At 36.4% G+C, this 72,089-nt stretch overlaps 2 protein-coding genes and 1 long non-coding RNA gene across 4 annotated transcripts; 2 read left to right on the forward strand and 1 right to left on the reverse strand.

Moving 5' to 3' along the window:
• The first annotated feature begins 10,519 nt into the window (after positions 1-10,519).
• LOC118279346 (uncharacterized) lies at positions 10,520-11,722 on the forward strand. Its single transcript, XM_035599014.2, has 2 exons — positions 10,520-10,680; positions 11,295-11,722. Exons 1-2 carry the CDS (start codon positions 10,599-10,601, stop codon positions 11,669-11,671), a joined length of 459 nt encoding a protein of 152 aa, XP_035454907.2. The 5' UTR covers positions 10,520-10,598; the 3' UTR covers positions 11,672-11,722.
• Positions 11,723-14,550: 2,828 nt separating this feature from the next.
• Positions 14,551-16,058, forward strand: LOC118279345 (uncharacterized). The gene is made up of 2 exons (XR_007705951.1): positions 14,551-14,765; positions 15,713-16,058. It is a non-coding gene; the product is annotated as an uncharacterized LOC118279345 (long non-coding RNA).
• A 10,866-nt stretch (positions 16,059-26,924) lies between these two features.
• Positions 26,925-34,412, reverse strand: LOC118279361 (serine protease inhibitor dipetalogastin-like). Of its 2 annotated transcripts, XM_035599040.2 has the most exons (4): positions 34,293-34,412; positions 30,675-30,795; positions 27,724-27,837; positions 26,925-27,138 (listed from the first exon to the last, which is right to left on the reverse strand). In XM_035599040.2, exons 1-4 carry the CDS (start codon positions 34,381-34,383, stop codon positions 26,934-26,936), a joined length of 531 nt encoding a protein of 176 aa, XP_035454933.2. In that variant the 5' UTR covers positions 34,384-34,412; the 3' UTR covers positions 26,925-26,933. The 2 variants fall into 2 exon arrangements, with proteins under 2 accessions (XP_035454933.2, XP_050554419.1); XM_050698462.1 differs by lacking the exon at positions 27,724-27,837.
• Positions 34,413-72,089: the final 37,677 nt, after the last annotated feature.

Raw genomic sequence — 72,089 nt, forward strand, 5'->3', positions numbered from 1 at the left:
GCTATACAATATACGTACATTTGCGTTATTTTCTCACATGTAATACCCATTTAAATAGCCATATATTTATTAGGCATTATTTTAGACTCCGTGCTACTATTGACATTTTTTTTAGAAATATCAAAAAAGGCCCAGTAATATTTTGCCCGACCCGGGAATGGAACCCCAGACCCGTATTATACTGTTTGTATACACTTATACAGATGTTTCGGTTTAAAGTATGATACAGGTATGGTATGCCTCTTTTTCGTTTGAGAGGGAAAATCATCTCTTGAATTCCTTGGGTGAGGCGAGAGAGAGAGAGAGAGAGAGAGTGTCAGACTCTTACTGATTAAATGTTAACCCGTTCCTATCCTGCTTTGAGCTGGAGCCCCGGTAACCCATTAGGTCATCCGCAGCTCCAGGGACATTGATTTGAACATTAAAAGCCCATGACAATCAACTCCTGGACTATGAGCCCCATTTACATAATTCCAATCTCTACGTATTATTGGTGGGTTGCAAATCGTTATTCAAAAGGTTCAGATATGCTGGCATAAGCTATGCATAAGTTTTTAAACTGACATGGTCACTAACACTAACATTAGAAGGGATATTTATTTTGTCTGCTCTTAAACATCCACCTGCATTTACTCCAGTTCATCCGTGATCATGGCGCTTGCAACAGTGCCGAAATATTGGAAACTCATAAAAATGGATAAACATGGTAAATATCCCGTCTCAAGTTCTAATAAGCTACGTAGTTACTTAAGCCATGGAATTAAATACCGCATCAATCCTTCGTAGTTGTCACTCCCCGCGGAATTAGATCAGTGTTTGGTATTAAATCAATTCAGTATCGTAATTCATTTACCGTCTGATTGGATATTGTACTACTTGACATTAATGTCGTTATGTCTGTGAAATCTTCGTACTTATAAATGCGAAAATTTGTGTGCTTGTTTGTATGTTAGTTAATCACGTCAAAACGGCTGAAGGGATTGGGATTAAATCTAAACAGATATACATTATGTGTTGGAATAACACGTAGGCTACTTTTATGCCCGACTTGGAGCTGCAGACTTTCTAATGGGTTACTGAGGCTCCGGTTCGAAGAGCAAATGTAGGAATGGGATGGTTTTCATTCACTAAGAGTCTGACACTCCCTCTCACCTCACCCTAGGCGGGAGAATACATTGAATGATTTTCTCCCCTCAAAAAAGTCAATTTTTTATAACATATGTAGATAGAATGGCGTTTTAAATTCCCTAGGAGTATGCAGAGGTGGACTCTTTAAATTTTCAAGTTTTCACCACACATGTCACTATCCCTATGTAGTAAACATTAGGTAAGTAGGTACGTATATAACAAAATTCCTACCGTCCAAACGAAGTTGGTAAACGTGTGGAATAACGAATTGGAGTGCATATCATTATCAAAGTTGAAACGTTGGATGAATTTCATTGCATTATAACTTATAGAGACGAAAGAGTGGCGTGGACGTCCAATTTCAACCATACATTAATTTATAATTTAGTCACTATGCCTCTGATGCCGCTTTTTGACGAAAGTTTCACGTTTAACCGACTTCAAAAATGATTTTGCAGTTTGATCTGTACTTATTTATGTATGTTTGTCCGTAATTGTTTCGCGAATGGGTCAATCTATTTTGATGTGACTTTTTTAGAAAGGTGTTTGTTAAACTTAGACGCAAGTATTAGTATCTATACGAACCAACTAAGTATCAAGCTGATACATAAATGAAAAGTGTATGTCATTCAGATTTTATTTGCTTTCATAGTTAGTTTCAAAAATGTATTAAAATTAAATATTATGTTATTGGCGTACTCACTGCTGATCTTTAGCATGACTAGAAACTAGTTGAATTCCTCGTCAAACAGTTATGTGAGTAATCCGATAATATAATAATTAATTTAGTATGTCTCACGATAGGTAAAATAAAATGTGTAAAAATACTTCAAAACACAAAATGTTAGAAGTTTTATAACAAAGTAGTTGGTAAATAGTAGTCATATCCAAAGTCTGGTACAAGTGAGATGTAATAATACTCGCTTGAAACTTTGCCTAGTGTACACTAGGAGCCAGTTTGAGCATTATTACTTACTAGCTTCCCTCCACGGATACACATATATTACACGAAAATATGGATGTGGTATTAGTGCGTTGGATCGAGATTTATGTAAATTAGAGTATCCATCGCTGTATACATCACGCATAACGTTACGTACTCAATGAGCCATCAAAACACCACAGATGGGGCCCAGTAGGGCTTATGCCGACCCGGAGCTGCGGACTACCTAGCAGGTTATCGGGGCTCCGGCTCGAAAAGCAGAAGCAGAAACTGAGTGGTTTTTAGTCAATAACAGTGACACTTTTTCTACCCTCGTCCAAGGCGGGAGAAGTCATTGGATTATGTTCTCCTCTCAAAAAAAGCACCATTACGTTTTGTGTATAGTTGAAGTAATTTTATAATCCCATCACATCAACAACTAATAAGTATCCACTATTGAGCAAATCTTACATACCTCTTTCGCTTCATCAACAAGCATGAGCCTTTAATGCATACTACCTATACCGACGGTTCCATTCAAACTAGCTATTCTTATGTCTACAATAACTGACCGTAAAGGCGTCTTTATTTAATACAATTATAAATAATTTAAGTGTGGCTTCCATTGAGTTTGGCGGAAAATTCCAGAAACTCTTAGTCTACTTTTAAACTCTGCAACTTTTAAATAGAATTCCAATGATTTGGAAAACAGGAGCAAATGTTGAGACCCGGCAACGACCAACTTCGTAATGGCATAAAACTTTGCCGGTGTCAAACTATATAAGTCCATAGTTAGTTTTCGATAGTTTTATTTTAGAACCGACAATGCTAAAGCAATAAAGGTGGTGTAACTTTCACAATACCTACATAATTATAATTTTAATAGAAGAATCGTAATTAAATATTAATCAGATTACATTTTAGATTTTAATTAAGAGCTATGTCTTTTGTCTTACTCCCGTAACTGTTTGATAAATAATTGTAATGTAGCTTCGGGACAGTCAGCGACTGTGTTGCGATAGGTTGCTTACGAATATGAGCCTCTAGTGCGGCTTGAAATTAGTCGAAAGTCAAAAAACATGCCAAAACTACTTAAATATATCTAACAAAAATTATTATACAATTTTTTTTAATTTAATTGTAACACTAACCTCAATAAATTGGTATTCCAAAAGACTTTCTATGAAAAAAATACAGTTTCCGAAACAAAATAATAATAACTTGATTAGTTTACCCCAGTTTGTTCCGATCTCCGTCTAACATAAAAATCATCAATTCAAAACTTGCCACTTAACAGATGACAGAATACTGAAGAAATGAATCGTATAAAACTCGAGAAAAAGTAATTTATAATGAAAGCATTAACGACAGAAGGAAATCTTGGATATCATATTTCATGAACTTGTCAATTTTTAAGTTAAAACGCCAGAATAGGGGGTGGTCAGACGAGAGGCTAAAATATTATGCTGTAATAAAAAGTATTATAATATTCGTGAGATATACTAACTTAATTAAATATGTACCTATATTTATTAGGAAACTTAGAGATTCAGCGACCCCACAGTCAAATTATTACAACGGTTTTGTGGGGCTTAGTTTATAATAATGTTACCTGTGTGGAAATAAAATAAATAAACCAATAATTATTATGTTATTGGCTTACTCACATAACACACACATACACTTACAGTAGCAGCGTGACAGTCGCCACGTCGTGTGTCGCGGAATGCTGCTTATGAATATGAGCCTCTAGCATGGCTTGAAACTAGTCGAGTTCCTCGTCAAACAGTTACGTGAGTATCTCAATAAGATAATAAGTAATTATGTTGTACAAAAAAAATATTGGAAAAAAGTGTCAACGTTAATGACAAAATAATCTAGCAAAGTTTTAAAACAAACCCGGTCAGCCAATTATTCTAAAGTTAAAGTAAAACATACTTAGAAGAATAACTAAAAATAAAACCACTGAACCAGTTGATGAACTTACCTTCTAAAATTAATATTTTTTTTAAAGCTTATAGCCTTTGTGTTCACAGTTCATGTAAACTTAACGTATAATTATAAAAAAATCAGCTCAATTGGTTGAAGATATCTGCTTAAAAGATATTTGGAAGATCTCACTTCACACACATACACTCATACACAAGTAGGTACATTGTAAGTGAAAAATAAAAAAAAAACCACTTCTAAAAAGTCTTCCGCAACAAAAGTCGCAAGTCTGTACGTATACCGTAAATTGGGGTATTTCACATTGCCAATGGAGGGGGCTAAATTTATTTTGGAAACTTGGTAAAACAAAGATAAATTTGAATCGACTCCGAAGAGATTAATGTACTAAGTTTTAGATAGACCAACGGTTGATGGGACGAATGTCATGTCAAGTTTAACAAGTATAAGATTGGCCAGTAGATAAGGGATAAGACGGAAATTAATATAAGGGGATTTTCATACATTAAAACTTGGTAATCGGCCCTAGCGGTGTGATTAATTTGTAGGATGAACACTTTGGTTTAAACTCGGGATGATTTCTGAAGTATTGTGATCTTGATCTTTGGGCAAATTTTCTTAGAACCAGAATCTTACTAATTAATATCTACTAATATTATAAATGCGAAAGTTTGTGCTTTACTCAATGAAGACAAACCGGCTGAAGGTATCGGAATGAAAATTGGAACAGGGGTAGATTATAATGTGGTTATAAAACATAGACTTTTTTTAAGGGGGGAAAATCGTCCAATGACTTCTCCCGTCTTGGGCGAGGTGAAAGGGAGTATCAGACTTACTGACTAAAAACCACTCCGTTACTCCTACTTTTCGAGCTGGAGTCCCGGTAAAACCGCTTGGTAGTCCGCTAGGTACTCTTACTGGGCCCCATCTGTATAATACATAGACTACTTTTTGTCTCACGGTTGAGAGAAACTAGTGGTTTATCATTTTAATGGATCATTACAAAGGAAATGGAATAATTTGAAATACCATACTTTACGAGTCTATAAACTTCTAAATCGTGTATTAATTGGTCTAGCCATTTTACTATTCATTGCAATCGTAAAAATAGTAATAAGTTTTTTATGGCGTTTGGTTTCAATTCATGATATTCCAGGATCGAGGCCAATACATAGTTAATACCTATTATACTTCGAAATCACACTGATGTTTATTGAATGCAAGAAATGATACACATTAACATGAAAAAAATATCATTTAAACCTCTGTGTAAAAAATTAAAAAGGCGACTTTTATATACAAACTTATGACATAATACTTATATACAATACGGTTCAAGGTCGCTTGCAATGTATATTATCACCTTGAATTTTTTACTGGACATATCAAATAAACAGTACTTAATTTCTTCATTCAATCCAGTTAAACCAGTTTGATCAATCCAAAATTTTCAACGTGTAAGAATAAGTCACATAGTGTAATTTAAGTCACATTTCACATAGTGTAAGAATAAGTCATCGAAGTTTATAAATTATACGTCATTCCATTTGAACTGTTACAAATCTTATATTATTTGAAACAGCTCAGCATTTATATATAAAACTCCATCTTGTGTGCAATAGCAATCAGCTTATATCGCAGAATCCAATGAATTCTTTAATTAGATCTCGCGTCTCTGCGCTAGAAAGAATTTTATCTTCAAGATATTCGAGTTAAATAAGATTTTTAACAAAAGATAGCATTTAAATTAAATAATTTAGGACTTTGCTATCTTGATCTTAAAGTTCATTATAAAAAAAACAAAGTTAATTACATTAATATGATGTATAATGAATATACATCATCATCATATTAAGTGCCGTAATGTGCACCTCTGCCCACCCCTTGGGATAAAAGGCGTGACGTTGCTATATCATTATCGACGTCTTAAGTCCTTTCTCTCGTCTTAAGTCTCGTTCATTTCTTTTCATTTCGTCCTATTTTGGACTATTAGCATCCCATTTAGTCCCACCACCTACTTGATGTCATCTTTCCATGTCATCTGCGGTCTACTAACAGGTCGCTTTTATTGCCACGATTTGCACTCTAGCAGATTGCACTACGATTTATTTTTCGGGCCATATGTCCCACCCATTACCACTTCACTCCATTAATGCCATATCCACTTAAATCTATATATTAATACGTGATGCAAAAACTTTGGACCGCTATTTACGAAAATTGCGCGGACGTAGGAGCATAAAATTTGGTACACTTATAGTTTATGTGTAGGAGAAGTGAAGGACGCTAATATTTTTCAAAAATAATGCTTATAAAGTACATTAAATTAATAAATAAAATATTACACACACATGCATAGTATCTGATCGTATTTGACAAAACGTCAAAATCGTTTGCGATGATATTGACGTCTCATATGAATAGAGTTTTATAAAAGAGTTTGTTTGAGTTTGAGTTAAATAAAAATTATCCTTGAACGTATGTTAAGTGGTATTGTAAATTAAATCGTATTTGGTTGAATTTCAACCACTAGGCAACCACTAGTAGATAGATAATCATATGTGTAAGAGTGACAAATAACTTATTAATAGATTAAAACTAGTTTCTGCCAGCGGTTTCACCCGCATTTCCGTAGAGTAAAAAGTACCTAATAGCCAATAACCAAGTAATCATTGGCTAAAAGTTTCGAGCTCTTTTTGCTGCCGTTCCAAATTACATCCTGATTCTTTTAACCATTTTGACGTGATTGAGTAATAAGCATACACACATTTTTTTTATGAATCACGCCGATAAACGAGCAGACGTATCACCTGATGGTAAGCAATCGCCGTCGCCCATGGACACTTGAAACACCAGAGGCGTTACAAGTGCGTTGCCGGCGTTTTGGGAGTAAGGAATTTAAAGGTTCGGGAATCGGGGGTTGGGAAGATTGGGTAGGGGGGAATTGGGCCTCCAGTAACCTCACTCACACAACGAAATACAATGCAAGCGTTGTTTCACGTCATTTTCGCATTTATAATATTAGTTAGACAAACCATAACCCTTGGACATAAGACTTATATTTCATTCAATCGTTAATTCCTTGAGTCCCTTGGGAAATACCCTTATCTTTCTCCCGGTAAGCATTGTGCTTATTATTTCATTTGATAATGTTGACACAAGGACGGAAACTGTCTCGTGATTTATATATAGCTAGTGACCTAGTTATGACATGTGTGGGGCTATAATATGAAGAGTTTGAAGTGAAAGAGGATAGCGGATGAGATGGAGATTAGGAAATAATTTCCGATTAAAAAAATCATTGTGTAGGTATATCGCACAGTTGTAGCCTGCCAATCATCATATAGAATTATAGATGGTTGGCAGGCTACAACTGCCTTCTGCCTCGCACAGCAAAACTGTAGAATGAGCGTCGGCGGTATTTCCGAACCGATACGACCTTCAAACCTTCAAGAAACGAGCATACTCCTTTTTTAAAAGGCCTCTGGTGTTGCGGGTGTCCATGGGCAGCGCTGATCGCTTACCATCAGGTGATTCGTTTGCTCGTTTGCCAACTATTACATATATATATATATATATATATATATATATATATATATGTTAAACATATATATATATATATATATATATCTTAACATTCAAAAGCTTTAAACAGAGAGGAGTAAAAGGAGCGTAGGGAGGCCTTGCAGTGGGATGATCATGGCTGAAATCTAAATCTAGTTGTTTAGATAGAATAAAGATGAAAGCTTGATAAAGGTTTTAAGCTATTTTTCAAACCAAATTATGAAATGGTCTCCATACTAAAAATAATAATAGTAAAAAAACCGCATCAAAATTCGTTGCGTAGTTATAAAGATTTAAGCACACAAAATTAAACGGACATAGGGACAGAGCAAGTGACTTGACTTTGTTTTATACGGACATTAAAATAAAAAAAATGTCATTTACCATATTGTACTAGCTCGTTTACCTCTATAAAGCCGTCTATGACTTGTACCACCATTGCAGTTTTCCCCGAAGGTCTGTTCAGTTCTCTCAAGGGTGCTAGTGTGTGCCCGGTTTAGAATGAGTTATGAACATCAGGCGAGGAAAGTTTTTTATTCGCTCTCGTTGCATTCCCATTTTATTCCTCCATTTTATTAATTGTTCCAAGTTTTTGTCATGACGTTTCCTGGCCAACTCTTTTCTATGAACGAGTGCCTGTGAAAGCATAAAAAGTTTTTTTTTTAACGCCTATAATTCCCGATGGTTTAGGCAGAGGTGCACATTATGGCACATAATGCCAATGTGCAGGTACACCCACATTTTATAATTTTATGTTGTAAGTCCCATAGGTAGTGAGCCTATTGCCATATACCGGGCACATTTCAACTGAGAAATTTTCGAAAACCCGAAAAAAGGCCAGCATTTCTTCGCCCGATCCGGGAATCGAACCCGAGACCCCTTGCCCGGCAGTCGCACTTGTAACCACTCGGCCAACGAGACAGTCAAAAAGGCTTTTATATACATTTTTCATTTGGCCTCTCTGTTACTTTCCGTTTTTCCTGTTCAATGATAGCCAATGGCCTGGAAAGAGCGTAAGAAGTGCTAATGTGATAGGTCGACGACATTATTTGTAGGAGCACAGGTCAAACATTGACATGTTTTGCTTAAATTATGCTGAGAGTCTGTGGTAGGGGTGTGAATTCTTGTATAGGATTAAAAGTGTTTTAAGAGTCACGCCGCTTATTATACAAATGGTATCTTATCTTAAGTGTGTGTTTGTGTGTATATTTGTGATTCAGTCACTGATTAGATAGATTATGGTCTGGAATAATACATCGGCTAACTAAGCACGCAAGCAAAGCCGCGGGCAGAAGCTTCTTTAGACCAGTTATGAGATTTTCCCGTCACATTTTTTGGTTCAATAAGTTTATTTCTTATGGAACAACAATTCAGAAACCTATAGTTTAATACATCTATCCACAGAACCTCTGAGAATGAATCAATAAGTACAATAAAAGTTATAGGTAGATAATAAGAAAATGGACAAATTACGAGTGATTAATTATTATGTTATCGACTTACTAACGTAAATGTTTGACGAGGAACTCGACTAGTATCAAGCCATGCTAGAGGCTCATATTCATGAGCAGCATTCCGCGACACACGACGCGGCGATTGTCGCGCTGCTACTGGCGACTCATTAATATGAGCCTCTAGCATGGCTTGAAACTAGTCGAGTTCCTCGTCAAACATTTACGTGAGTAAGTCGATAACATAATAATTAATTTAGTATGTCTCACGAAAGTTACAATAAAACTACGAGTGAAATGAAGATAAATATACATACATAAAACTATTAATAATTTCCTAAAGAAAGATAACAACAGTCTAGGCCTAGGGAAACTAAATTAACCAATAGGGATCGTGAGAACTATCTTGGTGCGTAAAATAAAAGGTCAGGTCCGATAATAATAGATGAAGTAAGCATGGATCTGTTAGGTACAATAATAAGCGGATCTGCGGACTACCTAGCGGGTTTACCAGGGTTCCGGCTTGAAAAGCCGACTGCACGGTTGGCGCGGTGGCTGGGCAACTGGCTGCCGTGCAACGGGTAGCGGGTTCGATTCCCGCACGGAGCAACTCTTTGTGTGATCCACATATCGTTGTTTCGGGTCTGGGTGTCATGTGCATGTGAAATTGTATGTTTGTAAACGCACCCACGACACAGGAGAAAATCCTAATGTGGGGCAACGTTTTTTTAAAAAAAAAAAAAAACCAGGAGAAGGAACGGGGTGGTTTTTAGTCAGTAAGAGTCTGACACTCCCTCTCGCCTCGCCCAAGGCGGGAGAAATCATTGGATGATTTTCCCCCTCAAAAAAAGAGGTATATTAAAACAGTAAAACTAACCTAACATGTCGTGGTGGCCCGGAGGTTTTGGATGCCCGTTTCTCATGCATGAGAGTGCGGGTTCAAAATCTACAAACGGCAAATAACTATATAATATTTTCCGAGTTATATTATGTACTTTCTAAGATTATTTAGATGCCACTAACAAACTGTGAAGGAAAACATCGTGAAAACACCTGGACTTATAAATTCTTATTATAAGTTTAATCGCCAACCGGCATTGAGCAAGCGTGGTGATTAATGCTTAAACCTTCTCCGTGCGAAAAGAGGCCTTTGATCAGCAGTGGTTACTTATAGGCTGATGATGATGATGATGAATTTAACTGTAAAAAAACTGAACAGAAACTAATTTAACTAACCAAACCCACTTTTACTGTCGGAACCCGTTTAAGAAGGAAATATTTAAGTTAAAAATAATGAGGTTTTCTCCTGTGTCATGGGTGCGTATACTAACATACAACAATTTCACATACACATTACATCCAGAAACAGAACAACTAATTGTCGTTCAAACAAAGAGTTGTTCCGTGCGGGAATATTAACCTGCTACACATTGCACGGCAGCCAGTTGCCCAGCCACAACGCCAACTGTTCAGTCGATAACATTTATGGACGATAAAGCCATTAATTATTAATTACCGAAATACAATTTTTCTCTTTAGACTCTCGCATCTCGGTTACGGTTGTCGTTTGGTAAAACACATACACTATGATACTACAATTACTTAGGAAATTGGCATCATGCAAATTACTTACTGTAGCTGTCACTTGGATCGTTTTTGTTATTATAAGTAAGTATTCTAACATTAACTACTTCTTATCATCATGGTAATTGTAGAAATCCTTGGATTTTCTATATAAAAATCCTAAGTTTTGCCTTGGAAACGGATAAACAAACAGTTAAAACAGACCAATAGGTTCTGTCAGAGGCTTTGCCCGCGTCCCCGTGGGATAAAAAGTATCTTATCACTAAAATCCGCTCATACCCTGTCTCTATACCAACTTTCATCAAAATCCGTTCAGTAGTTTCAGCGTGATTGGAGGACAAATATTCAAACATCCAAATAGACAAACTTTTCCATTTACAATGTTAGTGTGATTAGTAAGTATGGCTTGCCAACTGATGATGCAACAATTAGAAATATGTATTAATTTAGACTCTTAGATTTTATCTATAATATAAAGATAAGTTGGGTTTTTCTTCCTAACGCTATCACTCCAGAACGTACGAACCGATTTCCATGGTTTTGCATTCGTTGGAAAGGTCTCGGGCTCCGTGAGGTTTATAGTAAAGAAAATTCAGGAAAAGTTTAATATTGGTGGCGAAACAGAGTTCGCCGGGTTTGTTAGTTATATCATAAAAGCGTGACAAATGTAAACAGTTAACACATACTTTTTCCGACAGGCATCCACCACTACGCCAAAGGTGCAAGCTATAGTGAACTTAAGGGAGAAATGGGGCTTGTTGATCCATATCAGATAGACCAGGAGGCCATTAATCTGGTCGACATTGAAAACATGACAACCTGCGACTGCCCGCGAGTCCACTATCCCGTGTGTGCGAACAACGGAGAAACCTATATAAACCATTGTGTTTTAAGATGTACTGGTGATTCTGAATTTCTAAGATTCGGCCCATGTGTGATGTACAGAAGAATGGATAATGTTGCAGTCTTCCCAATACGAATCCCAACGAAATGGAAGATGTCGAAGAATCATTCCATTATCGAGATTGACGATCGTGTGGACGCATATGTAATCGAAATACCTATACAAAACTGACAAATGTAGTGATAATTAATAAGTAATTGTACCTAATAAAAATGAAACATGTTTGTTTTGTTTATTTTTACTGCATTGAATGTGTCCCAAAATTACTGGATCAATTTAAAATATATATTATATCACCTTCAAGAAAGTGACATAGATTTTGTAAAAAAAAAATTCCTTCTGTCTGTTCCCGATAATCTCTGAAATAGCTGGACCGATTTTGATGGGACTCTTATTGGCAGGTAGCTGATGTACTAAGGAGTAGCTTTATTTTTATTTATCACAAAGTCCGTAATCCCGGCGAGCGGAGCCGCAAGCAACAATAGCGCTTCGCTTCAAGCTTCCTTGTGCAAACTGCTAGGGAATGGAACTCCTTGCCGGAGTCTGTGTTTCCTGATGGGTATAACCTGGGTGTCTTCAAAGCCCGAGTGAATACATAGGTTGCTTATGGTGTCTTATATAAACGTGCTCCATCGGATGCCGCATCATCACTTACCATCAGGCGAGATAGCGGCCAAACGTCGACCCATTAAATCTATATCTATACATATAATAAAATCGTAGAAAAGTGCTGTCTGTACATTGAAAATAAAAATAAAAAAAATAGCCGGGGTTATTGTTATGTCGATGTCGAACCCAAAAATGTAATTAACTTTTTTTTTGTCTGTTTGTCTGTTTGTCTATGCGCGCTAATCTCAGAAACGGCTGATCCGAGTTGGATGCAGTTTTCACAAATATACTGTGGTATGCTTTAATTTTCATTTAGTGTTTGTTTCATGTCAATCGGTTCATAAATAAAAAAGTTATGTCAAATTAAAGAATCACGTCGAACACTATTCTATGCTTATACCAATAATCTCCGCAACTATTTGACGGATTTGGTTGAAATTTGGTACAGATATAGTTTAGAACCTTAGAAAGGACATAGGATTTTTATTTCAAAAATCAAAAATCAAAAAATAAAAAATAAATTTATTCAATTTCGTACTAAACATAAGTACGAAATTGAACAATAGTGGTCCTGCTGTTTCGTATATTCTAAATTGGTTTCGTTGTATTTGTCAATTAATAATTTTATTAGTTGGGTTTTCCTGGTTTTCTGGTTAAACTATTTAACGTAGGTTTAGTTTGATATCGATTATTAGTAGTTACTGTAGTTAGTTTGTTTAATAAAATTGTAAGTCTAATTTATAAATTAATTAGATTAGATTTCGTCGTTTCTTTTAAATTATTTAGTTTAAGCTTGGTTATTATAGCATAGAGGATAGGTTGTAATATAATTTCTTTTTTAATTGTTATAAATTCGTAATTCGTAGCTTTCTTTAGTTTTAAGTTAGTTTTCATCTTAAGTTCGGAAAGATTATATTATTTCTTTAGTTTAAGTCCGTTTTTAAACTATTTTTTCAATGCCCTAAGTGAGTATACATCTATTAAATTCAAACGCAGAGCTCATTATGTTGATTTTTGAAGAGTTCCCTGGAATAACTTCCACATCTCATTTTTGAAGAGATCCCGCGAGATCGGGAACTATGTGGTTAAAACCAAAAATTTGCCGGAAGTCACTACTCCACGCGAACGAAGTCGCGGGCAAAAGCTAGTGTAAAATAAAAATACATTTGAAGGATGCATGCATTCGTCAAATGACGCACGTACAGTGAAGCATGAAAGCAGAACAATTTATTTTTTATTTATACCACCGGTCACGTTTTCATAATACTAAAAGCATTATTACATTGACCTGTGAGAGGTCAAAAAGGGTTAAAAGGCAAAAAGGTTAGAGGATTTCTGCTATACAGCGTAGTCGTTACGTATGAATATCCGTTAATATCTGCCGGTCACACCGAAATTATAAATGTGAATTTCTGAAGATCTCTGCCACTCAAAAAACGACCTACAGTGTTGTATTAAGATTGTGCACGAAATAACCATAGGGTAGAATATAAATTGTCCGGATTAGTAATTTGTCAGCTTATACCCTGTTTTGTTTGTGGACAGGCGTGAAGTTATGTATGTACCAGGTACTTATATACTTTATAAGTAAAACTATACTAATTAGTTAGTGTGAAGTTCTTACAAACTATACTAATTAGTAAATAAGTCATAGTAACTAAATAATAATAATAACTGAGACTAAAATATTTACATCTTAAAAATACCTTAAATAAATCATAGACTTCGGTGTAAACGAAACCAAATTGAAAGGCTGGAAATCGGTTCCCGGGTTTCTTCCTTGACACACTCATTTGAATGACACAGTAAATGTTCCACCCTTTAGGCAACGCTTCGGGAAATTACCTCAAGTCCAAATCTTGTTACGTTACTATTGACGGAGTCACACCTGTCTTCTATTGACTTTTTCTATTCATTACAAACCTTTTTTTGGGTTGCTACCTGATTTCAGTATCGGTTCCAAACCTTTTGAATTCTACTGTTAACTAGCTTCTACAACCGGCTTCGCTTGCTCTTCTGTCAGATAAAAAGACCTATCATCAAAGATATCTAATACCCTATCCTATATCTATACTAAATTTCATCAAAATTCGTTCTGTAGTTTCGGAGCTTATTCAATTTAAACGAACATACAAAATGTCAAACCTTTCGTTTTAATGTAGACGTAGAAAAAGCGTGTTAGTTTTTATTTTTTCTCAAGCTTAAATTGACAATTAGAAATTATAGAAATTATAGCCCAGGTTCCCTCACAACATTTTCCTTTGTGATTTTTCATTTCATTGTTTGATCCATATCAGATAAGTGGTTTAGGCGTGAAGGAGAACCAAACAGACAGATAATACGACTTTCGCCTTTATGATATTTGTATTGAGGGTACAAAATATTATGTGCAAGTCAATCTATACATATAATAAAAAAAAATTGACAAAACATCCACGGAGTCGCGGGCGGAAGCTAGTTATAAATAACATCAGTCAATTAGTAGTTTATAGCTTTAACATGATTCTCTAAAAATCTCATTTAAGAACGTGCCTACAAATTGCTGTTATAAAAATGGGAGCTATAATAACAAATGTTGAGTTTGTATTGGTAATTTTTGACATGGAAGTATTTTCCACCGTTTGTCGTGTAAACTTGTTAGCTATTGTTATATTATGTGAGTATAATAATCGTTATTATTATTAGTTGATACCCGCTGCTTCGCTCGCATGAATTAAAATATAAGTAGGACATGTATTATTTGTTATAACAACAAGTCATAGATCGTTACATGGAAGTAACACACGGTTTTTCCTCTTGTTTTTAAATATTTTTTGCGGTGTCGTGGGTGACATTCACTATAAAATCACACCCAGATACAAAAATAAAGAAACCGCAAAAATGTTCCTTTATTGGAATAAGCCGGTACATGAGCAGACGGATTACCTGATAGTAGGCAATCATCCTCGCCCATGGACACTTGAAACACCATAGGCGATACAAGCGCGTTGCTTGTTATTTTGGCGGTTAGGAATTCATTGGGAAGATTGGGGGGTAATTGGGCCTCCGGTAACCTAACTCACACAACAAAACAAAACGCAAGCGTTGTTTCACGTCGGTTTCCTGTGAGGCCGTGGTATCACTCCGGTCGAGCCGGCCCATTCGTGCAAAAGTATGGCTCTCCCATACTTAAAACACACGTCCCACACTTTAAAGCGCAACACGTTGAGCAAGAACCAGTTGCCGACATCCTCTAACAGTGTAGTCAGCAGATCGTGCGTGCGTACGTGCAACGTATCTGCGAAGGGGTAGGCAGAGGTGTACAATTGTACATTATGGCTAATGCCGGTGTATAATGTACACCCACATTACACCGTTTGTTTTATAAGTCCCATGTAAGAGGGGGTGACCCTATTGCCATATATTGGGCAAAATTCGAGACTCCGTGTTACCACTACGAAATTTTCGAAAAACCGAATAAAGCCCAGTAATTCTTTGCCCTACCCGTAAATCGAACCCGAGACCCCTTGCCCGGCAGTCGCATTTACGATCAACAAGGCAGTCAAGGATGTCTGCCAAGCAGGCATTATGTGACAACGACTAAAATAACTTATTTCCTTTCAGGTTTTCTAATATCTTCATCTCATAGTTATGAAGTTTTTGTAACATTCTTCCCAAGACTTTCCATCGAACCAACAGCACTATTGGCGGTACAAGTGGATAAAACATGCAGCAACTGTCCGAATGTATTCTATCCAGTATGTGCGGAGGACAAAAACACTTATGTAAACGAATGCAAAATGAAATGCTATTATGTCAATGTAAAGAATACAACTAAACTACCAAGGATTGTAAGAGACGGGCCATGTAAAATGTTCCCTTAATATTTTTGTTGACCTATTTTAAGAATTTCGTTTGTAGTTTTTTAACGTATTTACGCACGGTAAATAAATAGTTGAAATAATAAAAAGACGCATTTTATTATCTATTGTATAAAAATAAGTCGGGTTTTCTTTCCTGACGCTGTCACTTCAGAACGCACGAACCGATTTCCACGGTTTTGCATTCGTTGGAAAAGTTTCGGGCTCCCTGAGGTTTAAAGCAAAGTAAATTTATTTAAAGTAAATTCAGGAAAAAATCAAAGTAGGAAAACAGGGAAATTCATTGGTGGCGAAAATGAGTCTGCCGGGTACGCAAGTATTTTATAATAACTTTTTCATCTAGTGAAATGCATATAGAGCCTATATTAGGAAGGACACATACCTGTCCCGTTGGTTCATATTTTTATGTTAAATGGGCCGACGTTTGGCCGCTATCTCGCCTGCTGGTAAGTGATGATGCGGCCTACGATGGAGCACGTCTGCCCATAAGCAACCTATTCACTCGGGCTTTGAAGACACCCAGGTTATACCCATCAGGAAACACAGACTCCGGCAAGGAGTTCCACTCCCTAGCAGTTCGCACAAGGAAGCTTGAAGCGGAGCGCTTCGTGCGAGTGGGTGGGATATCCACAATGAAATGGTGACGCCTCGCCGATTGTCTTGTGGTTCGATGAAGGTTGAAAGCTATGTGATAATATAACTCGGAAAAAGTTAGATTGGTACTTGCTGTTGGTAAATTTTGAAGCGTGCGGGTTCTGATGCGTGAGAAGCGGGCGTCTTAAACCTTTGGGCCACCACGACCTTAGGATATGGTTCCCTTTGTGTTTATTCATTCAGCAAATTGTGATGTTCATTGTTCGAACCGATTCTTCTACTTAAATGCTTCTCAAAATTTACCTTGAAACCGTGTCGGCAAATCATTCGGCATTAATCCTGTTTAATATGGTGTGTAAGTTTCATAGTATGGAAGTGAACTTCACGTTATTGGACCTAACGTGTTTACCACGGCTTATTAAGCAAAGGAGATTTTCTTACACACGATATTGCTTCTATTTTAAGATCTTCTTAGATCTAAGCCAGTCAGCTAACACTGTAATTGCAAATTTAGGGTGTACACCCCTTTTTTTGAGGGGGAAAATCACCCAATGACTTCTCCCGCCTTGGGCGAGGAGGGAGGGAGTCTCAGACTCTTACTGACTAAAGACCACCCTGTTCCTACTCCTGTTTTTCGAACCGGAGCCCCGGTAAACCTGCTAGGTAGTCCGCAGCTCCGGGGTAAGGTGTACATCCTAAATTTGATGATAATGATGAATTAGATTTTTAGACTCAGTACTATTTTGTATTTTGTTTTTTTGGGACAAGCCCCTCACAACCTCCCGTACCGCTGCAACTCCTGAAAGCCAGGATCTACAGTAGATATAAGCATCAAAACACCGGAACATAGAAGTCCGGCGCGTCACAGGGACATGAATGACTGTCTTGGATCCCGCAACGAAATAAATCAGAAGATATTATTAGAGGAGAAGAAAAATTACTATTTTGTACTTATATAATGCAACGTCACGCCTATTATCGCCGAGGGGTAGGCAGAGGCTATACAATGTGCACTTTTTCACCATTAGTGTTATTAGTCCCATGTAATAGGGGGTGAGACTATTGCCATAATATATACTGGGCAAAATTAGCCCGTGCTACCACTGCGAAATTTTCGAAAATCTAAAAAAACCTAGTAATACTTTTCCCAACCATGGAATAGAACCAGAGACCCCTTGTCCGGCAGTCGAACTTGCGATTTCTTGACTTTTTTTATTCATTTCAGTACTTTAAATTTAGTCTGGTTATTTGTGCTTAAGTAATACTGTCTCCTGCATTAAATTTACCGAGGGAAGTGGAAAATATTTATATTGTTTTTTTATGAAACATCCATCACCGCCGTCCATGGACACTTGAAACACCAGAGGCGTTACAAGTGCGTTGCCGACTTTTTGGGGGTTAGGAATTTAAGGGTTGTTGTTCGGGAATCGGGGATTGGGAAGATTGGGAAGGGGGGTAATTGGGCCTCCGGTAACCTCACTCATACAATAAAACACAACGCAAGCGTTGTTTCACGTCGGTTTTCTGTGAGGCCGTGGTATCACTCTGATCAAGCCGGCCCATTCGTGCCGAAGCATGGCAAAAATAGCTTCTGTTTATGTTCCTGAGACGCGCTGGATTATAGTGTACCGGTGTTTTTAGTTTAGTTCAAAATGATTACACCGTTCCTATTCCTGATTTGAGCCGGAGCGGCAGTAACCTGGTAATCGTTTGCAGCCCAAAAGGGCCTAGAAGCCCAAAAAATTTTACGTTACTGCGTTTAGCCCACTGACTGGCCCGCTCCAATGTACCAACCAATCAGATGACTAAACGCGGTAACGTTTCGATCTTGTTAAATGTAAAACAAACTCGTACTAGACCCTCACATACCGAGCAATGCGACGAAAGCGCAGGGGCCTTATTCTGCCATTACAATTGTGCAAGAGGGACGGAGCTATACAACCTACATACCTCCGTCCCTCTTGCACTGCTCAATGATCGACCGTTCTGACACAATTGTAATAACAGACTAAGGCCCCAGATCTATCGATATTATCTTAACCACGTGACCTTGTGCGACTTTTTGTTTTAATTTTTAGCTAATTAGACTTTTATTACATTTTTAGGGCCTTTTCAATGTGTGTTTAGTAAAAACGTGAGCCTAAGAAACGTGACTAATACAATCTAGTCAAATGTTTGCTGTAGGCTATATATTAACGTGTATAAAATACACTCATATTGCATTTATGAAATTGGCACCTTAATAGACTTATCGCTATGTTTTGGTCGGAGAAAATTTATTTGCCAAGTCGTGAGTAGTTTATACATTTTCAGCTTATTAGTTGATATTTAAACCCATTCTATGTTTTATTTAATTTCTTTTATAATTTCCTTTTTTGATCGCATTAAGCTCCGAAACTTTAAATTAGTGATCGAATTGAAAACATGGTGTTGGACAGTTCTTATATTGAAGGGGTTATAAGTCTAAAACATCACGTTACATCCAACATTTTTTATTTTATAAGCTGGTTAACGAGCAGATGGGTTAGATACCTGATGGTAAGCGATCAGCGCCGCCCTTGAACGCCCACTACACTAGAGGAGTCGCAGGTGCGTTGCTGGCTTTTTAAAGTGGATTAAGGCCTTTTCAGTGTGGGAGAGCCATGCTTTGGCACAAATTGGCCGGCTTGATCGGAGTGATACCACGGCCTCAGAGACCGACGTGAAACAACTTACGTTTTGTGACTGGGGTTACCAAAGACCCAATTACCCCCCTTCCCAATTTTCCCATTCCCCGATTTCCCAACAACCCTTTAATTTCTAACCCCCAAAAGGCCGGCAACGCACTTGTAACGCCTGTAGTGTTTCAAGTGTCCATGGGCGGCGGCGATTGCTTACCATCGGGTGATTCGTCTGCTCGTTTACCGGCTTATTCCATAAAAAAGGATTAATTAATTAGGCTCTGATAAATTACGCTCCATAATTGAATATTAATAAAAACTGCAAATGGAGTGCAGTCTGACTAAAGTTACACAGTTCGTCGGTGTAAGTAGACCTAAGTATTACAAAAAAATTGTAAGAATTAAATTTAAACCTTTTGTTTCAGTTGCTATATTTATATATGTATTGCTGGAACTCACGAAAGCAGATGTTAATAGACAAATGCAGGATTTTTATATGATAAGACCAGTTGACGATTTGCCGTTACTAGAAGAAATAAAGGACTGCAAATGTCCAAGAATATACATTCCAATCTGCGCGGAGAATGCGAAAACCTTTGTGAACCTGTGCCAGATGAATTGTTACAATTCAAAATTACAACCAGATGAAAAGGCAACGAGATTTCTGTATGTGGGAAAGTGCTTTGGATATGATGAAGTTACAGAATTCGATAAGATAGGAAATAGTTCTGAGGAAATGTATTAACAATAATAAAGAAAGAGTATCCAAAGTCAAAGTCAAAGCATTTATTTCAATTAATCCTAAATAAGGCACTTTTGAAACGTTAAATTGAATTGTCCGTCAGTCTGTCTGTCAGTGAAGCTAGGCGCTCGTTCCAAAGTGTAGCTTCGAATGGAGAAGAACGAGCAAGAAACTCCATCGTTACTCTTTTTAAAAATGTTTTTTACAATATCTCTGATACATTATTTGATCATTTACCTATTGTATATATATGTAGGAACAATGTAACGACAATACGGCGTCAAAACTAATGGGACAATAAAACCAATTTGTAAAGAAAATTAAATATCCATTGTTCATATTACAGTACTAGCTACTTCCGCGCAGTTTCGCCCCCTCTGCTTGGCTCCTATTGGTCATAGCGTGATGTTTTATAGCCTATAGCCTTCGTCAATAAATACAGTTTTCAACACAAAAATAATTATTCAAATCGGACCATTAGTTCTGGAGATTAGCGCGTTCAAACAAACAAACAAACTCTTCAGCTTTATAATATTATATATAGTATAGATTGAGATCACTCATATGATTTAAATGAAACTACAAGTAGTACTCATCCACAGGAGCATAATACAACTAAATATTTCAATGAAAACCAAACATTTACAAATTGAAATTTTCAAACAAAATAAATAATGAAATTAATCAAGTAATAAATCAGTCATCAATCGGGATCAGCTTCATGTTCCTTGACCATAGAAGAGCTGTAATGTTGTAGGTTGTCTAGGAATGTTACAGTGTTATTGTTACAAATATATGGCGCGGCTGAAAAAAGGATTCAAATTAGCTCATAGAGAATAATGTACTTTTTGGCTTAACTACTGGGCCTATTTCATTCCTTTTTCGTATATTGTCAGTCAAGATGAAAACAAATATGTGGTTTAAATTAAGTCATAAGAGGTTTCTCATACGGTATTTATAATATGATTTAATCTTACTTTAAGCTAAGAAGTATGTTAGTTTACTTGTTAGAATGCGATAGTCTCCTGTACTCAGGTCCAATATAAATTGTCAGTATTGTTTGGATATTGTATGTATCGAGGAAGACTAGTATGGCTGTAGATTCTATAATTTCTTTGTAAGTATAATATAATTAGTTATCAAATTACGTTAAAGAATAAAAATAAAAAAAATATCATCATGCCTTTTATTGATACCCCTTTGCTTACTTTTTTGGGTATTGTAGGGGAAAGCAGAGGTGGACATTATGTCACGCAATGCCACTGTACAATGTACTTTTCACCACTTATGTTGTAAGTCCTATGTTATAGGGGGTGAGTCTATTGTAATATACTAGGCAGTGGGTACATTTCCAGACTCCGTGCTACCATTGACAATATTTTTGAAAGACCGAAAATACCCAGCGATATTTTGTCCGACCCGGAAATAGAACCCAAAACCCAGCAGTTACACTTGCGACCACTCAGCCAACGAGTTCCCTTTATTACTGTTAACCGTTGAGGAGATCTCTTAACTAGATCAGGATGAAACTTAGAACAGTCCTAAATTAACACATAGGCTACTTAATATCCCACGGAAACATGAGTGAAGCCACGGGCAGAAGCCAGTACTTAATGAAAAAGAGATTTAAATGTACATCCCCTACAATTATTTCTTTGTACTCTTGTAGAAGTACTATAAGACTAGTACTGATATATTTTCGAAAACCCCATAGTTATCTTAGAGAAACCAGAGACTCAGCAGTCGCACTTCTGACCACGGAACTCACGAGGAAATAAACAATATAATATAGGTACTATAATAAAATTAAAACAATAATATAATTAAATACTTTTTCTGAAACAGTTTCTAATCAAGCCCTTTTGTTGGAAATCCATAGTGGAGGTAGTTATGAAAGTAATTAGATGATATTGCATGGGTATCAAGCCACTCTCCTTTATGATGTAAGTATGTGATGTGATGTGTCGTCAGGTTCCAATTTCATTATATTATGTTTATTAATAGACTGCCGGCTCCTGGGCCAGGAAGGTGACTGAGTGGCGACCGCGGACCGGAAGACGCAACATGTGCAGACCTCCCACTCGGTGGACCGACGACATCGTCAGAGTCACGGAGAGCCAGTTGATGCAGGTGGCGGCTTGTCGTTCTACGTGGAGGACTAAGAGGAAGCCTTTGTTCAGCAGTGGACGTCTCTCAGCTGATGATGATGATGATGATGATGTTTATTAATTTAACAAGCGTTTTCGCACGCGGTTTCGTGAAATAAAAGTGTGTCAAAATGACTGAAGGGATCGGGATGAAATGTGGGACAGGGATAGCATAACACATAGGGTACTTTTTATCCTACAAGAACGCGGGCAAAGTAGTGGCAAGTAAATATGTGCATTATAAATAAAGTTTAGCTTGTATTAGTTTGCTGCACCTGCCGAAAGAGACTGGAACCTGCGATACAAGGTATCTTACTGCCGTACTCAGAGACATTTAATGATTACTTAAACTATTTCTTAGTAACGATTTTGTATCGAAAACAATTGCTAAGGACTGTGTTAAGTAACCATTAAATGAGTGTCGCAGTATGTGTTAGTTCCAGTGACACAAGTTAAAGTAATTAACTTAATTAAGGTGTTTGTAGCCAATAACATTTTTAAGAGTATGGCTTCATTAAGAAAAATAAAAAGCAAAATGGTTTAAATGCACATAAAATTGTAATTAATCATTCAAGTGTAATTAACTAGTTTTGATTACAACTACTTGGAAACTAGAGATTGATTGACGCGAAATCTCGGGACAATACAGTCAGTGTATTAATTGAGTAATAATGAACCCTTTTATTAACAGATTTCTTACAATTAGTAAGTACTGTATTTTTTTATTATTGTCCCACACAAGGATTCTCTCCTGTGTCGTGGGTGCGTTTACAAACATACAAGTTCACATACACATGACACCCAGACCCGAAACAACAATTTGTGGATCACACAAAGAGTTACTCCGTGCGGGAATCGAACCCACTATCCGTTGCGCGGCAGCCAGTTGCCCAGCCACCACACCAACTGTGCAGTCAATTTATTGAACGATATTATTTAGGCTAGTTAATATTAACATACTTTGTGTGTGTGTGTGTGTGTGTATTTGCTACAAAAACTATTTAAAATATTATGTAATGTAACTGCCTGCCTCGTTGGTCGAGTGGTCGCAAGTGCCAGACAAGGGACTCGGGTTCGATTCCCGGGTCGGGCAAAATATTACTGGGGTTATTTCGGATTTTCGAAAATTTCTCAATAGTAGCACGGAGTCTGGAATTGTGTCCAGTATATGGCAATAAGCTCACCCCCTATTACATGGGACTTACAACATAAATTGTGAAATGTGGGTATACATTGGCATTATGTGCCATAATGTGCACCTCTGCCTACCCCTTCGGGGATTAAAGGCGTGACGTTATAAAAAAAAACGTGGCGCTAGGCGGGTTAGGTCGCTACGTTCCCAACAAAATGGTCGATCGGACCGATTGTTGGCTCACAAGTCAAGGTCGTGAGCGGGTGCTTTCTGCTGGAGCAGGTTGGCTCGCTCATCGTGCTCGTGGGCTGATCCAGTAGGGTTATGAATTCGCTGCGGACTACCTAGCGGGTTTACCAGGGCTCCGGTTTGAAAAGCAGGAGTAGGAACGGGAAGGTTTTTAGTCAGTAAGAGTCTGACACTCCCTCTCGCCTCGCTCAAGGCGAGAGAAGTCATTGGATGATTTTGCCCCATCAAAAAAAAGGGTTATAAATTCAAAATAAAATATAATTCACAGGTACACTTACGTTTCTGACGTTCACATATCTGGCCTATGGAACAACTAAAACATACGATTCACTATTCCCACCTTTAACGAAAAGGATGCCTTGTGCGAAGTGTCCTACTGTGTATTTTCCCGTGTGCTCCAGCCAAAATAAATCGTACATGAATGTGTGTTTTTTTAATTGCAACAATTACACTGACAGTATCAAAATAATTTATAAAGGAATTTGTATTTTTTATTAAATGGTTTATTTTGTATAATTTTGTTTTAATTATAAAATCCTTGATTACGTTTTCTTGTCGTTGAAACATTAGTGTGTCACACAAATTATTAGTTACTAAACTAAATGATGAGTGATTTTTTAGCTTCCATCAGCGCCTTTGCCCGCGGTTCATGGGATAAAAAGTTCCAAAGATTTTGTTGTAATTATAAATCGCGTCTAAGTTGCTCACGTGTGTAGCCTTAAGCCCAAACGCTTAATACTCAAACGCTACTCAATTTTAAGACGCTCTCAAATGTAGTTCTGTCACTATCAAATCTTTATAAAATGACAGAGATAGCACGATATTTAAGTACAACTTAAAATTGAGTAGCGTTTGAATATAGTGCACTTTCATCCTATAAGATGTTAATCTATGCTTAATTTATTTAAAGGTGTACAATAAAGGTTATTTAATTATTATTCGGGTTATTTAAGTGTTTATCGTAGTTGCATGCAAAAAATGGTCGAGACGCAATCTTTATTAACTTTGCACCCACTAAACGTTTAATAATGCCAACTAATTTACAGCTGGGACCGTTTGTACCCGCTAATGAGGTTCCCTTTGTCTTTTAATCCAGAACGAAGGACGTGCAAACTCCTTTTTACAATCTTCATTGCAGCTGCATTACATTGTTGGTCTGGTTGAATTTTAGCTGTTCCTACATATTTTTTGAGAAAATAACAAATGGCTTACGATGTAAAGCCTTTGATGTTATTTATTTGGCCGAGAACACATAGAAAGAAGAAATCATGACAAGCCATGACATGCCGCATACATAAATGTATTTTACATTAATGTTTGCAGCAACATAAAAATAAAATATAGGTATAGCAAAAAAAAAATCAACAGAAGTTGCTGTAATCTCTATTTGTTAGTCCCGCAAAAACTCGGGAACTGCTGGACTCATTTTGGTCTTGAATTATTTATGAAAAGGCAGGTTTAAAAGGCTAGAAAAAAGTCTTTAAGGCGGTACAAAGTTTGCCGGGTCAGCCAGTAAAATATAGCAAAAACCGAGTAGACCAATCGGGGCGCATCTAAACAACTTAATTTCCCATCATTTCGAGTCACGGAAACAATCAAAGTCTCACGATAAGGATAACGTGATTATAGGCGATTCGATAATCGATTCTCCCTTGGGAATCGATTTAAGAGATCAAAATGTGTTGATTGGGCTTTGTATGGAAAACTGCTCGGTATTTTATTAGATTAGTGTAGATAAGCTACACTTTGTGGTTGGCTATTAACTAACTATAAGACTAACTCGATACACCAAAATATTATATTTTGTGGATATATTTTGGTGACGTCACAGAAATATATATTTCTGTATATTATGGCTAGGTGTGTGGTCACTCAAAGATTTGTATTGAAAATGTATGATAATATGCCTTGCTATACCTTATTACAATATAAATTATTATACACAAATACTTGTAGTCGTATGCAACAGACAATAATACTATTGCCTAAAATATTTTTTTATCCAAGGATTTCCCGAAAATTCTACAGGAAAAGTGAAAAACGGTATTGTGCATACGAAGTCTCGAACGGAACTAGTAAGTACTAAAGAGATTTTAAAATATTCACCATAACGACTTATTCTAACATTATTACACAAACTAAAGTCTTAAAACTTCAAAGATACAACTTCTTTTCTCAAACCGGTATTAAAGCAACTCTAAGTAACCAAGTTTGTTACAAAAACATCCATATACAAAGAATTTCCTACAATTGCAATAAGTCGTCTCGCGTCTTAAAGTTTTTCGTTCTGAACCTCATTTCTTTCCATGGAGTTAGTTCCTCGGTTTTGTGGGACTTTAAAAACTATTACATTTACTGTTTTATGTGTTTTGTTGGGATGGTAAACTATAAAGTTAAATGTCAAAGTATTTATTTTAACTAAACTATAATCAGGTACTTTTGAAACGTTAATAAACCAAGAATAGTCTTTCAGTCTCTTATAGTCTAATTCGCATTTTGAATTAGGAATAAAGTTTATTTTTTTCTTTATCTTTAGAAAAACGTTGCCCCACACTAGGATTTTATCCTGCATCGTGGGTGCGCTTACAAACATAAAAGTTCACATGCACATGATACCCAGATCAATTTGTGAATTACACAAAGAGTTGCTCCGTGCGGAAATCGAACCCGGTACACATTGCACAGCAGCCAGTTAGCCAGTACAACTGTGCAGTCATTTAATTATTATATTCAGTTATTTAATTCTATGACCATTTAAATGACATTGGATTAATTCGTTATTCTATCTCATAAAGCCCAAATACAAGTAATAAAATGTGTGTAATGTCTTGTCAAAAATATTTTTCATACAGGACTTTTGACTTATTTCCCGAGAATTCTTGTTCTTTTTACGACCTCTAAGAATAAAATCTAATTAAGTAAAATGAAACGGCTAACACGTGTAACGAACATTAGTAGGGAATAAAATGAAGGTGTTCCTACGTCTCGTCTCGCCCACTACCTGCATAATGCAATTTTTAACTCCGTTACAGTTTAATTGCATGAAAACTTTTGAGATTTTAATATTAACTTGAATTAAAAATTATATTCGCTGTGGTTTTAATTTTAATGGATTAGAGCTCTCTGTTCTTTTAAATATCGCGGAATATTGTCATAATTTCATTATAACTTTCGTGAGACATACTAAATTAATTATTATGTTATCGGCTTACTCACGTAACTGTTTGACGAGGAATTCGACTAGTTTCAAGCCTTGCTTGAGGCTCATATTCCGCGACACACGACGCGGTGATTGTCGCGCTGCTACTGGCATCAAGTTCCTCGGCAAATAGTTACGTGATAAGATATTGTCATAATAATATTCAAAAGGTTAAAAAAATAAATGAAACACTATCAACAAAATTCATTTACTCTTTTCTAAGTTTATTATACGTTTATCTTTAAAATGGTATACAATTTCCTTGGTGGATAACGCTAATATTGTCACTTTTTGGTACTTTGCATTCCAGAAAACATAGGTTGAAATATGACTCGTTATTTGATGCACAGACAGGGTCGTAGATCTTGGAACAGAAGCAATCTCTTCTTGGAGGCTCCTCCGTATGCTCTGAGCGATGATTCACTTCCGAAGCGCCGACTCTGGTTCTGTTAAGCAATGATTAGGTAATTATTTACTTAATAAGGGTCAAGGAATTTACATGGAAAACACGAATAACAATACAATCAATATTAAAACTATTTGCTTCCTCAATTTTATGGGAGGCCACATTATGCAAAAAAATATAAAAAACATATACAATGTCATAAACTAAAAAATAAACTACATAGAAAAAAATCAAATTCAAGCACAATGTAACCTAGTCAAGTCACCAATTCAATTGTGGGAGAGCCATGCTTTCGCACTAATGGGCCGAATCAACCGGAGTAATATCACGGCCTCGCAGAAAACCGATGTGAAACAACGCTTGCGTTGTGTTTTGTTGTGTGAGTAAAGTTACCACAGGGCCAATTACCAGCCGTCCCAATATTTCTAATCCCCGATTCCCCAACAACCCGTAAATTTCTAACCCCCAAAATGCCGGCAACGCACTTGTAACGCTTCTGGTGTTTCGGTTGTCCATGGGCGGCGACGATTGCTTACCATCAGGTGATCCGTCTGATCGTTTACCGGCTTATACTATAAAAAAATGGATTCATGTAAGGTATTATCATTTATCATTAAACAAGTACCGTAGCATGATCAAACCGCCCATTGAACCGACCACTGTATCACCCTCACCGACCACACGAGCGACCGAATCATCATCGTGGTAGTCTGGTTCCTTCCAAGCACAGCAAAAACCCCTTAAAATCAATCTTCTATTAATACTGTATACTTTACTAGCTACTTCCGCGCGGTTTCACGCTCTGCTCGGTTCCTATTGATCGTAGCGTAATGATTTATAGCTTATAACCTTCCTCGATAAATGCGCTATCCAAGACAAAAAGAATTATTCAAATCGGACCAGTAGTTCCGGAGATTAGCCCGTTCAAACAAACAAACAAACAAACCAACTCTTCAGCTTTACAATATTAGTGTAGATTACTGTTCCCCTATAATACTACTTTATAAACCTTAGACGCCATGTCGGACAACGCTGTCCGACACTGGTGGAGAAATAGCCTTTAAAAGTGTTTTGTTGGCAATGAAAGGCTTAAGTGTTATAGAAAGATTTTCTAGTAGGGCGTGCTTTTTTTGAGGGGGAAAATCATCCAATGACTTCTCTCGCCTTGGGCGAGAGGGAGTGTCAGACTCTTACTGACTAAAAACCACCCTGTTCCTACTCCTGCTTTTCGAACCGGAGCCCCGGTAAAACCCGCTAGGTAGTACGCAGTTCCTATGGCTTGCTTGGGGCTTAGATGGTGATCATCAACATCGTTATCATATCAGCTATAATTTGTCCACTGCTGTATAAAGACTAATTGAAAGCAACCAGCATCCAGGTCGTCTGTCTCTTGAGTGGACTCCATTTAAGAAACTTTTTACCACATCGAGTACAAGTTTTGATAAAGAAATCTAAGTGTGGGAGAGCCATGCTTCGGCAGTAATGGGCCGGCTCGACCGGAGTCATACCAGGACCTTCCCGCACAGAGCAACTCTGTGTGTGAAGCACATATTGTTGTTTCAGATGTTGGATAAATCCTAGTATAGGGAGATATATTTTTTTATAGTTGAAATTGAACAAAAATCTAAGACACATCTCTTTATCGGATAGCAAATCTTAAGTAAAAAAAAAAACAGCTGCCCTCTTAATAATTCCTTATTGAGGTCACTTAAATTAAGGAGAGCCCCAAACGTAAAGTTTTAGAAGAATTTTCTTAAAGAAAAGTTGAATACAGTACCCTACGTCTATTTCAGATTCCATTCAGAGTTAAAAATGTCGAGGACCCTTGGATATAATCTGGGATGCGATCTGTTCATTTAGGTAGAATTTAAGTAAATCTGATATGCGAAGTAGTGATAAGTTTTAAAATGGTTTTGTATAGGTATCAGATTAAAACAGTCTTTTTAATTGAAGAAGATGATGGAATGACATTTGGAATGTCCTTGCTAAAATAATCAGCTGGGCATTATAATATTATCGTTCTTTTGATGACAATAATTTGTTGGATCAGTGTGAAAATTGGGATAAACTTCCAACATTTCAACTTTAGGTTTACATTGAAGAATTTGCCAAAAAAATATTAAATCATAGGAATGTGTAAATAACAAAATACTTATATTAATATTATATTGGAAACGACTCTTAGATAACACATTACCTTCTCCAACACTACGTAATATAAAACAAAGTTGCTCTCCGCCGTCTTGGTGTCTGTTTATTTAGATATTTAAAATTACGCAGCAGATTTTGATGGAATTTTTGTAATAGATATTATAGTGATTCAAAGGGAAGGTCGATAATGTATTCATGTAATAAAATAACTCCGAATTAAACCACGTTTAAAACGCGTATACAACCTAGTAAAGGACTAGTTGAAGTACAAAACACTGAAATGGCTAATCTTAAAGTTATTGGGAGAGGTCTGTTATGTTCAGTAGTGGACGTCGCGCGGCTCAATAATTATGAAGACAATGATAAGAGTAAAACGGCGTCTAGAGTATTTGCTTTGTCTATAACTTGCAGGAAGTACAACGCAGCCCACACGTATAGAGAACCAATAATTGATATCAAACCACAAACTAATAATTCTCAGACAACATGTAATTACTCAAAATACTGGAGAACATAACCTTACAAGAAAGTAAACATAGCACTTAGGTATAAACCCGGCTAGTTGGCTATATTCCAGCTGCGAACACATTTTACGGTCTCTAAAACGTAAAAAAACGAACACAGAATTAATAATAAAAAGGGAACGTGTACCTTATAAAAGTACAAGTAAATAGTTAATTTATGTTCATACTTATAATGTTCAGTTTACCATGAATATTGAACACGAAATTACGAGAATAATAGCACCTATGTAAACATGTTAGAAGGAATTCATTTAAGTCATAAATAATTCCTATTAAAAATTTGGTTCTACTTTCATGTACATACATAATATCCATTATTTTAAAGTGTAAATTATAATTAAAAAAAAAAAATTCTTAACAACGACATACAGTGAAGTAAAGCATCGTGAGGATCAAAACATGAATTATTATTTTTACTTATAAGAACGAAACCGCTAATCCACCTAATGCAAGCGTTGTGATTAATGTTCAAATCTTTTGCGTGCTAGAAGAGTACATTTGCTTAGCAGTGGGCGCTTACAAATAGAATGATGATTTTTTTATACCTAGAAGTGTGTAACTTAGCCACAGTGCGATAGTCTACCATTGGTCAGTAACAGGTCAAGCTGTTGATGATACAGAAGGAGCCCAGTAGAGCTGATGTCTAATACGGAGTTGCAGAAGACATAACGGGATACCGGGGTTCTGGCTCGAAGTGTAGAAGTAGGGACGGGGTGATTTTTAGACAGTAAGAGTCTGACACTCCCTCTCGCCTTACTTAAAACGGGAGAAGTCATTGGATGAATTTTCCTCTTCGAAAAAAGAGTACTGATGATGATGACGATGTTGATATGAGCCAAGTCATCTAAGCTTTGTTATTTTAGTACACAATTCTATGAATAGATCTAAAGCCAGTGTTTACCCTTTCCCTTGGCGCAGTGCCTTGCTCTGTGCAGCTGACCAGGGTCGAGCCATGAAAGGTACCGTGTTATGAGGCACTAATTGTGACAATGCACCGCATGTTATTATTACTATTATTGAATCTGTAACAAAAATTATACATTTCAATTATTTTTCCTATAGATACATAATAGATGTTTTTACTATCTATATCTATACATATTATAAAATCGTAGAAAAGTGCTGTCTGTACATTGAAAATAAAAATAAAATAAATAGCAGGGGTTATTGTTATGTCGATGTCGAACCCAAAAATTTAATTAACTTTTTTTTTGTCTGTTTGTCTGTTTGTCTGTTTGTCTGTTTGTCTGTTCGTCTGTGCGCGCTAATCTCAGAAACGGCTGATCCGAGTTGGATGCGGTTTTCACGAATATATTGTGGGATGCTTAAATTTACATTTAGTGTTTCATGTCAATCGGTTCATAAATAAAAAAGTTATGTCAAATTAAAGAATCACGCCGAACATTCTATGCTTATACCATTAATCTCCGCAACTATTTGACGGATTTGGTTGAAATTTGGTACAGATATAGTTTAGAACCTTAGAAAGGACATAGATATATTTTTATTTCAAAAATCAAAAAATAAAAATAAAAATAAGAAATAAATTATCTATATCTATACATATAATAAAATCGTAGAAAAGTGCTGTCTGTACATTGAAAATAAAAATAAAAAAATAGCAGGGGTTATTGTTATGTCGATGTCGAACCCAAAAATGTAATTAACTTTTTTTTTGTCTGTTTGTCTGTTTGTCTGTTTGTCTGTTTGTCTGTTCGTCTGTGCGCGCTAATCTCAGAAACGGCTGATCCGAGTTGGATGCGGTTTTCACGAATATATTGTGGGATGCTTAAATTTACATTTAGTGTTTCATGTCAATCGGTTCATAAATAAAAAAGTTATGTCAAATTAAAGAATCACGCCGAACATTCTATGCTTATACCATTAATCTCCGCAACTATTTGACGGATTTGGTTGAAATTTGGTACAGATATAGTTTAGAACCTTAGAAAGGACATAGATATATTTTTATTTCAAAAATCAAAAAATAAAAATAAGAAATAAATTATCTATATCTATACTTATAATAAATCTGTAGAGAGGTCAATTCTGTACATGAAATATATTTCCAAAATAACTATCAACGGGTGATTAGTGATCGATACTGACGCCAAAAATGCAATCAGAAAAATTTTTGTCTGTCTGTCTGTCTGTCTGTCTGTCTGTCTGTCTGTCTGTCTGTCTGTCTGTATGTTCTTTATAGAAACAAAAACCACTCGACAGATTTCAACGAAATTTGGTACAATTGTTCTTCATACTCCTGGGCAGGTTATAGTATACTTTTCATCACGCTACGATCAATAGGAGCAGAGCAGTGAAGGGAAATGTTGGGAAAAGTGGAGAACTTACTCCATTTTTTAAGCTTCCGTCGCGTGTGCAGCCTTAATGGTTAAAGCTACACAGAAATAATGTATGACAGAAATGTTCTCCTTAAAATGGTTTAAAAAATATTCCACGACAACAAATGTCTATCTCTTATGGTTGACTTACAATAACACGTATAATTCCCGATAGCTTAGCAGTTCGGAGCTTTCTGATTATATTTGTCTACTCTCACGTTTATAACACTCTCATTCATTCATTCGTCCATTCATATTATAATAAATCTGTAGAAGAGTCAATTCTGTTCATTGAAAATATAGAAAAAATAAAGAGCAGGGGGAGTTACTGGATCGATACCAAGCCCAAATATGTGATTTTTGTCTATATATGTTCAGGCATCACGTGAAAACTAACGGTTCGATTTCGATGAAACTTGGTATAATTATATCTTATTATCCTGGGCATAAAATAGGTTACTTTTTATCCTGGAAAAATACGTAGAAAAAAATCTTTATTTTTCAGTTTTATTCTGCTCAACAGCAGTAGCTCAATAGAGGGATCTCCTTAATTATTATGGGCCTCGCCGTATTTGGGTCCAATATATATTTATAAGATGTCATTGTCAAAGTTACTCAAAATGGAGAAATAAAACTTCCACGCGAAGACCGACATCCGCGCGGACGGAGTCGCGGGCGGAAGCTAGTACTTATAATAAATCTGTAGAGAGGTCAATTCTGTACATGAAATATATTTCCAAAATAACTATCAGCGGGTGATTAGTGATCGATACTGACGCCAAAAATGCAATCAGAAAAATTTTTGTCTGTCTGTCTGTCTGTCTGTCTGTCTGTCTGTCTGTCTGTATGTTCTTTATAGAAACAAAAACCACTCGACAGATTTCAACGAAATTTGGTACAATTGTTCTTCATACTCCTGGGCAGGTTATAGTATACTTTTCATCACGCTACGATCAATAGGAGCAGAACAGTGAAGGGAAATGTTGGGAAAACAGGAGAACTTACTCCATTTTTTAAGCTTCCGTCGCGTGTGCAGCCTTAATGGTTAAAGCTACACAGAAATAATGTATGACAGAAATGTTCTCCTTAAAATGGTTTAAAAAATATTCCACGACAACAAATGTCTATCTCTTATGGTTGACTTACAATAACACGTATAATTCCCGATAGCTTAGCAGTTCGGAGCTTTCTGATTATATTTGTCTACTCTCACGTTTATAACACTCTCATTCATTCATTCGTCCATTCATATTATAATAAATCTGTAGAAGAGTCAATTCTGTTCATTGAAAATATAGAAAAAATAAAGAGCAGGGGAGTTACTGGATCGATACCAAGCCCAAATATGTGATTTTTGTCTATATATGTTCAGGCATCACGTGAAAACTAACGGTTCGATTTCGATGAAACTTGGTATAATTATATCTTATTATCCTGGGCATAAAATAGGTTACTTTTTATCCTGGAAAAATACGTAGAAAAAAATCTTTATTTTTCAGTTTTATTCTGCTCAACAGCAGTAGCTCAATAGAGGGATCTCCTTAATTATTATGGGCCTCGCCGTATTTGGGTCCAATATATATTTATAAGATGTCATTGTCAAAGTTACTCAAAATGGAGAAATAAAACTTCCACGCGAAGACCGACATCCGCGCGGACGGAGTCGCGGGCGGAAGCTAGTTTAATAAATATTTATAAATCTAGCTTCTGCCTACGGCTTCGCCCCCGTTCTCGTGGTAGGAAAAGTAGCCTGTGTATTATTACAGACCTTAATCTATTTCCATTCCAGATTTCATCTCGATCAATATAACGAAAGTATAGGAGAGTCATGCTTCGGCACTAATGGGCCGACTCGACCGGAGTGATACCACGGCCTCACAGAAAACCGACGTAAAACAACGCTTGCGTTGTGTTTCATTGTGTGAGTGAGGTTACCGGAGGCCCAATTACCCCCTTTCGAAATCTTCCCCATCCCCGATTCTCAAACAACAACCCTTAAATTTCTAGCCCCCAAAAACTTACCACTTACCATCAGGTGATGCGTCGGCTCGTTTCGTTCGTGTTTCATATAAAAAAATAACTATTTTCACAATATGATTAAGCAACAAACATACAGATAAACATAAGAACTGACAAACTTTCGCATTTATAATATTAGTAAGATTAGTATTAATACTTACGTATAAAAATCTTGTAAATTTTCTCCATTTTCGCGATGTAAAGTAAAACGGCATTTAAAGACATTCGCTTTGCAAAATAGATAAGAACCATAAATGATTTGTTAATTAAAACTCAGACACCATAAATGAAATTACAATTATCAGAGATGAGTTTTTAATGAAAATTTCGAAGTTATAGTGTAGCTTATTGATTTATTTCTCGCCTGGAATGTAACGCATCAGTTGTCATATTATCTAGGCTAAGGATTATGCTATGTTGCTGTGGATGTGTTGGGCTTCTATCAATAATATTCAACGGTACACATAGCTTAGCACTGATGGAAACCGACATAGCCAAGCAATGTTTTTTATATGGAAAGATTCGTAGTATAGATGCGTGCTATGAATGGCTTCCCTAATATCAATACATCGCATATTAGAGCTGCGCATCTTTCTCGCACAGCTACATAGCTTAGTATCGTTTTGTGAACACATATTGTTTCTACGCAAGATGCAAGCATTCGTCTTGCAATCGCCAATTAACGAAAGCCTGCGTATGATGATAATGTGTAATGGGCCTTAACATAAAAGTATTAACGTTATCTTTCGAGTACAAAACTAAGATTATAGCCGACCATCTGGATTTTATTTGCCTGTAATTTTTAGAGTACTTACTTGCTAAGTTTTTCACGAAATAATAAATGATTATTATAATCACTACCATTTAAATAAAATAAAACCATCAAAATTTCGCGTAAAAATCGTAAAAACCCCACATTAATGAACTAAAAACGAAATACGTAGGTACGTTTGTTTTTTGTGTTTGTATTTTTAAACACGCAAGAATGCCGCTACAAAAAATTCAGTGTATTTTTAATCCGGGACAATTGTAATATGTTTTTAACGCAACCTCGCACCATGTTGATAATTCGAAAAACATTGTACTGTGCTTGGATTTTTACAAACTGGTTGGCTGGATAAAGCGGTTTGTTTATACTACGCACTATTATCTTTGTCAGTTTTTCCACCAGAGATGTGCTGTGGAGCTATGCTACAAAGATGTAATAAAATAGTTAAACTGTTAAACTATGTGACCGTTTCCACTGATATTAAGTTATGTAGCTGTGCGAGTAAAATGTGCTATGAAGATTGAGATTGTAGTTGTGTCCGATTTCACCAGGGCTAAGCTATGTGTACCAGTGAATATGATTAGCGGAAGCCAAACGCAGCCACAGCAACGTAGCATAGCACATCTCTGGTGAAAAAGCACGAAGTTTGAAGATTTAAGATGCAAAATTCATAGGTTATAATTTTTGTAATTGGCAATTACAAATATACTACTAAGATAACTACGTACGCATGTAGTATTTAGGTTTAAACAAATACATTTTAAGAAATACAGTTTAATCTGGGGGCACGGTAGTGCCCCCGCCAAGACGAGGCAAGCGAAGCGCAAGCGCAAGGGCACTACCTACCTTTTCTCGAAGCGCTTCGTCGTATTTTTGAACCTTCATAACTTGAGTTTGGGTTATACCAGATAAACAAAATTTTCAGGATATAATGTCAGTGGTAGACTTAATAAACCTCTAAAGTTTCAATTGCATAGCTCTTATACTTTAGATTTTATTGATATCTAAAATACCCCGATTTCGTCACTCACTCACTCACTCACTGATGATCAACAAAATTCTTAAGGTACTTCCTGAAGTCCTAGAAAACTGAAATTTGGTATGTAAGCTAGTATTAGTACCCAAACAACAAAAAAATCCTAAAACTTGGAACTTTTACCCCCCAACCCCTTAAACTAGGGGGTGAAAGTTTGTTCGAGACTTCCGCAACTTTTGACGCTAGAGGTCTGAATGCGGCCGCGGAGGGGTAAAAATCTGAAATAGGGAAACTTAATTCCCTATTTCCTGCTTGAGATCTGAAAATTATACACAAGTACATAGAACACAAACTTTTCATCAAATCAAAACATTATCCTACCCATAAGTACTTAGATATGAATAATATTATTACTACACTTCACTTCGGTAAGTGTTTATTAATCAACCTATACTTTTGAACATAAGCATCGTAAGTATAGTATGCGCCAACGCCCGCCGCCTGCCCCCTCGTCCCCGCGCAGTAGCTAAAAATAATCGGCCCGTCAGCGAGCGCGGCACCCGAACGCGGGCAGACGCGCGAGGGCAGACGTCGTTGACGGTTGTCTCGTTGAATGAAAAATTTTCGGAATATTTCGGTGATTTAAAAGTTTGCTATCGCGGAGAAAAAAAACATACCCCAAAAAAAAGAAAGAAAAAATGAGCGACAAAAAATACTTGTATTTGTCGCTCATTTTATCTTTCTATCATAAGCAACCTACAAAAAGAAATGAAATCCCACAAAAACATTTCATGTTAAATGTTGCCAAGACGAGACCATATAGCTCGCACTGTCAAAAAGTAATCAGATCCCGTGTAGAGCCAAGTTTCTAACCCTACATGCCCAGACCTAGGCGTGCAAACCTTGGACGTAACTGGCGAGTCGGCCGCACGGACTTTTTGCTATTCGTCATATGGGCTTGAGCTTAAAAATCTATTCAATCTTCTAAACTCTTTCCGTGCGGCCAACTCGCCAGTTACGTCCAAGGTTTGCACGCCTAGGTCTGGGCATGTAGGGTTAGAAACTTGGCTCTACACGGGATCTGATTACTTTTTGACAGTGCGAGCTATATGGTCTCGTCTTGGCAACATTTAACATGAAATGTTTTTGTGGGATCTAAATGTTCCATATCAAAGTTACCTCAACATACATTATCTATATGGATCAAATGATGACAATCTCCGAGATATATCTCTTCTTAGAATTAAGAATGATAAATGTCTTTTTGCATTGATCCAATGACTTTTAAAGCACGAAAGAGACAGAGAGATAGAGAGAGAGTTCATTCACCTTAGGTACATACTTAAAATTTCGTACTTTTTCTAACATGTGTTTAATAGTTTAATAGAAGTTCTTCCCGAGGGAAATTTGTCGTTAGCTTTAAATATATTAGGGCCTGTTTCACCACTTTCATGTAGGTACACCGAATACACTTATGTGACAGATAGTTTATATACATAATATTTTAGGTACGTACGTAGCAGCTATCCAGACATTGTGATTGTGAACCAGGTCCTTAATTTTAATCTGTTTAGTAATTTTTTTTTTTTTTTTTATGGAATAGGAGGCAAGCGAGCAAACGAGTCACCTGATGGTAAGCGATCAGCGCCGCCCATGGACACCCGCAACACCAGAGGAGTCACAGGTGCGTTGCCGGCCTTTGTTTTTTAAAAAGGAGTATGCTCTTTTCTTGAAGGTTTGAAGGTCGTATCGGTTCGGAAATACCGCCGACGACAGCTCATTCCACAGTTTTGCTGTGCGAGGCAGAAAGTTGCGCGAGAAGCGCACAGTTGTGGCCTGCCAACCATCTATATGGTGGGGATGGAAATGCTGTCGTGTGGGTCGATGGCGAAAAGAAGCGGCAGGAATAAGACCAAACAATTCCTCAGAGCACTCCCCGTGGTATAAGCGATAGAAAATGCACAACGAAGCTACATCTCTACGCATTGCCAAAGTGTCAAGTCGGTTTGAAACTTCCTGACACTCAACAATCCGAACCGCACGCCGCTGAACGCGGTCCAGAGGATGAAGCTGGTACTGGGGTGCCCCCGCCCAAAGATGAGAGCAGTATTCCATATGGGGCCGAACTTGCGCCTTATATAGAAGCAGGCGATGGGCTGGAGTGAAATACTGCCTCGATCTGTTGAGCACACCAAGCTTTTTCGAGGCTAATTTAGCCTTATCCTCCAGATGACCACGGAACTGGACGTCGCTCGAAATGTTGACACCAAGTATACCAATACCGGCTGAGGCAGTCAGAGGGGTACTTTGAAACTGAGGTGAGACGACCAACGGTAGTTTCTTAGCGGTAAACACGCAGACCTGTGTCTTAGTAGGGTTAAACTGGACCAGATTAAGTTCACCCCAATCTGAGATTCTCTGCAAAGAAGTCTCGATTTCTGACACAAGTCTGTTTCGGCTTTCGATGACGTTTTCCCGAGAAATGTTAGCGCGGCCGGTATAATAGGCATCACCTGTACTGTCATCTGCATAACAATGAATGCCGCTGATTTGCAACATATCATTGATATGGATGAGGAACAGGGTAGGTGATAGCACGCAGCCTTGAGGGACACCTGCGTTCACAGACAGAGAGTCGGAGCATTCCCCGTCGACAACGACCTTAATGCTTCTGTCTGTAAGGAAGCAGGAGACCCATTCGCACAATTTCTCGGGAAGCCCATATGAAGGAAGCTTCGAAAGAAGCGCTTTATGCCAAACCCGGTCGAAGTCTTTCGCCACGTCCAAGCTCACTGCCAACGCTTCCCCTTAGACTCAATCGCCTGTGCCCAACGGTGTGTCAGGTAAACCAGAAGATCCCCAGCCGACCGACCTTTACGAAAACCGTATTAGATAGATAGATAGATAGATAAAACATTTATTCAGTACAAACAACAGACACAAAGAAATTGACAGACACAAAAAAAAATATAATAAAAAATAAGTGGGTACACAATACAATTTACAGTACGGTAGGAGCAACACAAAGGAAAAGGAAAAAAATAAAAATAAAAAATTAACGGCGCGGTTCAGTGTGTCTCTCAGTTTGCACCGAATGGGAGTCCAGCTCAGCATGTGTCAGGTATGATACCTGACGCTGGTATTCTGCTGGATCCCTGCGATGACGGTTCTTTGTACTTTATAACTCCGAAGAGTAGGCAAGCCAAGTGCAACTTGCGGCGTGACTTCATCTTAAGGATGGAGTGTTGGTTGATAAAGGGAGTGACGTGACTTCTTGGTGGTATTTTGAAGCAGAATCTGGCGCAGGCGTTTTGCACTCTCTGGATCAGGCGTTCCGTTCGTGCTAGCAATCGTGGACCATAAACTGTATCAGCATAGCTAAGATTAGAAAGCACAAGTGACTCAACCAGCCGCACACGCAGTTCCTCCGACAAATAAGGCCTTATTTTATAAAGGACCTTAAGCCGGTAGAAACACGTGCGCACCGACCTTGCCACATGCGCCTCATACCTCAACTCTGCATCCATGGTCAGACCCAAATTACGTGCTTCATTAACTCGGTCAACCGACTCACCCATCAGGACAACGTTTAATGTTGACGGCAAGACACTTATTTGACATTTTGTTCCAAATAACATGTATTTAGTTTTAGTAGGGTTAAGTACCAAGCCGTTGTCCTCTGCCCAATTTGCTATCCTGTTAAGATCTTCGTTCAGGTCTCTCAGAGCGTTTAGATGTTCACTAGGATCAAACGAGATATAAACTTGCACATCATCAGCATAAATGTGATACCTACATCGTTTTAGCGAGTTTATGATGTCAGCACAATATAAAATGAAGATCAGGGGGCCCAGTATTGAGCCCTGCGGAACTCCTCTATTGACGGGGGTTAGTGATGAGGTCAAGGTTGATCCATTGCTCAGTCGTACCTCAACACGTTGCTGCCGATTGCTCAGATAGCTCCGAAACCATTTTATAGCATTGTCGTCACATCCGTAATACTTAAGCTTACAGAGAAGCAACTCAATATTTATGCAGTCAAAAGCACGTGAAAAATCTAGCAAAACCAGAATTGTGCACATGCCCCTGTCCTGCGCAGACAAGATGTTATCCGTCACATCCAGCAAAGCGGTCGAAGTACCACGTTGCTTGCGGAATCCTGACTGCAACTCCGGAAGTATATTGTTTTCCTCCAAATACCGCGACAACTGCTGACAGATTGCTTTTTCAGCAATTTTGGATAAACATGGTAATATGCTTATGGGCCTGAGATCTTTGAGTTCAGTAGGGTTGGCTATTTTTGGGAGGGGTCTAACACTTGCAATTTTCCAGATGTCTGGGAACGTTGCAGAGACAATCGACGCATTAATAATATCTGTGATGACTTCTATTGTATGTGGAAATGTGAATGTAAGCATGTCAAGTGTTATCCCGTCACAACCTTCTGCATTCGATTTCAATTGAACAAATGATCGCAAAACTTGATCGGTAGTCACCGGATGCAGTGAGAAACTCGCATCACTAAAGCGGTGAGATTCAAAAAAGGTACATACGGTTACGTTAGAATTTGGATTACCAGGAACATTCAAAAAATTAGAATTTATTTGATCGGGGTCTCTAAAGTGACTTGGAAGGTCATTAAATGGTTTAGGTGGTAATACGGTACTTTTCAAATTTTTCCATAATGTTTTAGGTTCGTTAATTTTGTTATTTATGTTTAGTTTAAAATATGCTGTTTAGTTTAAAATATGCCTATGTATTGTCGGTCATTGAGTAGTTGGTGATCTTCTAGGTACCGCAAGAGCTGGCAGTTAATAATGGACTCCATTATTTTCGAGAAGAGGGAAGTTATGGCTATCGGTCTGTAGTTGGACGGATTTGTTCGATCGCCTTTTTTAGGGATCGGGTGGACCAAGGCCGTCTTCCAGGATTTCGGTACTACGCCTAAAAAGTAAGAGAGCCGAAAAAGACGTGTTAAAACTGGTGCCAACTCCGGAGCGCACATCTTTAACACAAGGGGTGGAATCCCGTCGGGCCCACTCGACTTTTGGACATCAAGGGACAGGAGCGCCAAACGCACCGAACGCTGGTGGAATCGGATATCTGGCATATGCCACCCACACCACGGCACGGCAGGCGGCCCACGCCCCCGTCATCCAGTGTCGAGTTGGACGCAAAGATTTTACCCAAAAGTTGGGCTTTATCCCTTGCGCCATGAGCCAACGAATCCCCCCCCATGTGCAGAGGTGGAAATGACGGCCTGCAGAAATTGCCTTCGATAGCTTTGGCGAGCGACCAGAACGCACGAGTTCCCGAAGGAAGGCGTTCAAGCTTCTCGCCAATTCTACCGATGTACTGAGTAATGTATACAGTAATGTATATGATGTGGTGTTTTTTTTTAAGAGAAGTACTCATCCAATGACTTCTCCCGCCTTGGGCCAAGCAAGAGGGAGTGTCAGACTCTTATTGACTAAAAACCACCCAGTCCCTACTCCTACTTTTCTAGCCGGAGCCCCGGTAAACCTCTAGGTAGTCCGCAGCTCCGGAGAATGTGGTCTTAAGCTAAGAATAGACTTCGAGACTATAATATACACTCAGTGTATAAATAGAATATCTGTGTCAACACGAATGTTTATGTGTAATATGTGTCTTAAATACAATCTTTAATATCATCACTGATTCCTAACTCTAAAATTGGATGCCTAAAAATAAATCTTATGTACTGTCACGCCACCTAAATAAAATCATTATAAGCAACGTATTTTTAATAATAAACTTTCAAAAGAAACATACCAAAGCATAAAATGTTTCTAGAATCTTTATTCAAAATTATTTTGTTTGACATTTAAAGAATAGTTTTAAAAGGTTTCTATTGTCTTTAGACTCTTCTGAGGTTTAGTTCAATACATCAACATCAATAGGTTTTAAATTATTGTTTGGTGTGTTTATTAATTTAATTTAGAGTTTATTTTTAGTGAAATAAAATAGTTTTAAAAGGGTATATAATAGTCTGTGCTATAAATGTCGGTAAAAGGAGATCTCTTCTGAGATCGGTGAATCTTACTTCTGTTATCAGAGATATAATTATGTGGGCTAACTACATTAAGATAATGTAAAATTAAAATAATTCAAAAAAATATTTTTATGTTTAATGATCCCTTTCGCTTGACATCATTATTTGTGAAGAAAATAGATCGTAATATTGGTATGGGCATCAAAAGTGTCTACCAAATATTCTATCGATCTGTCATAGGAAATGTTGTAAAATTGAAATTACTAAAGACCAAAACAAACAAACAGAGTAAGCTAAATAAAACCTTAGTCATAAAAAATGATAAAAATATCTACATTGTCTATTTAGTTTTATTGCGATATAAATACATAGTTAAGTTATAATCTTCAGCTATATTCTTCCTATACACTATCAAAAATAGAGCGAAGTGCATTTATCTCAATCCATTGAGTTGAGAACATCGTTGGATCCTGATCGATCGCCAACTATCAACGCCTCAATTTATAACAAAAATATATCTGCAGAATATGAGACCCACGGAGGGATAGTTTCACCAATATTATGATTTGTTTTACGCCTTCATCACATCACATCATCTCAGCGTATATACTATAATGTATATATATAATGCCGTTCCAAAGCTGCGGAAGACTTAACGAGTTACTTTGAGATGAAGCAGCAATTGGAACGGGGTGATTTTAGTAAGTAAGTTTGACTATCTCTCTCACCTTACCTAGGACTGGAGAAGTCATAGGATGACTATTCCCCCCTCAAAAAAAAAAAAACAATAAGTGCCCACTATTAAGCATTGACTCTTCTCACACGGAGAAAGAACGAGCATTAATCACCACCCTTGCTCAAGAATAGGTGATTTCAAACTTACAATGTATTGTAAGTATAGGTTTCCTGAAGATTTTTTCCATCACATTTTTGGATTACACATTACAGTAAGTTGAAATATGATTAAACAAAATCATTATTTTTTTTTCGATTTTTAAGATATTACGTTGGTTTATCGCAACACCAATGTGTCATCTTATACATATTTGAAAAAAATATGACAGAGAACCGAACGGGCGATGCTTCAATATTTTCCCGACTTTAACGTAACAAAAGATTGATTACGTCTTTGAATAATTTTACAGGTAGCTAACGGTTTAGCAAACTTTAATTTGTTTAATGTTAAAATTTGTAAGGACCTATAGCTAAATGCCACGTGATGCAGAGTACCATAATCGGTGCCATGAGCGGTAACTAGAGGCATATAAGGTGTATTAAAATATTGTGTTTGTAGATTACAATAGTGAAGACATTTTGTACCCCGGAACAGTTAATTCGATTTGAGAACAAAAAGAAGTTACATAAATATTGACTCTTCTTTGCATAACGTGGTTTACAAATACAAACGATACGTCGTTTTGTCAATGAAATTGCTATCAATTGTTTTATAATAAACTGTTTGACAAGAAAAATACACCTGTAACTATCAAAATGTTTAAACCACCATAAAACTACATTGTAACGCATAAATTTATGTACTAACATATTTACTTATCTGTTAGTTTTCACTTCATCACTCTTTATGATTCAGTATGGACGATAACGTATTAATTTTATGTTTCTATCCACCAGCTCCAATCTCCTAGACTCACTTTGTCAGTAACGAGAAAATGTAGGCGTTGATCGACAACAAGAAATAAAGGCACGGTCTACGTTGCGTCATTTGACGAATGCTTGCATTATTCACAAACAATAAACGGTGACAAAATATGCTTGCATCTTGCTTGAAGAAAGAAATAAAAATAATTGAAGCGGCAACGCTAAATCTATGGAATACAGAAGCTAGAGGATGTGTCATCCTACTAAATTACTACAGCAATCACTGTCACCAAACTCACACAAATGAAACGCTAATCATACATTGCACTACAAATCTATACATATAATAAAATCGTAGAAAAGTGCTGTCTGTACATTGAAAATAAAAATAAAAAAAATAGCAGGGGTTATTGTTATGTCGATGTCGAACCCAAAAATGTAATTAACTTTTTTTTTTTCTGTTTGTCTGTTTGTCTGTTTGTCTGTTTGTCTGTTTGTCTGTTCGTCTGTGCGCGCTAATCTCAGAAACGGCTGATCCGAGTTGGATGCGGTTTTCACGAATATATTGTGGGATGCTTAAATTTACATTTAGTGTTTGTTTCATGTCAATCGGTTCATAAATAAAAAAGTTATGTCAAATTAAAGAATCACGTCGAACATTCTATGCTTATACCATTAATCTCCGCAACTATTTGACGGATTTGGTTGAAATTTGGTACATATATAGTTTAGAACCTTAGAAAGGACATAGATATATTTTTATTTCAAAAATCAAAAAATAAAAATAAGAAATAAATTATTTATAAATAATTCTATGTCGATCGTTACACGACTTCGGTTCATGTTATTGTTTTAATTCATCGAAAAAAGTAAATAAATAGTAAAAAGGTATGAAAAAAATAATATCAATATAATAAAACATTTAGTACAAAGAAAATGCTCTAACGGAGTATAGATAATTCTATGTCGATCGTTACACGACTTCGGTTCATGTTATTGTTTTAATTCATCGAAAAAAAGTAAATAAATAGTAAAAAGGTATGAAAAAAATAATATCAATATAATTAAACTTTTAGTACAAAGAAAATGCCCGAACGGAGTATAAATAAATAATCCAAGTTGTCTTTATCCTCTATAGATGGCGTTGGGATCGAAATAGATCGCGCTATGGTTTCGTTACATTCATTTGGTTGGGTATCGGCCGAGCGCTTCGGTACTATCGTAGAAAAAGTGTATTATCAGTCGTATGATTATTTGTCTGTAGTGGTCCTGCTGTTTCGTATATTCTAAATTGGTTTCGTTGTATTTGTCAATTAATAAGTTTATTTGTTGGGTTTTCCTGGTCTTTTGGTTAAACTATTTAACGTAGGTTTAGTTTGATATCGATTACACTGGTCAACATGATTTTTTGCCGTTAATTAATTTATGTATTTTCGGTATCTCTCATATATAAATATTTAAAAAATAATAATAAAAACAATCTATTACATCGAAATATCTAAATAAACGATATACTTTGAATTTCAAAAATTTTGACGGTCTATCGATAATAAGTATTTTGGTTGGCCATTCTAACAAAAACAAAACTGATATTTGTAAGGACACGATATACCCTCACATTTGTGCACATTTAGTGTATGTTATTCTTAGTTTTTTATCGCATTATATCGCTATTCAACACTAGACGACGTTCGATTTCCAGTGTTTTTTCAACTGTTTATTGAAATTGTGACTAGCTTTTTTCTGTTATTTTTTTGATAAGTTTCAGTTTAAAAGAAAATGTAGAAGTACAATATGAATCGAAAGTGCTTATATTCACCGGACCTCATTTGTTCTATTTGTGGAGAGTTTACTTCAAGTTCTAATCGAGAACGACCTACACCATTACTTAATAACATTTACTACAATTTGTATTTTGGTTTCAAAATTCCTGAAACTATTAAAAAAGTTGGGCTCTGAGTTATTTTGTTTAAGATGTGTTCGTTATTTAAGGAGATGGTTTAAAGCTACCCACCTAGCAATGCCTTTTTCTAAACCTACACTTTGAAGAGGACAAAAAGATCAAATTACTGATTGTTATTTCTGTTTAACGAAACTTAAAGGACATTCCTACAAAACGAGAGATAAAATTGTATACCCTGATGTGGAATCAGTAACTTAACCGCTTCTTCATACCGAAAACTGTCCACTGCCGCAACCTCCACCACAGGAAAAAGTGTCAAAGAATTTTTTGGGAAACACAAAGTCTGCGAACTATAAGGAGATAGTTTCTAAGCTTCTACAAGATTTAGGATGTAATATGTCTTTGAAGATACATTTCCTTCATCCCCATCTAGATTTTTTCCCCGAAAATTTGGGTGCAGTAAGCGATGAGCACGGGGAAAGATTCCATCAAGACATTATGGCGATGGAAAGAAGATACCAAGGAAAGTGGTCGCCGAGAATGCTTGCAGATTTTTGTTGAACACTAAAACGAGATCATCTGTCTTATAATTACAAGAGGCAAGCAAAAAGAACAAAAACATTCTCAGATTATATTCTTTTTAAAAAATATTTACGAACGTCAGTAATTTTTGGTTACTTCTTAACAAATGTATTTTATGAAAAAAATGGGTGTTTAAATTTTTTTTTACGAACATATTTATAGTAGTTGCATACCAAGGTATGAAAAAATACCACATTTGAGCAACGGCAAAAAAAATATTATTATTTTGTTGACCAGTGTTATTAGTAGTTACTGTAGTTAGTTTGTTTAATAAAATTGTAAGTCTAATTTATAAATTAATTAGATTAGATTTAAGTCGTTTCTTTTAAATTATTTAGTTTAAGCTTGGTTATTATAGCATATAGGATAGGTTGTAATATAGTTTCTTTTTTAATTGTTATAAATTCGTAATTCGTAGCTTTCTTTAGTTTTAAGTTAGTTTAAGTCCGTTTTTAAACTATTTTTTCAATGCCCTAAGTGAGTATACATCTATTAAATTCAAACGCAGAGCTCATTATGTTGATTTTTGAAGAGTTCCCTGGAATATCTTCCACATCGCATTTTTGAAGAGATCCCGCGAGATCGGGAACTATGTGGTTAAAACCAAAAATTTGCCGGAAGTCACTATTCCACGCGAACGAAGTCGCGGGCAAAAGCTAGTAAATAAATATTTTGATGCACGCCTATATCACACTTCCATTAGTTTATGTATTCCGTGGTTAAATCCGTCTATCTTTGTGAAGGACGCATGCACTCGACGAATGCAGCAACGTGGTCACTGTACCTTATATTTCATATTTATGAGAAAGTAGACAAAATATGAAATAACCCCTAATTACAGTGCATGTAAACCTAATTACAGTTTACATGTAATTTTCTATTTGTCGTAATGTGTCTTGTGTAGCATGTACACACGGCTATGCAACACCTGTTTATCGCCTTGTATGATCTTACCTCACATTCAACGATCAGTTTACACTAGCTTTTCACCAATATTATACATTATGCATATAACTACGAATGTCACACAAACGTTCCAGAAGTCGACCTTTTCGCAAATCCTTCAAAAACCCATCAGCAACACTCTCGCAAAGCGTTAAAAGAAAGGTTGTTCTTTTTATAAACAAGAATACATTGGCGGACGATCTAAACTCAGTTTGCAACTTTATCACTATGAAGGGGAAAGTTTCGATATAAAACAAGCAAGAAGAGCGCAACTTCAAAATTCACTGATAACTAGTTAAAACATATTGTGAGAGAATATTCTGGAAACTTTAGTAGTTGCTTCAATTCTTCGAATTAATATGGCGAGTAGTTTTATTTTTACGGGATATATGAGGACTAATGAAGTATTTGTACTGATTTGTTTTATAGTATAAAACGGTAAACAAGCAGTTGGTATACAATCGCTGCTGCCCATGAACACCCGAAACACTAAAGGTGTTACAAGTACGTTGCCGGCTATTTGGGGGTTAGGAATTTAAGGATTGTTGGGGAATCAGGGGTGGTTGACCAGTAAACTCACTCACACAAACACAATGCAAGCGTTGTTATTGGTCAGTTTTCTATGAGGCCGCGGTATCACTCTGGTCAAGCTCTCACTGATAAAGTTTCTTTGACTTTACACACCTGTAAGAGTCATGATTATCAGCCTGTTAGTGCACTACCTACACTTCGGCCTTTGCTCAATATGTAGTAGGTAAGGATTGAGTATCATTCAATCCGCTTATTCCTTACAATCCGCCTTTACGGGTTGGCAATTTCAAAATTATAATTTGGAATTATAAGACCAATTTTCCTCATGATATTGTCCTTCTCTCTAAATAAAATGGCAATGACGTCTACTATCCAGAGTAGGTAAATTTTTTTTTTCCTAAACTAAGGTGCTACGAAGCCGATGTATGGACAAATGAGTCAGTTGTGTTGTTAAAGGTGTTGATAAGAGCCACTTGTAATTCTCAAGGCCTATCGAGTATCGACATCTAAAGACTTTGTTCGAAGTTCTTTGAAGTATTCAGACGATGATCGATACTAGAGGAAACAAGAAAAACATTTTTTTTTGGAGAAAACCTTTATTTTAGGATGGAAGGCAATACTAAAACTTTAATTTTAGGATTGTGGTGAAAAGATCTAGATGAGATAGAACTGGCAGTGCCTTTCGTCCTCTATAAGCGATGGGACTCCATGAGAATTTTCCTTTTGGGGCTAAAAAGGTACAATATTTGTACATAGACTTTAGTACACTTTTTGGTAATTCAGCTACTGGTAACATAGTTGTAGTACCTATAACGTTTCGTCATATTCCAAAATATGGCACTGTACTCATATATATATATATATATATATATATATATACTATAAAAATCTCTCAATATTTAACAGAATTAACCAGATCCTCATAATAAATTGTACCCATTGTAAGTTTCGTGAAACATACTAAATTAATTAATATGTTTTTCGACTCGAGCGCCACTGGAGTAGCAGCGCAAGTCCCACTACGTTTTGCGTTGCAGAATGTTGCTAAAGAAAATGAGCCTCTAGAATAGCTTGAATCTAGTCGCCTTGCTCGTCAAAGGCTCGTAAGCCGATAACCATAATATAATTAATTCAGACCCTCATAATTCAAAATCAATTAAACTCCAAACTTCATTATACCACAAGTACACACAATGACGTCACACGGATCTGGTACCACGTCATGGCGGTGCGAACATAACTTACATAGACAGGATAAGCCTTGAACTACGAAGCCGTAAACCCAATTTGACAAGTTCGCCAATCTTGTCTGAACTTGTTCCGAGCTTCCTTGAACCAGGATTGGCCGTAGTGGAAGATATGCGAGGATATGGGAATGTTGGTCAATTTAAAGGGTGACTTGTTGGACCAATCACACTCATTTTGAAGATGGAATAGTATCATGTTTCAATTCCATTTTGAAATAGATTTTTTAATTTTAATTCATTGTGTTTATGGCCTACTGTTCACATTGTGTCATTTAACGAATGCATGCATTCGATAAAAGCATTCTTGTAGAGCACAAGGCGCCGTTATGTAGATTCTAGTTAGAATACAATTTTATTTGTGCTCTACAAAAGTAAAGACAGTTTTCATAGTTACTAAGCAAGATGTAAACATTTCTCATTATAGGCCGCCTATTGTTTGTGAAGAATGCATGCATTCATCAAATATAGATAGATTCGTGGTAGCACAAGCTTGCATAACCCTGTATTTATTGTAAAAAGTATAAATAAAAAATGACGCAATGTGGACAGTTGGCTTAAGGTTTTCGAAAACAATCGTTAAAAAAAATATAACTAATGCATGTCGCCACCACCAAAATAATTTACGAGAACAATATCGAACGAGAGAACGAGAATCTCTTAAAAAAAAACTAAATATGAATAATCAATTAATCTAGCAGCTATACAAATGAAACTCAACAAAACAATGAACACAAACGACAACTGCAGTGCTTTAACAGAATTAATTACAAAACGTAAGTCTTATTCGAAATTAATACAAATCACACACATCGTACTCAAAGCAGACGCTACGAAATAAAATGACAATTAAATTCAGAACAGCTTACAATATAATGTTATCGTCTGAATGTCCCAGACTGTTTGTTCTTAATGGTCGTTATAATTAAGATGGATCGTGCCCTGTATATGAACTTATCTCGTGAATTGTACTTATGTTTAAATAATTAGAATTGTGTTCTAATTACATTGTAATACGGTGTTTAGTTCTTTGTAGTATATAGTGAATATGGGTTTCTTCGTCAGCATAATTATCAGCCATAAGACGTCCACTTATAAGGGTCCATTTACACAGACCGGCTCAGAGAGCATCGGCGCGCATTTTTCTTGTCACACAGACCGGACCGGACCCAACAGATCCTAAACATAGATCTCCTCTAATATTATGAGAAAAATATCTAATGAATTTCTAGTTCTGGGTGAGGCAAGAGGCAGTGTCAGACTCTTACTGACTAAAACCAATCCGTTCCATCTCTTGCTTCAAGCCGAGCCGCAGCATGTCTTGAGTCTTGACTCATAACAATCCTGGCTGGAACACGTTACGCTTCATGCATTCAGAGTACAATATTATAAAGTTAATCTCAATACCATTTAGTTCACTTCATATTTTTAATATCTAGGCACTAGTATTATAATTCAAGAATACGAAATTAAACAATTAAATATCAATGTCAATCGAACGGAATTGGATTCAAAAGTAATATGCTTCCTGGTAATGATAGAAATCCCATTATTTAACAATTATCTGATGACTTATTACAACAGAACCAATTTACATTAGTAGCAAGAAGTATGATATATTTCTCTCGTTTCGAGAACAACAGGTTTAGTACAACGCCACATTACTCGTATCCCATGATTGACGTTGAGAACTGCCCACGCATTTAATCGGTTTGTCAACAATTCATCAATCAAATTGATAGTCTGTCGGATGAAAGGCTTTACTGAGCTACGCCTGTCACCTTCCATCATCGTGGACCCTAATTTTTCAACGCAGATTATGGGCAATACATTATCTTAACGAAGGATGCAATACATGACTATAATAATTTGTTTACAGTGTTTGACGTAGATAGAAATGGATTCAGATAAATAGATGTATTTAGAAGAAACATTTTTTTTTTCTTGTGACAATGAAAAATGCCAGTTGGTATTTTTAGGATTCCAAAGCTGCGGACTAACCTAGCGGGTTTACCGGGGTTCCGAAAAGCAGGATAAGAGTGAGTGGATTTTAGTCAGTTAGATTCTGACACTCCCTCTCGCCTCGCCCAAGGTGGGAAAAGTAATCGAATGATTTCCTTGCCTCATTCTTTCTTAATGTTCTTCTTAATTCTTAAGAATCATTCATAGGATTCATACATTGTATTGCACTATATTATGAAAGTTTTTTTGTTTAAATTCGGTATTTGTTCTGTCCGTCAGTCACGCTGAAACTATTGATAAAATTTGTTATACAGACAGCGTATGAGTTTTTGATACAATGCTTTTTACCTCACGGGAACGCAGGCAAGCCGCTGGCTAGTATATAATATACAATACATATTATGTTTCGATACTAATAATAGTGTTATGGCATCTTAGAAGAAGTGAGTCTGCTGCAATAAGAATACTGAACAATTTCATAAAAGAAAACCATTCTTGGCAATAAGCACATCTGACTATCGCTTATAGTACACAAGAACCTTAAACTTTGTTTTGTCCAACACCTGTTGCGAGCATGCACCCATTTTGTGACGAAAATGATGGATAGTGTGGACGTTCCACCGATATATTCTGGACGACAAATAGCCCGTTGATATAGAGTTGCGTCACTTTCGGGACTCTGTATCCGAAACAGTTTTGGACAATAAATTCGGACCTAGAACAGTAATATTTTGATTTGTGACCGTGTTTGTGGGAGATAAAACGTTTCGGCATTGCGTATTTTTTGGGCTTGCGTTTCGCATTGAATGATTTAGCGGTTTTTGAGTTGAACTGCGTTGAATAGCTTGGTATTGCTGAGTTGATTGTATAGGTATTTTTGAGTCATCAAGTATACGGTAGACTAAATTGTACCAATATTATATTATTAACAAATATTTTGATAATAATGTTTACCAAAGATGACCATTTTGCACAAAATATTTTGTACAATATTTTGTGCAAAATGTCATCTCTAAAAAAAATATGTAAAAACTTATAGACTTGAAAAATTATATCTACTTCTTACTCGAGAGTCATTGGTATGGATGTATATCAGGAGATATATAGAATGAAAGACGTTGTAAATAATAAAAAGTTAATTTAAAGAATATTAACTAACAGACTGTAATTAAAAACGTGAATAACCTTTTGACAGTTAATATAATTCTTATCTGTCTCTGAAGAGTGATGAACATTTTATAACCACTCTAGCATTCAATAACATACTGTGAACGACACTTAACGATCGAATAAAAATTAATGTGACCGCTAGTGAAGTGAATTTGAGTTAATAAATAACTACTGGAATGACACTGGCAGTATAGTCGACAATACTATATTGGAGATAAGTTTGACATTCAAGAAAAAAAAAACTACTGGAATGTATCGGGCATTGCTACACTCTTAGGGTATCGGCCTAATATAATTAGCGTGTAACTAACACACACTAGGTTTTTCCCAAAATCTATATTATATTTTTTTCAGAATACGGAATTTTTTAAGGCGTATTCGATGATATTTGTTTAAAAAAAATACTATACCCACGCTAGGATTTTCTTTCTGTCGTGGGTGCGTTTACAGACATACAAGATCATATAAATGACAACTAGACCCGAAACAACCATTTGTGGATCACACAAAAAGTTGCTCCGTGCGGGAATCGAACCCGCTACACGTTACGGGGAAGCTGGTTACCAGCCACCAGTTAGATTGACAAATATGAAGAAAATAATTTGATTATAAAAGTGAATATTGGTACTTACTCATTCTAAACGATGTTTTCACTCTGACTGTAACATAAACTTCTAAATATACTCATAAGTTAAATGAGAGTGATTTTTCATGTAATTGGATTTAGATTAAAATATAATACTGTATCTGATTACGGAGAATATCTCGATCGATATAATTTGATTGCTTTCGTAAACTTTATGATTTTGTTAATTTTGATTAAGTGTAATTAATTAAAGTGTAATTTAGAATGAACTTGCTGACCCGGTTACCTTTACACTGCTTTCGGATTAATGTAAAAATATCTAGAAAATTAATATTTTTATGTAACATAAATAAAAAATAATAAAGGTGTTACCTTGAGTAGGCTAATGCAGAAAGCAGTACTTCCAGGCACGGTGCGTTGTCTATAAATTGTCTAGAAATTCCTCTCTCTTGACCCTTGACCGCTGGTAGCTTGGATTTCTCTCGTTACTGGTGGGCTACTGCATTTTATATGTATTTTTACTATACATTTGATAATCTAATTAACATAAACAATAATAGTAGAAATAAATAATTTAATAAGGTGTCACAAAACATCAAATTATCCTATCAAAGTATTTTTTTATAAATTTCTTTTTCTTCAATAATTCATCTTCCTTTCTTTTTTAATATTATTAACTAAATTAATTCAAAACATCATAAATTAATCCCGTGCAAGCTCTAATTAAATTTTCATTTTGAAAAGTCTTCTAAAACCATGCATCAAAGCAAAACGATTTTTCTTGTAAAATCCTAAACGAAATTTTCTTTCAACGGAGCATTTTTTTCTCTTGACACTCCCTTTCATTAGTAAGGGTTCCCTTATCAAGCAGGGCGTAATTTTAGTTATTTATTACATCGCAGTCACCGATCTGAATTTGATAATGTCACCTTAGTTATTAAGTGCTTTGCTCTAATAACTACGTAATGCCATCTATTACATTTTGTGTAATTTACGCAATAAAGATAAACATCGACGGTTTTCTAGGTTTTGTTAAAAGTGCGTGGAGTGTTGGGCGGGCAATGTAATCAAAATTAATTGGACTTACGAGTTAGTGATGTCGGTTGGTGCTAAATATAGGATGAAGTTGAAATGAATGTTTCGTGAGTAGGTGTCCCTGTAATTTAGTGAATGAAAGTTCTACTAGTTCGTGGTTTCTGTTCAATGGAAATTACTCCTTTAATTTACGTATAAAGTGAAAATTAAAGGAGTAATTAGATAGGATAGACTAGTCGTGTGAATGAAATTACAAGAGGCCTAATTCCTCCCCTTCCTAATGTCACTAATCCTCAAATTCTGAAATACCTAGGCCCCAAAAAGCTGGCAAGAAACTTGTCACTCTTCTAGTGGTGCGGAAGTCCATAGGCGGCGTTAATCGCTTACGATCAGATGATCCGTCTGCTCATTTGTCGGTTTATCCCATAAAACATCTAAACTAAATTTAACGGTATTAAAGTTGTAATTATTTATAACTTTACTTTTACTTTTTTTACTACTGGTGTTTCAAGTGTCCATGGGCGGCGGCGATTGCTTACCATCAGGTGATCCGTCTACTCGTTTACTGGCTTATATCATAAAAAAATAACAATGCTATGTAATTATACGTCTCAATAAAGGGCAAATATAATGCACATACTTATATACTTCAGGTCGATATGACTAAGAAGTAGCAGGGTCAAAACTAATACGCTATTTATATGATAATTCTTCTTCCAAAACGGATATTGGGGATTAGACCGACTTTTTTTATTAAACACTGCCGAAAAAATCTAATTTGACAAAATACGAGATCGAAGGCCATCTTATTGTGTTATACATAAAGTTCAATGTCGTTTGGCAAACCAGTCACTTAGTATGCGACATTTATTTTAATGATTCTGTATAAGGTCCCATTCTGTTATGTATTACAGGTATAATTTTGAGCAGAATTTAATATAGGAGAAAATATAACCTGTGTTTATCAATATTTACGGCCTTTTTGGTTTGGTTGGGGAATTAAAGTTTTATTTGTATGAGAATGTAATATCGTCATGATTCCGTTATGGTTTTATGGTACATTCATTATTTTGCTATAACAGGACTTTTGGTCCCTTGGGAATGAGGTAATGTTTACTTATATTACACTAGCTTCTCCCACGCGATTTTACCCGCCTAACGGTTTCTATGGGTAGTTATTTTTTGAGTGAGGAAAATTATCCAATGACTTCTCCAGCCTTTAGTGAGGCGAGAAGGAGTGTCAGACTCTTACTGACTAAAAACAAACCCATTCCTTCTCCTGCTTGAAGCCAGAACCCCAGTAACCTGTCCGGTCCCGGAGATTAGCACGTTCAAACAAACAAAAATTCTTCGTTTCGAATATTAATCTAGATTACGACTAGAAAACGCATAGAAACGCAGCGACGATACAGCCGAGCGCATTGCAATGCACAAATGAGGACTCGCTCTAAATTCTTATGAGTCATTGATCGTAATAGTCACGTTTATTCTTTTTTCCAAAAATAGGTTGATAAGATGACAAATAGAAACCATCTCTTAAACCCTCCACTTCTAATACTGCTTTTGAGGCTAGAGCCACCACCACCGCAAATACTATAGGTAAACTATCTGAGAAATAAATTGAAACTTCAACCCAAATATTATACCACTAGAGTCCATTACTATTTGTTCCCAAAACCTTTATCCCTAAGGACGGTGAGCGTTAGGCTTTAGCCTATCAATCTAGGGATAAGTAAAGCGGATTAGATCTTATTCTTATTTATTTCTTGTATCTATCGGGATCTACGTAACTTTGAATAAGTATTTGTACTTATAGTGTCATAAAACTGAGGATTTTCGGCGGACGATTTGTAAAGCTCCGTTGGGTATTATGTACCAGTGTTTTAGCTCAAGGTTATTTTTACCAGCAGAGATGTTCTATGTAGCTATGCTACGAAGATGTGATAGCGTTTATTTATTTTTTTAAAGGTAGGACAATCATCCACTGACTTCTTTCGCCTTCGGGGAGGCGAGAGGGAGTGTCAGACTCTTACTGACTACAAATCATCCCGTTCCTACTTCTGCTTTTCGAGCCGGAGCCCCGGTAAGCTCGCTAGGTAGTCCGCAGCTCCGGATCAGGCATCAGCCTTACTGGGCGCCATCTGTGGTGGTCTGATGGCTCTTTTAGGCGCACGCGAAACACGACGCGCCGCATGTAGGGAAAGGTGTAATAGCTAAACTTTGAAATTGTGTAACCGTTTCCACCGATACTGAGCTATGTAGCTGTGCGAGTAAGATGTGTTATGAATATGCGCCGCCGCAAATTAGCTGTGCGAGGAAGATGCGCAGCTCGAGTATGCGATGTGATGTGATGATAACACACGTCTATAGCACGCATCCATAGCACAAATCTTTCATTTTTTTTCTTAGTTGGTTTTCTCCTTATAAATATATATTTTCGTTTTTGTATTTTATGTGTATTTTAAGTACATGTGAGTTAGTTTTATAATAATATGATGTTCTTTTATGATGTACCGCCTGTAAAGTTGGTATAGCAATTTTCTTTAAGGATAATAACCTAGGCTGCTGTTATAAACAAACATGACTGAAGTATTCGTTCATATGTTCGTAAAACTTCACGCCTTTTATCCTCGAAGGGGTAGGCAGAAGTGCACCTTATGACACGTAGTGCCACTATACAATGTACACCCACTTTTCACCATTTCTGTTGTAAGTCCCATGTAATATTTATCCTATTCCCATATACCGGGCACATTAGCAGACACCGCAATACAATTGAGAAATTTTCGAAATACCGAAAATCCCCAGTGATATTTTACACGATCTGGGAATCGTACCCGAGACCCCTCGCAAGGCCATCGCAATTGCGACCACTCGCTGAAAAATAAAACGTAAAACAATAAATACTATGGCATCGTAAACCGAAAACTGCCTCGTAATTTAAAAATTATTTGTATAACAAACATCATAGTACTTATAAAAATAAAACCTAGATTCAGAATTTCGATTAAAATAAAACCACCAATTAAAAGGCACTTGCAAAAATATTTATAATTCAATTTTGGTGAGGAAATAAGAATTTTATGCGATCGTAACAAGAATGAAAATAGTATAAATAAATGGAATCTTAATTGAAAAACACGTTTCGAATTGAAGAACATTTTCTTTGCCAATATTACTGTTTATTACTTCGTGATTTCAGTAGACATGAGCACGTGACTCGCCGCAATAAAATTCCCTAGCGTGAAACTTTGAACGCAACGTCTAGAAATCTTTATTTGTATCTATTTGTTTGTTTGTTTGTTCGAAAACACAGTAATTTGGTTTAGCTATTTCATTCGTGATGCAGTACAATGTTGAACAAATCGACTGATTTTAAAGTTACGTTATTATAGCCGTGTAGAAATGGTTGAGTAGCATACATTTGTCACTGCTCATCTTTTTCCTGATATCTCTCACATCATTACGTTATGCTTCTAATAAAATCAATCCATCTGTAGGTTACTATTCCTTTATCTTGTCTCTACATGTTAATAGCAACGTATCAGAGCCTGTGGCCAAATGCTATCTCCTTCTTCTCCGAAGCAGTCATGCTAGCTAAATAGGAAGCGGGACCAGTGAGGGAACGAACCTTCTCACGCCTCAGCCGTCGCAAGAGACACCTGGGGCATCGGGGATAGCGCGACGATCTCCAGCCACCGTGAATGCGGGTTTACGGACGGCGAGCAAGGGTAGCTCGCCGCCCGCCCAGAACCAGACCCGTGCGTGCGGCGCGTCGCGTTCCGCGCGCGCCTCAAAGAGCCATCAGACCACCACAGATTGGGCCCAGTAGGGCTGATGCCTAATCCGGAGCTGCGGACTACCTAGCGGGTTTACCGGAGCTCCGGCTCGAAAGACAGGAGTAGGAACGCGGTGGTTTTTAGTCAGTAAGAGTCTGACACTCCCTCTCGCCTCGCCCAAGGCGGGAGAAGTCATTCGATGATATTCCACTCCTGAAAAAAAAAAAAAAAATCTACGCTAAATTAATAGCATTTGGCTAGAGACTCAGTATTTTTAATCTCTTGTTATCAGAATATCTGCTAACGGTTTTGGACAAACAGTGGCCGTCGTTGTGGATACAAATCTCTTTGGCAAAGGTATCGATAACAATCTATTAGGCCACACATTCCACGATGGTTTCACAGTATCGACATAAAGAGAGGAATGCAAATAGAATGGACAGTTTCCACGAAAGTTGTACGGCAGATTGGGTTAACATCAACAGTCTATAGCAATGCAATGCTAGCTCTCAACGTAAGGGGATTTGCCGTAATCTCTGTGTATTAATCCTGATATTAAATGCAAAACTAATATTGTTGGAAATTTGCTGTAAGTTTCACTTATATTTCGATATATCGTCACGCCTTTTATCTCCGAAGGGGTAGGCAGAGGTGGCCATAGCTTTGTGCAATGTACAACACTTCTAACGATTTATATTGTAAGTCCCATGTAATAAGGGGCGAGCCTATTGCTATATATCGGGTAGCCCCAGACTACGTGCTAATTAGTGAGAAATTTTCGAAAAAGTGAAAAATATCCAGCACTTTTTTGACTGACCTGGGAATCGAATCCGAGACCATTTCCTCGACAATCACACTTGTGTCTACATTAAGATATTATAAAAACTATTTAATAGTCTTGAAAGAAGGATTGTATTATTACCATGTGAGTCTAAAGAAACAGCCTCTACGCATAAATCAACCGCACTAGAGAATAAAACGACCAACACAGTCCACATCCACACAACACCCTCTATTCCTTATGGCAAAGTCCCATCTCAAGAAGAAAGCATAAAAACCTTTCCCTTAACATTCATGACAGAGACGAACCGTCACCAATAGACCCGGATAACAACACACGTACCGTTTTTCTTAACAATAAAACCCTGATTCCGTATTCCATTCCATTCGAAGATGTAAAATCTTCCACTTCATTTGCCTGACGTGGAATCCTCGCCATTAAGACATTCAAGAAACAATTTGGCAGACTTGCGTTCAGTTTCGATTTCCAAACTTATGTTTATAAACCAGATTATAGGTAAACAGTCTTATATCAAGGTGCTAAAGTCCAATTTGAAGGTATCGGTGTGAATTTTTGGCGAATGTGAATGCAAAATGGGGCCAATGAGAATGTTCGTCGATTCTGTTCGCTTCAATGTTTACATGTGTGGGTTTAAGCGACTTTAATGCTATTACGCTCTAATTACTGTACTAGTCTTCTGAGCTAACGATTTTATAGAGGAAATTGGAATTTGTACGGGAACTAATCAGATGTTTTTGCCAAATACGAATTTCTATTTACAACTAAACGGAAAAACGATGTTAGTTTAATTCTTTGCTGAAATCGTATACAAATTTTCTATTGATCAACTTTGTCCTGTTTCCTTTAATTCTATTTATATTTGTTGTATGAAAAACTACTTTAAAGTGTTAGTTTTAAGTACATAAATCGGAAAATCAACATCTAAGTTCAAAACCACGGTTTTATATTTCAGTATGAATCTTCTTTATGATATAAGCCGGTAAAAAATCTGACGGATCACGTGCTGGTATGCAATTGCCACCCCCATTGACACTCGAAACACCAGAAGCGTTACAAGTGCATAGCCGACTTTTTGGGAGTTAGGAATTTAGGAGTTGTTGGAGAATTATGGATTCGGAAGATTAGGAAGGGCGGTAATTGGGACTCCAGTTATCTCACTTACAAAATGAAACACAACGCAAGCGTTGTTTCACGTCGGTTTTCTGTGAGGCCGCAGTATCACTCCGGTCGAGCCGGGCTATTCGTGCCGAAGCATCGTTCGCCCACAACTAAATATTTCGGGTGTTATTTAGTCTAATCTCATTAGATTTCAATGATAACTCAATCCTACCTTTATCTAAGAAAAAATAAGAGTCAAAATCAGATAATGTCTTTCACAAGTTAAATTATAATATCACGAAGAATAATGCTTTAGTACGAGTAAAACTAAAATTCATATTTACAGCATGAAATTATTCTCATCGCAAAACATCAAAATAGCAGCATTTGGACTCAAATTACAAGCATGCTATGCCTGAATGGAATTTTGTAGCTGACTGACATACGAACGTGTGCTATGTCTAGCAAAACGCGATTACTTTCTCAGATGGTAAACTCATCATCGTTCAGTTTATACTTATATTTTCTTATGGGATAGTAGGCAAACGAGCACACGGATCACCTAATGGTAAGCGATCAGTGCCGCCCATGGATATTTGCAACACCAGAGGAATTACAGGTGCGTTGCGGATCTTTTAAAAAGGAATACGCTCTTTTCTTAATAGTTTGAAGGTTGTATCGGTTCGGAAATACTGCCGACGATAGCTCATTCCACAGTTTTGCTGAGTTAATAATTTTCAGTAATATACGTTTAAAAAATCCAGCTTCAACCTCTTTTAAAGTCGGATAATATACTAAAACCTGCTCCTACGTGTAACAAACACTTTTCTCAAAACTACATCAAAATCGGTTCGACTAATCGTGAAATAATCGCGCACAAACATACATACATACAGATCAAACTGAGAACCTCCTTCTATTTTTTTAAAGTCAGTTTATTAGCTAGACAGATTACTTTACCAGTGATAATAATCATACAGGTAAAACAGATATTTCATTTCTTTTTTGAAATCGCTTAATAAGGAACACAGTTTATTCTCCCATTGATAATACTAAGTACTAAGTGGAATCTCAACCAAACAACGAACATACACGATTTGGCGAGAACCCAACAGCTTCGAACAGCTCAGAACAGCTCCTAATAGCACAGCAACACGGTTGTCCATCGTCGACAACAGTATGTACAATCATGATACCACTGCGGTTGTAACAGCTGTTCCGACGTTTCGTGACCCACTGCCGTTAAACATTGATACTCATATTGCAAAATTTTACACAAATCTAACCTGTTCGATAGTGTGTTGTTAGTTGTTACTGTTATTGCTTTATTTGTAGGGCCATTTTGGAATTATGTGATAGGGAAAATTATTGTGTGTCTAAGTAGCTGCGTAATAAAGTTGAAATTAACACCTTTGAAGACCATTTGGGTAAGCACAGGCGCACGGACGAAGTAACAGTTTTGTTATGAGTCTCATATAATAGAGGCTGGGCTTATAATCGTAATACTGGAGACATTTTCAGACTACGTACTGTCTGAGATCTAATAACATTTTGATTACTTCAAGAATTAAGTGTAGGAGAGTCATGCTTCGGTACAAATGGGTCGTCTCGAGCGGAGTGATATCACAGCCTCACAGAAAACCGACTTGAAACAACGCTTGCATTTCCAACAAAACTTAAATTCCTGACCCCGAAAAGGGAGGCAACGCTGTCATCCAATGACTTGTAACGCCTCTGGTGTTTCGGGTGTCCATGAGCGACGGCGATTGCTTACCATCAGGCAATACGTCTGCTCGTTTTCCAGCGTATACCATACAAAAATCACATTTCCATAATAAGGCAGTATAAAAAAACAATTTCAAGCATCAGGTTACATATATAACATCACGCCTGTCTCCTGAGGGATTAGGCTGAGACTATAAAACACCAATTGCTATGATTCTTACATACCTTTTTTGCTTCATCAACAGTCATCATTAATACATTTTTATGAATGAATTAATTTCATAAAATAAGTTAATAATTGTTTTAAAAGCAAACAATCGCATGTATTCAAACTGCCAGACATAAATATATTTGTTATTGAACATCCAATAATCGTGTATGGTTTTAGTTGAATACATCACAAAGTGGACGTTCGAAATCATCAGCACGGACACAATGTGACTCGACGAGATTGTTTTGTATTTTCGAATCGATAAGGTTCATTATTGAGTGACAAGCAAAGAGGGTTTGAAGTTTATTTTTTCGTTGGAAATCAATTTATCTTAAAAAATAAGTTGAAACTGCTAACTCACGTTTGCAAGTACAGTCGTTGATCACAAAGTTTTGACATTGATTTTTGGGGTCAGCAAAATGCTATTATTAATTAATTCTATTTCATAATTCGGTTCGTAGTATACAGATTTAGTACAAAATATTCTAAGTAAAACTTAAAAAATATGGATTAAACTTCATATTGAGATTATTGGCATACACACGCAATCGTAATTTCACGCTAGATTTCTGAAGTCCGTGGTATCACTCCGGTAGAACCGGCCCATTCGTGTCAAAGAATGGCTCTCCCATACAAAAATTGCTGAAACATAAAATCGCTGTCTCCTATACACTATGTTACCATCCTAACAAAACTGCCTTCACATTTCGTGATTTCGCATAATGCGTCGCTACTACAAATGCTTGCAAAGCAGAAGCAGGTACAATACGTTTTCAATGTTCGATAAACAGGATTGATATACTTATGTATTTGATGTGATTAATGATGAGTATCATTATTTTGAGATTGAATAAAGGAGTTTAATTATAGTAACCAAACAACCTCCAAAAAAGAAGTTTTCAGTTCGACCCATATTTTCTTTTGTTGTAAGGGAACAGAGAGTAAAGTTCCCTAAGAAAATGAGGATTCTCTGAGAAGCTTCGAATCTTTCGAACTGCAATCAACACCCTGCCAAGTAGGGAGATTTTAGTAAACTCTCTCATGAAAAGAATGGCCCACGACTGTCATTGGTTATTACGATATTCACAACCAATGACATAAGGAAAAAGAAAACAGAAACTCCAATTAACTAAAAAAAGTAACTAATGACGTAATATTTCAGAAATTTTTCCTAATATGAACGCCTAACTTTAGTTTCAAGGTCCCGGACATGAACTAATTATGTATAAGCCATTCTAATTAGACGTAGCGTAACATCGTGCAACAATTTTTGTACAGGTCCCAATTTTATGCAGAATTTTATTGCCATGTTTGTAGAGTGCCTTAACCATAGCTTTTGGAAAAGTAGCTGCGAATTCTACTCTGGTTCCTCAGGTTGAGTTAATGGATTTTAAATTTTGTTCTGATGTTTGTAAGGCATGACAGAAAGACATGTGCCATACATGGATTTCAAAAAATTTGTGACAATGTTCTCGGGTTCGCTAGTTACATATAAAAATAATCCAAATAATCACGACCAAACATACTCACATACAGGTCAAACTGAGAACCTCCTTCTTTTTTATAGTCGGTTAAACAAAGTTACCAGCGTTCCTAGTTTTTGTGTTTGCTGAAATAGAAATTTCTACCACCTATCACATTCCCTATGCATTGGTTAACATGATAGCTATCGTTGGAAAGTAATTAGTTTAATTGGCGAGTATGGATCGCAGCTCGCTTTGTCCATTCACCCATATAGTAATCTAGTTTGTTGAATTATTTCATGAAAATTCAATGACTTTGTAATCCATGTTTGAATTTGATTCATTGTTACTATAATTGTATTTTCCGTGAACTGTAATTTTTGGTTTGCTTTCATAATTGGGTCAAACTCCAAAACTATATTCGTGTGATCGATCATTGATAATAACAAAAAATACTATTTGAATATCATTATTTACAATAAGATACATAATTACCATTAAGTATCTATACTGTGCCCGGTATATGGCAATAGGCTCACCACCTATTACATGGGACTTACAACTTAAATTGTGAAATGTGGGTGTACATTGGCATTATGTGCCAAATGTGCACCTCTGCCTACCCCTTCGGGGATTAAAGGCGTGTCGTTATAAAAAAAAATAAAAGAAAATCTATATTCGCTTCATCCAAGGCGGAAGAAGTGATTTGATAATTCGTTTTATTCCCTCAAATAAAAATCAATATTGAGGTATGTTTTTTATCTGATTGGGGCCAAATACTGCTCATGAAACTTTTTGTAGCTGTATAAAATAAAATGGAACAACACATATCACGTATTCATTGAAATCTTGATTAAGCTTAAAAATCAAACAAACGTATCGAATAAAACGAAATATTAAGTGGTTTGAGTTGCACAAAAAATACTGTGATGTAGACAGTAAGGATCATTTTAAAAACAATTTTTGTTAAAAACCATAACAGTAAAATTAAATTCACAGTACCGTATATTATTTTAACAATGGACTCTCTCATGGGCACCCGGAACAGCGTACAACCATTGACACTAAAATTGTTTCCTCAAAATACAACAATTCAAAAAGGGGAATTTTGTTTTCACAATAACGCTTAACTATTTACAGAAATATTATTTATTTTGAGTTCATTCAGCCGTGTACTGTAATCATATTATCGTTTACTAGCTGTTGCCTGCGTCTTTGTCCGTGTATTAATAATAATTTCAGACAGAATTAAGGACATTGATATTTTCTAAAATAGAATGTATTTCTAAAATAAAAGTAGCCTAAGTTACTCAAAAAGAGGGGTGTTATAAGTTTGACGTGTCTGTCTGTCTGTCTGTCTGTCTGTCTGTGGCTTAGTAACTGTCAATGAAAGTCCTGTCACAATCAGTCCAGTCATTTCAGAGATTAGGCAAAACAAACAGACAGACGGACAGACAAAAAAATTGTAAAAGATATTATTTTGATGTATGCATCGTATGTATTCATATGCATGTAGTAAAAATCGGTTATTTCAGTGGTAATGATAATAAATGATATTTATTTTTGCAAATAGGTTACAATAATTAACTCTTTTACACCCCAATACTGTCTGTTTAAAACAGACACCTCATTTTTATTTATTAGTCTAGATTGATGTAGATTATGTATTTTTAGACAAACCAAACAATAAACAGTACCTTTAGAATGAGTTTACTTTACGTTTAAAGAAACCTAAACGAGAATTCAGCGCTCTGATTGGCCGGCTCGAATAAACCAACCAATCAGAGCGCCGAACGCGCTCTCGATTGAGCTCCCTGATTCGTTTAAGTTACTTTAAACATAAAACAAACTCGTACTAAGGTTACAGACCACAAGTTGTTTACACTCCTATTTTCAAGTAAACAAACACATTGCCTTTGCAATGTTTTCGGAAGACATTATAGAAGCCTTTTATTCCATCTTGCATCACTTTAAACCACTCAGCTGATAACTGAGAGATTACATTTGAGTTGAGCAAAGTGAAACATCGTCAGCTGAACAATTAATAGGTCTAGATAGCAGCCATTGTAATTTCGTTCGCCAGAAATTCTGAGACAATAGAAGCGTCTGTTTTGAAGCTTCAATTTCGTCAAATGATTCTGAGCGCTCTAATTATATTATTACTTTGTCATTTTTACTGACGTCAGATAGGAAGCTGCGTAAGTATGTAGTGTTGTGGATTTAGAATATGATGTTTTTAGTTCTAATATTGATTGAGGTAGGTTAACTTTCCATAAAGATGGTCAATTACACAACTTTTGAAAAATTTACGGTGTTATCTAAAACGAATGATGCCTTTTTTGAGGGGTGGAAAACAGCATCCAATGACTTTTCCCGTCTTGAGTCAGAGTCTGACTGAGGAAAAACCACCCAGTTTCACCAGCCCGGTAACCTGTTACGTTGTCTACAGCTCCGGATCGTCAATTTTCATATAACTCATAAATCAAGAGTAGTTTAAGATTTATGAAGTGAGGAAATCCTCAATCCTGATAAAAATATAAACAAACATTGTCAGTGTTCGAAATAAAATATTATCAAAAAATTGTAAATCCTTAACACTCAAGCTAAGAATTAGTCAGAGTCTTCAATTTATTGCTGAATAATTTAAAGTACCTTTCATAAAAGCGATTAGTATTCAAGGCTAAGCAGATTAACGAAACGAAACCCTGTTAATGTGTCTTGTCTTTTAAGGCTGGGTTACACTGTCGGCAAGTGATTTTATGAGAGAGTGACACTCTTTAAACACTTTTGGGGAGAGGTAATGAGCCTCTGGTAAACTTACTCGGTGAAACACAATGCAAGTCTCAAAGTGCCATCAGACCTCCACAGATGGGGCCCAGTAGGACTGATGCTTGATCCGGAGTTGCGGACCACCTAGCGGATTTACTGGGGCTCCGGCTCGAAAAGCAGAAGTGATGGTTTTTGGTCGGGTAGACAGTCCTTCCCACCTCGCCCAAGGCGAGAGAAGGCCGTTCTGTGAGGACGTGGCATCAATCTAGCTCAGTTGGTCTATTCGTGCCTAAGCATGACTCTCTGATGTGAATCGTGTATCGTATCACATCGACATCCTTGCATTTGGAATTCAGGAAACCATTTAATTGAACATTTAATAAAATAATCCCAATTTTCTGCGTATTTTTCAGTTTAGTTTTCATTCTTATTTCTATATTCTATGAGCCCTAGTCTCGTCTCATACGATTGTTCGTTAGCTGACAGTGTAAACTACACTTAAAATGTTGTCGACGAGCAGTATCAGTGGAAACTAGGCCGGCTAGTTGAAAACTTCGTCTTGTCTTAGCACTAGGAGGCTCCAGAAGACAAATTCGTTTGATAATACCCCTGAATGGTAGTATTTAAGTTGTTTGGGGAATATTATGGGTTAAATTTTGAGTAGAACGACTAGGTAGCAAAGTGTTAAAGATTATGTGTTCTTAATGAAACTTGACGTTTGTGTAGGGTCTTTAGATTTTGTGTTGGTGGAGGTTAAAATCGGTAAAGCATTTCAAGTGTTGCGTGGAGATGCTCTTAATAAGGAAAAATATGCTTTGGATAAACTGTTCATTGATTATAATCATTGGTTAAAAATGCAAAAAACTGGAAGATTTTTTTGGAGTGTGTTTAAAATTGTAGTTGGTATAGATAATAAGATCAACTCTTAATACATTAATCGTAATTTAAATTCTTATCACGTTAAACCACATGTTTAATTGTTTAATGCGTTTAATGCGCAGCAAAGCAAAGATTTGTCAAGACTGTAATAAACCTTGCATAAAATTATTAAAATAATTGACCTCATTTTAAAACAACCTGTGGGTAAATGGATATTGTTGTATTTAATTTCTATGGCACTCTAAAACCATTATGGAGCAACGTTCGTTAGACTTACGAGCGGTTTTATGGCATACAAAACGCGAAATGGTGTATAATTTTAAAGGGGAGTCAACATTTAGGGCGATATAATTGACGGAAGTTTTGAGTGATTTAACTTTAAAGCAGTTAAATTTTAATGGTAATAGAATAGCTGATGTTATGTCCCAGACAAGACTATTTACTAAATCATCATGAACTTGTAGTGTGGATTTTTGATGACATAAAAGACTTTGTCTTAATTTTCACGCTTAGCAGGCCAGTGGGAGATCGTAGTTTAAAAGGTTCGAGTTCATAAGAGAGAGCCTACTCCAAAACAGATGTAAAATTTATAAGTTTAAAGAAGTACAAAGCATTATATGACGTTTAATGCTCAAACCTCCTCCATATGAGAAGAGACCCTTGGTCAGCAGTGGCCACATATACAATGTGATAGGGGTGGGACTTCTAACCCGTTAAGGCTGAGTACTACATCTAATTTTATCTATATATAAATATAATATTAACCTAAAAACAACACTACGGCTTTATACTTGTTTAACTTCGATTGACCTATAATTTAAAACCTAAATTCAGATACCAACAAAATTGAGGGCATTAAAAAATAGTGATGTAGCCTAACGTCTATATTGAAGTAAAATTGCTGTTTTCATATTGGCTATGATAATAATTTAGTTGGTGCCTGGTAGCATGCCCATAAAATACCTTTTGTAAATGTATCATGAGCTAAATTTGAACTAGAAACGACTGAAAAATTTGATGTTTGGTGTGTTTATAAAGACTAGTGGTCGCCTAGTGGTCGAAATTCGACCATATACGATTTAATTTACAATACCACTTAACATACGTTTAAGGATAATTTTTATTTACAGGAAACCTCTTTTCATATGAGACGTGAGAATATCATCGCAATGTCTGTCAATTTTGACGTTTTGTCAAATACGATACTATGCATGGTAGTGTGTGTAATGTTTTATTTATTGATTTAATGTACTTTATAAGCATTATTTTTGAAAAATATTAGCGTTCTGGACTTCTCCTACACATAAACTATAAGTGTACCAAATTTTATGCTCCTACGTCCGCGCAATTTTCGTAAAAATGTTTACAAAATTTTTGCATCACGTATTAATATATAGATTTTTTTTTGTTGAAAAAGTAGACATACAAACATTATATAATAATTAATCTTTATGGAATTTTCATGAACCTATTTGTATTAATCGTTAAACAAATAAATTCCAGACTATTGGCAGTACCGAAAATTCTACAGCAAAAAATCTAAAAAGATTTTCCTAGTAATTCATCATTATCTCAAATTGCTTTACCTAGAATCAAGCACCCACAGATGGGACAACACATGACAAATTCTACACAAGCAAAAAAATAAACGGCAAGAAATAAATATTTCATTGAGCAGTCCCGTATAAAAATAAAATAAATCAATCTTTTTGACACATCTAGCAAGCAATTTTCACCTGAACTTTCTCGAGTTGGCGTTCTATGAAAAATATATTAACAATAGGCGTTGTCCCGTTCTCTACTGATTTATGACTATAATACAAAACGCTATTTATTATCGCTTCCCTATAAAATTGAACTGAATATTATTTCTTGATTTTCTTTGGCAGCAGTATGAAAGTATTTGGAGCAGCGTGTCAAAGAATAAAGGGAACTGTCGATAGACGATTTCAAAAGATATGGAACTTTGGTATTGATAAACTGTGCTAAATAATTTGATTAATGACTTCTGAATGGGGCGTTGAGTGGGGGATTTAGAAATAATCAAGTGAAAAAAATGCCTCCGTGGTCGAGTGTCTCAAGGTCAGAGATTCTTCTTTAAAGCGTTATGCACTCGTGTGAATTTTGTCAGTAACGTCAATAAAACGTTTAACCAAGTATTAGGGTGCTTTGTGAGATGTGTTATGTAGATATGCTATGAAGATGTAATAGCTAAGCTGTGAAACTGTAGCCGTTTCCACTGATTCTAAGCTATGTAGCTGTGCTAAGAAGACGCGCGGGTCGAGTGTGCAATGTATCGATAGTAGGGAAGTCATCCATAGCACACATTCGTAGCACGCATCTTTCCATATAAAAAACATAGCGTAGCTGAGTCCGTTTCTACCAATGTTAAACTATGTGTGCCCATGAATATGATTAGTGGAAGCCAAACCCATTCACAGCAACATAGCATAGCACATCTCTGGTAGAAAAGCACCCTCAGCCTTTATACTTAGTTAGATACTGTTCAGCATCATCTCCATCGCCAAAACAGCCATAGACAGCTCTAGTTTTCAATCCAAATTTCCAGGTTCCAGACAGAAATCGACCCAAAAGTCTTACTCACAACCCTCAATTTTAAACACTGAACTAAGAAAACAGCCATGTCTTAGAAAACTTGTAACAAGCCAACATTACAATCTAACTCTGCTATCTCTAGATTGTAGGTAACTCCTAAAAATACCACTATTTTCTGAACCCCACTCCCACTACTAACTTGTTCCATGTGAAACTTTTTTCGCGATAAGTAAAACCGTGGGCGTGACGTCACTACAGTCTAGTTTTGCGAGTTATAAATTATTATCACGTACTATGTAAGAAAGTTTGTGAAAGAAGATTTCGCCAAGTTTCTATTGAGAAGAGCCCAAGGTCTTAACTAAGTTCATTTGATTGGGTTACAAGTTTAGCTACCTTTGTGTGGCGGTTAGGTTTTATATTGCTGTCTGAGGCAGAATAGAAAATTTATTTGACTCTTTTTGAGCTCATTAAAGAAAGAAAAAGTATTGAATTCGTATTTTTTATACGTAGATAGAAATGACGACTTTTCTTAGTACTGTATAAATAGACAAAGCAAGTAAAATTATGTTGAGCCTACTTTTGTTTAAGCATACATACTCTAACTGTTGTTTCCTATATTTTTAAGATTGTCTGTAATGTATCTTAGATGGTAAGCGTAAATAAATTCATAATTCTGAATTTTCTCATAAAACATTTATTTCTACAATCAACTTGTGTTTTCGTCCCTTATTATAATCCCTGTTATTAGAATTCTACTTTCTTTTATTCTATTTTTTACTAAAACTTTAAAGTTCTTACAAAATTAAATACTTCTTTAATAATATTCCATTCTTAAATCTTCTATGACCTAGACAACCTCAACCTTTAACAACGGACATTCTCGCTTGTGCCAAATCATAGCTTAGTAACACGGCCATAAATTACTTCTGTGCACATGAGTACATGCGCAATTTACTGCTGGTCTATTAGCAAACATGGCTTCACTGATTCAAGGAAGCAACGAACATTTATACCGTTTTGTCATTCGAATGTGGAGTCATTTTGTCTCTTGTTTTGCGGTAGAATTTGGTTTGTTCGGCAAACTGAACGTTTTGGTGGACTAATGACGTTCAAACTTTAGACTTTAGAGAGATACTAGTACAAATTGCTGTTTTTAAGGTTTTAGATTGTATGTCACATCATCATCATCATCAGTCTGTAGCAGTCTTACTGCCGAATAGACCAATTTTAATTCTTGATTCTGAGTCCCACTGCATTGTTTGTATTATCGATTGCGAAAGCCTATTATTAGCACAGAATCCAAAATTGATGTCTAGCAATGTAAATTCTCAGTAGCCCTACCCCTGACGCTTGATCCGAAGCTGCGGACTACCTAGCGGGTTTACCGGGGCTCCGGATCGAAAAGCAGGAGTAGTAATGAGGTGGTTTTGGGGCAGTAAGAGTCTTTCTCTCCCTTTCGCGTTGCCCAGAGCGGGAGAAGTCATTGGATGATTTTCCCCCCTCAAAAAATACAATGTAAAATAGCGTAGAGCAACTCTACTTACAGATTTAGGGGCTATAAAGCATGAATTGTAGTATCTATTACTCCAATAATCTCTAGAACGAATACCTAGTCCTTTCAAAATGACCTCAATTCGTCCTAAACACGCCATTTCAATAAACCGCAAAACCTAATTGAAATCAAATCACATTCCACTAGCGCCCGAATGTAATGACTTGCAAATTATTATTTAAAATGAAATTTTGACTCGGAGGACTATCAGAGGGCAACAAATCGAATTTCGCTCCGACACTGGTACTCGACATAGCGCGGCACTTACTAGCCCAATTAATGAACGGGCCAAATGCAAATTCAATATATCTCTCGAATCGGAACGTTTTGAGCGCTCACGACTGATGTAAGTCGTTACAGAGGTTTAATTCGTATTTAGGTGGAGTTTTATTACTTTTTGATTGGCTGAATTTTTAGTTGTAGGTTATAAATGTAATTGGTTATCGTCAGATCTAGGGTATAAACTGGGACTTCGGAAGAAAATGGTAACAATTTTCGACTCAGAAATTTTAAGCACAACCTTAGAGTTTTTTGTCCTGTTCAGGGTTCGATTTTTTTTTATTTATTACTACAAAATAGTATCTACTATCATTACATGAACACTTAATGCAATAGTGTAGAAAACCATACTACCAGATATACAAATGGAAATGGAAATGTTTAAGTTTAATAGTACATCATAATTCGTTATTTACCCAACTATACAAAAGTTTACACAAACTAGGGAAAATTGTGTAAAACAAATCTAATAACCAATCTATATGCGACGACCACAATATAAGACACACAAAAACAACCCCATACACCATGCATCATAAAACGCTTCATCGAAATCAATGGACCAATCAAAAAGCAACAATGGAAAACAATTAACCAATCACAACGGTGATAGTCCCATCAATGCGGCACCTTCGCCCTAACTCGACACCAGCCAGTGCCGCATAGAATTGAATTGCGTTCTATGTTCAATAAGCGCGTTGCGGTTTGCGGTACTCTGGCATTTGAGGGTTAGATGATGGATAAGTGGTTCGATCAGGTAAGATTGTTGTAGGTAATGTATCGATGTACGTTGTTAGAGGGTTATGTATTGTGTGTTAGACTTAGAGGGTTGGTATTAAATGAAACGTTCTTACTTAAGTCATTGTGAAATAATTTTAACTAGTGGTCGCCTAGTGGCCGAAATTCGACCATATACGATTTAATTTACAATACCACTTAACTTACGTTCAAGGATAATTTTTATTTAACTCAAACTCAAACAAACTTTTTTATAACGCATCATGAATAACAAACCTCCTTCAATGAAAAACCTCTTTTCATATGAGACGTAAGAATATCATCGCACTGTCTGTAAATTTTGATGTTTTGTCAAATACGATCAGATACTATGCATGTGTGTGTAATGTTTTATTTATTGATTTAATGTACTTTATAAGCATTATTATTGAAAAATATTAGCGTTCTGTAATTTTATTCTCCTACACATAAACTATAAGTGTACCAAATTTTATGCTCCTACGTCCGCGCAATTTTCGTAAAAAAGAATATAAAGTTTTTGCATCACGTATTAATATATAGATTAATAAGTTAAAGGTAATGTGCTGGTAGGCTTTTTTATCGACAAAGGCTGATTTTTTTATGACGCATGGCAATGGGCTGCCGCATCGTGAAGCGGGTGATTCCTGCTCCGAGCAACTCTTTGTGTGATGCACAAATTGTTGTTTCAGATATGGCTATTATGGGTATATGATCTTGTATGTTTGTAAACCCACGATACAGGAGAATCTACTAGTATAAGGCACCGATAAA

Source organism: Spodoptera frugiperda, chromosome 14 (genome assembly GCF_023101765.2).
Source record: "Spodoptera frugiperda isolate SF20-4 chromosome 14, AGI-APGP_CSIRO_Sfru_2.0, whole genome shotgun sequence".
Taxonomy (NCBI): Eukaryota; Metazoa; Arthropoda; class Insecta; order Lepidoptera; family Noctuidae; genus Spodoptera; species Spodoptera frugiperda.

What these genes read in the sequence shown, in the direction of transcription:
- LOC118279361 (XM_035599040.2), bottom strand. Translation starts at nt 34,383, where the DNA reads ATGGTTCTTATCTATTTTGCAAAGCGAATGTCTTTAAATGCCGTTTTA. An exon ending in GCACTGCGCCAAGGGAAAGG is followed by an intron (nt 27,838 to 30,674) that starts GTAAACACTGGC and finishes ATTGATTTTAAG; the next exon opens with GGGTTTTTGCTGTGCTTGGA. An exon ending in GGCGGTTTGATCATGCTACG is followed by an intron (nt 27,139 to 27,723) that starts GTACTTGTTTAA and finishes ATTGCTTAACAG; the next exon opens with AACCAGAGTCGGCGCTTCGG.
- LOC118279346 (XM_035599014.2), top strand. Translation starts at nt 10,599, where the DNA reads ATGATACTACAATTACTTAGGAAATTGGCATCATGCAAATTACTTACT. An exon ending in GATCGTTTTTGTTATTATAA is followed by an intron (nt 10,681 to 11,294) that starts GTAAGTATTCTA and finishes TTTTTCCGACAG; the next exon opens with GCATCCACCACTACGCCAAA.